General features: G+C 49.7%; 2 protein-coding genes across 4 annotated transcripts; one reads left to right on the top strand and one right to left on the bottom strand.

Annotated features, from left to right (window-relative positions):
* Window positions 1-6,093: 6,093 nt before the first annotated feature.
* Window positions 6,094-14,846, top strand: SLC16A6 (solute carrier family 16 member 6). Of its 2 annotated transcripts, XM_040081778.2 has the most exons (6): window positions 6,094-6,214; window positions 8,630-8,871; window positions 9,465-9,608; window positions 11,324-11,452; window positions 12,299-13,120; window positions 13,697-14,846. In XM_040081778.2, exons 2-6 carry the CDS (start codon window positions 8,637-8,639, stop codon window positions 13,942-13,944), a joined length of 1,578 nt encoding a protein of 525 aa, XP_039937712.1. In that variant the 5' UTR covers window positions 6,094-6,214; window positions 8,630-8,636; the 3' UTR covers window positions 13,945-14,846. The 2 variants fall into 2 exon arrangements, with proteins under 2 accessions (XP_039937712.1, XP_039937713.1); XM_040081779.2 differs by lacking the exons at window positions 6,094-6,214; window positions 8,630-8,871 and having other exon boundaries at window positions 9,472-9,608; window positions 11,192-11,452.
* A 16,469-nt stretch (window positions 14,847-31,315) lies between these two features.
* On the bottom strand, window positions 31,316-60,745 carry GNA13 (G protein subunit alpha 13). 2 transcript variants are annotated; one of them, XM_040081721.2, is made up of 4 exons: window positions 60,426-60,745; window positions 57,923-58,149; window positions 40,455-40,505; window positions 31,316-36,084 (listed from the first exon to the last, which is right to left on the bottom strand). In XM_040081721.2, the coding sequence occupies exons 1-4, from the start codon at window positions 60,706-60,708 to the stop codon at window positions 35,512-35,514; spliced, it is 1,134 nt and encodes a 377-aa protein (XP_039937655.1). In that variant the 5' UTR covers window positions 60,709-60,745; the 3' UTR covers window positions 31,316-35,511. The 2 variants fall into 2 exon arrangements, with proteins under 2 accessions (XP_039937655.1, XP_039937656.1); XM_040081722.1 differs by having other exon boundaries at window positions 58,070-58,149; window positions 60,426-60,732.
* Window positions 60,746-66,526: the final 5,781 nt, after the last annotated feature.

Raw genomic sequence — 66,526 nt, 5'->3', positions numbered from 1 at the left:
CTGTGGCAGAGCTCCACGGAGCAGATGGAGCTGTGGAATACAATGTCTTGGACACAAAGTTACGGCCAAAGGGGGGTGAAGCTGCAAAGATCTGCCAAAATCCCGCTGGGTCGTGCACCAGGAGCTCTGCACTGGCTGTGGGGATCGGGGCTGGGGGTGGCCAGGACCCAGCTGACCAACAGCAACCTCGGGGCAGGAACGTGGCACGAGGGACACAGCTCCCGAGGGATGGTCAACACAGCCAAGCAGGACAACAGCCACTAACAGAGAGGGAGCGTGGAGAGGACAGTGCCGGGAAACAAAAGAGAAGGACAGGACAGGAGCAGGCAGGAGAGGGAATACGATGAGCCCCATCTGTAGGCCAAGCGGTTTGTAGCTTGCAAAGTAAATTTGCTGTTCACGTCTTTAAAAGCTTTGGGCCGTCACTTGGATCAGCAGCTCCTGGGCTGTCAGCAGAGCATTGCAGTTATCAGAGATGTGGCTCCATTCATAATTCATAGCCCAGAGTGTTAATTTATAAAGCCTGGAGGCTCTCGGTACATCAGCTGATGGGGGTGGGATGTGCAGGGTGGTGGGGCTGAGCCGTGGGAGGGGGCTCAGCTGTGGGAGAGGCTGCTCAGCCCTGCCCAACAAAGCCCAGCAGCTCAGGTCCTGTTCTGCACCCTCCTGCATCCCCACAGCCCCAGAGATTGAGATCAGGTCTCTGGACATGTCTGATGGCAGCTAAGCTGCATTTACTTTCAAAACAAAAATTCCTTTGCAATTTCCTTGGATTTCTTCATGGATGGGGACTTGAAAAGAGCTGCTCTGCTTGAGTACAACACCCCCTGCTCAGGGGCTGAGCCCAGCTGGGCCAAGGACAGCACAGAACTGAGCCACCACCTTCACAATGGTCAGGGAGACCTCAGCCCATCCCAGCTCCATCCCAGGCCCATCCCAGCTCCATCCCAGCCCCATCCCAGCTCCATCCCAGCTCCATCCCATCCCAGCCCCATCCCAGCCTCATCCCTGCCCCATCCCAGCCCCATCCCAGCCTCATCCCTGCCCCATCCCATCCCTGCCCCATCCCAGTTCCATCCCTGCCCCATCCCAGTCCCTGTCTGGGACTCTCCACAATGGAGCAGGATATCACCCTCTGCTAGCATTGGGGTTTGGGGAAAAATAAAGCACCAAAAGTCGAGCTGAGCTCCTCAGGCAGGTGGTGTTCAGGTTTCTGGGAAGGCAACACCTAATCCTGCCCTCTGGCACCTCCGCTGGCATCCAGCAGCTCCCGGCCCCGCCCAGGCTGAGCTGGTCTCTGTGCCAAATCCCAGCCGCTCCAAACATCCTCCCAGCAGCACCATCCCAGCCCCAGCCCCGCTCCTGGGGGGTGGCCCTGCACCCCACAGCGTGCCCCAGGGACCCCCCAGCTGCACCTGCAGCCACGCAGAAAAACCCAGCACACCTCAAAGCGGCCGAACCCACAAACCTCTGCCCTTCCATTAACTTTGGGGAGGGATGCCAGGATGAGACAGCTAACAAAAACAACACAAACCATTTTCAAAGGACACTCTCTCCTCCCTAAATTACAGGGGAAGTCTTTCAGGGCTCGAATTCATGCATTAACATCAGACAAAACCTCTTGATCCCTGATGCTGGGAGGCCGTTTGAAGGCGAGGAACACGGCCCGTGGAACGTCCACATCCACACCACATCCCTGAGGGTGAGGCCATCCCCTGGCACCAACTGCACTGCACTCTGAGCCCTCTCTGACCCTTTTCAGCTCAAATTCCGGGCTGTGCACATCCCCCTGGGGGAGGTGGGAGCCACGCTGGGGTAAATCCCCTGTTCACCAGGACCTGCAGCACCTCTGCTCCCCTCCAGCTTTGCTGCAGCCAGACCCACCCGGAGCTGACCGACCGACTTTTAACCATTCTTGCAAAAAAAAAACCCCAAAATGACTCAGGAGAGATTCCCCAGGCTGCCTGGGGCAGGAACACTGCGGCACCTCGCCTGGTGCCAAGCAGGAAATACTGCACAGGTGGCTGGATGAGCTGCCTGGGAGGAATCACTCCCGGCATCCGAGGCCTCTGGAAAAGCGGCGCTGGCAGCTGGACACGGCGCACCCGGGCGTCACAGCGCGCACCTTGTACCAGGGGAGGACCGAACAAATAAATAACCTTGCCTTTTGCGAGGCAGGCGAGGCGGCTGGCAGGAACCTGGAGAAGTCCAAACCAGATAAACCAGTTTAGAAGAGCCCCAAAGCCTCTCCGAGCAGGACAGCCCCGGGCTGGCCCCGGTGCAGAGGAGGGGAGGTGCCTCTCCGGGATGTCACCGCTGGCGGTGCCACCACCGAGGGGTCACCGGCACAGCGCCGGCAGCATCTGTCATGTATTCATTACACATTAACCAGAAAGTTTACAAATCTTGGGGCCGGCGTGATCATTTTCACATTTTTCGCATTCTTCCACATTTCACGCCTGCCTGGAGAGCAAAGCAGCGGCTGGAGCCCAGAAAAACCTGCCGCCCTTTGAAGCACACCCAGCTGAGCCGAGCTGTCCCCCCCTGCCAGCCCCTGGGGCTCACAACTCACCCGGGGTGTCCCAGCTCTGATCTCCAGCCCAAAGGCACCCAGGGGCCCTGCTGAGAGCCCCAGCGGGATCCTCACCTCTGCCACGAGGAGCAGGGAGGAAAGGACACAGCAGAGGATGAGAAATTCAGACCGGAGCTGGCACCTGCTGTTATCCAGGACCACTCCAGGAGCTGCCAGGGTCACCCCTTGTGCCAGCTCAGGGAAACTGAGGCAGGCGAGCAGGAGTGGTTGCCCAGGCCGTGCTGACCCCGCAGCTGCTGAGTGACGTGGGATGGGGACATATCCCCGCGGTGAGGCTCTTGGTGTTAAGCCATTGGGGGATGTCCATCCACAGCCTGGAGGGGATGGATGGCAGGGCAGACAGGCGTTCAGGGGGCAGAAAAACAAATCTGTGTCTGGTTTGTAATTTAAGACTGCTGAGGTTTCGATTTGAGCAGAGAAGGACGGCAGGTACCCGGTGAGGAGCCTGCCCGTGGGGCAGAGGGGCAGGAGCTCCGTGCCTGCCCCGCTGGGGCTCCCCAGTGCTGACCAGCAACGCTCCCTTCCCAGCACAATGCTCTGAACACAGTCAGGACTTTATTCCAGGAAAAAAGGTTTTCTGCTGGAATCGTTTACACGAGTTCTCCTCACAGAATAAGCAGCACCGACAAAAACATACTTCTGCAGATTTACCAGGACTCCTGCCAGCTCCTGGGACAGGAGAATGTTTTTCACCCATCTCGCTGCTGGGTCTTTCAGAGAAAACATTTCACATGCCGAGCAGGGCTGGGCAAACCCCGGCAGAATAAATGAACTGGAAGTCCCTGAGCCATCCGGCGGCTCGGCGCAGGGGCCCGCGCTCCCCTGCTCTTCCCAGCCCGCCCCGTTTTCCAGCTCCCGGCTGATTTATGCCCACAGACAGGACGCTCGCCGTGCTTCCCTGTGGATTTCAGAGCCCTCGGACACCGGCTGTGCTCCCGGGCTGCTGGAGCTCCCGGGATGATGGAGAGGCACGTCCCGGTGCGAGCGCTGCCAGGCACGGGACAGACGCACAATGGATGTGCGGGGGAAAAGGATCCCAGCCAAGCAGCAGCGAAATCTCCCCGGAGTGGGCAAACAACACGGGGAAAAAAGGGGTTTTACGGTGGGGCTGGGGAGCTCTGGGCTGGACAAGCTGCAGGTTTCCCCCCCACGGGGCCCCTGCAGTCCCCATCGCTCCCCAAAGCCTGATTGCTCTTGGAAAGGGGAAAGGAACGGGAAGGTGAGGCAGAGACAGATGCAAAGGACCGACAAGAAATACCAAGGAGCAAATCGCTCGGGGTTTTTCATGCCAAAGATATTTGCTTTCTTATTTTTCCCCTGGAGGCACAAACCTCTTCTGTCGCTTACCAGGAAGAATTTCAGCACGGGGAGGGTGAACCATTCCCAAGGAAAAGCTTGTATAACGGGACACTGGCTCCGTGAGGACACAGGGGTGGTCACCCTTTATCTGGAGCCCTGGAAGGCAGGGCATGGATAAAGGACAACCACCCCAAAGGTTCCCTCAGAGGAGAGGGTTTTCCTGTGGGGCAGGGAGATAGGAGGCTCTCAGGACACACTCCCATGGCTGAGTACCCAGATATCAGATGGATTTCAGGAGGATTTCTGATGGATTTCTGATGGATTTCAGCTCGTTCAGGAGGGGACTGTGAGGACTGAAGCTGCTGCAACCTCTGTGAGAGCACCAGCACTTGTTGTAGGCAGTGGTTGTTGGGTCAGCATTGCCAAGAGAAACCAGCAGCAGCTTTCCCAAAGTTCCTGAGCAAAAGTAACAATTTGCCTAATTTTGGGGAATCTGCAGAATTTTACCCCAGCTACCTGCTGCCCTCAGCTGTGTTGTCCCACTGGCAATCCCATTGGGAAGGGAAAAGCAGCAGAAGGGACTCTGGCCAAACCAAACACGGCAGCCCTCGCAGTGCAGGAACATTTTAACCTGGGTGCTTTTATCCAGGGGTATGAACCAGGATCAGCAGGCTCCACATTAACCCAGCACGCCGCGGTGGGGTTCTGAGCCAGCACAGGGGGCAGATCCCAGGAGGGCAGCTGAGGAGAGGTGTGGCCACCCACCCACCCACTCTGGCCCCTCTGCTGTTCCCTGCAGGCAGAAGTCGCCGGCCCCAAAGTCCCAAGGAACGGTCCAGACTCCAAATCCTCCTGGCAGCGCCAATCCGTGCCCAGCACACGGAGAACAGGAGCAGGATGCAGCAGCAGATGTGAGCTGAGGCTGCCAGAGCTCCAAGAGGGTTTGGACAACGCTCTCAAGGACAGTGTGGGATTTTTGGGGTGTCTGTGCAGGGCCAGGGCTTGGACTCAATGATCCCTGTGGGTCCTTTCCAGCTCAGGATGTTCTGTGATTTTAGGATGACAGAACCCCTGCTCCCGCCCTCCCTTCCCATCCCTGTGGGTGGTGAGTCGGTCTTTCCTGCTTTATTTGACTCACAAATCCCTACTTTTTAAGCTTCCTACACAAAGGACATGTTTCCCCCTAAAAACGCAGCTAAGGGAGTTGGTTTCCCCTAGAAATGCAACCAGTGGAAATGTTTTCCCCTTAGAATTCAACCAAGGGACATGTTTTTCCCTTAGAAAAAACGCAACTGAGATGGTTTTCCCTAAAAATGCAACAAAAGGCACGTTTTCCTCTAAAAGTCCTGCTAAAGGAGATGATTTCCCCCCAGAAAAATGCAACCAAGGGAGATGTTTTCCCCTAAAATGCAACTGACAGAGAGAGTTCCCCATAAAATGAGGGAGATGTTTTTTTTCCCAGGGAATGCGACTAAAGGAGGTGTTTTCTGTAAAAATACAGCTGAAGGACAGGGGGGGAAAAAAAAAAAGGGGGGATGTTTGATGTTTTCCCCTAAAAATACAGCCAAGAGAGATGGCTCCCCCTAAAAACTCAAGCCAGAAAAATGTTTGCCCTAAAAATGCAACCGAGGGAGACGTTTTCCCCTAAAACTGCAACAAAAGGAGACGGTTTTCCCCAAAGACACAACTGACAGGGGGTGGTTTCTCCTAAAATATACAATCAAGAGAGATGGTTCGTTAGTTTGCTTGTTTGTTTTTTTTCCCCTAGAAATGGAACTAAAGGGGACGTTTTGCCTTGAAAAATACCAATAATGGTCACACTGCCCCTAACACCTCACCGTGCGCAGCACCCCCAGCTCGGAGGGGACAAACACACTGTGCCACCCCCAGAAACGAAGCAGGAGCGGGGGGGGGGTGGGGGGGTCCCTGCATCCCACCCGCATCCCCCGGCAGCCCAGGCACCGCATTCCCGGGGATGCGGCTCGGCACAGGTGCGGGGTCCCAGGGCTCCGTGGGGGCTGCGGGACCCCTCGGGGCCGCCCGGCCGCGGCCGCTGCACCGCCCCTCCCGCACACGCGGTGCCGCCGCTGGGCGAGCCGGGCCCGGCGCCGCGCACATGGGCGCTGCGGAGCCGCCGGCGGAGACCGGCTGCAGCCGGTATAAAAGGGCTGCGAGCGAGCACCGAGCAGCAGCAGCCGCCGCCGCGGGCAGCGGGAGCAGCAGCGGCCGGAGGCCGGCGGGCAGCGGGGCCGCCTCCTCGCCGAGGGTCGCCCGCTCGCCCTCCCGGGCCATGGGCAGCCCCTGACCCCGCCGCAGCACCGGGTGAGTGGGGCTCCCTCCCGGGGGAGCTGGGTGGGGGAGGGCTTTGTTTCCCTGGTTTAATTTTTTTTTTTTTTTCCTCCCCTATTTTGGGGCGCTTTTTTACGTTATTTTTTTTTTTCAGGTTTTTTTTTTTTTTTTCCCCAGCGTTTTCCTTTCCCACCTCCCTTCGCCTGCATCCCTGTATTTTTAGCCCGCGGCCCCGGCGATGCAGGAATCAGGGCTGAAATGTTGGGAAAGTGATGCAGGGAAGGGGGGGGGCCAAGCCGGATCCCTGCGCTCCGGCTTAATTTTCAATTTTTTTTTTTTTTTTTTCCCCGCCATCATTATTTCTTTTAATCTTTAAATGTACAAAACGCACGCCCGGGTTTGCGGCTTCGCTGGGCTGTTTTTCCTTTCCTTATAATTTTTTTTTTTTTTTTTTTTTTCTGTTCCCTAAGCGTGCTTCCTCCTGATCTGCTTTTTTCCCCCGCGCAGTGACACAGGAATTCACGGCAGCCTCATCCCTTCTCTCTCTCGGGGAGGGGTCTCCGGGCACTTCCCGCAAACTTCGGGGGTCCCGCCCGCGCCCCTCGCCCTGCCCGGCCGCGGCACCGCAGGGATGGGGATGCAGGAGCCCACGCCTCGCTCCATCCCTGGCGGAGAGGATCCCCCGGGAGCCGCGCACCCGCCATGCGGCACCGCGGGAGGGGTCGCGGGGCGTGGGGACCCCCCCTGCCCCTCTCGGGGTCCCCTCCCGTGTGCTCGCAGCCCGGCCGCGCTCCCGCGGGGTCGCGGCGCCGCTCACTCGCCTGCTGCTCCGCCCTGCGAAGTTCCGCGGTGAGCTGGGGCGGCGCGGCCGGGGCCTCCCGGGGCTCCCCGAGCCGAGAGCGTGGTGCCGAGGAGCCGAGTCTAAAATGGAGGAGGGAAATGCCTGGCGGCTGCCGGGGGAGAGCGCACGCCCGAGCCGCAGGTCCGGGCGGGACGGGCCGGCCGCTCACGGCCGCCGCTCGCCGCTCTCCGGGGGCGGCTGCGGGACCCAGCGCCGGGGTCGGCTCCGCGCAGGTGTGCGGGGGTGACACCGGCTCCGGCACCCCCCCCGCGGGTGTGGCGGTCACCGCAGGACCGTCCCCACCCCGGAGCACGTGTGGCGCTGACCCCGGCGCTGTCCCCCCGCGCGGGCGTGGCGGTGCAGTGGCCTCGGCTCGGCGCTCCCCCATGCAGGTGTGACAGCGAGCCCAGGACAGACCCCCAGTGCGGGTGGTCCTGTCGCTGTCCCCCGCACAGGTGTGGCGGTGCAGTGGCCTCGGCTCGGCGCACCCCCCATGCAGGTGTGACAGTGACCCTAGCACCTGTCCGTCCCCCTGGCACGGGTGTGACAGTGACCCTGGCACGGGTGTGACAGTGACCCTGGCACACTGTGTCCCCCTGCACGGGTGTGGCAGTGTCCCTGGTACAGTGTGACAGTGACGCTGGCACTCATCCCCTTGCACGGGTGTGACAGTGACCCTGGCACGCTGTGCCCCCATGCAGGTGGGACAGTGACCCTGGCACCCGTCCCCCTGGCATGGGTGTGGCAGTGGCCCTGGCACGCTGTGGCCCCATTGCAGGTGTGACAGTGACCCTGGCACACTGTGGCCCCATGCAGGTGTGACAGTGGCCCTGGCACGGTGTGACAGTGACCCTGGCACGCTGTGCCCCTGTGCAGGTGTGGCAGTGAGCCCAGCGCTGTAACCCTGGCGTTGTCCCCCCCCCGTGTGGGTGTGGCGGTGACCCCAGCACAGTGTCCTCCCCCTGACTGTGACACCAGTGCTGTGCCCCCGAGCGGTCGTGGCACTGCGGGGGTTCCACGGGGAGTTCCATGCGGGACCGGAGCCGCTCTGCACACGCGCAGCCCCCGGGTGACACGGGGCAGGGCTGAGGACACCCCGTGTCCCATGGGGCGATCCCGTCCAGCCCCCCCTGCCCTGGGGGGTGGCAGCGCTGCCGAGGGCCGCGGGGGTGTCCCCGCTCGACGTTCTGAGGTGTGGGCAGCCCCGAGCTGCCCCTCTGGGGACGGCCAGGCTGGGGAGGATGGGTGCCCCGGGGGTTCCTGCGGCTCCGCCAGCCCAGCCTGCGGTGGATCTTTCACGAACTGCATCCATCCGCCCCCGTGCACCGACAGACAGATGACAGCTCCCAGCTCCCGGGCTTGGCTGCTGGGAACAGCTCGCCCGGGTGCTGAGCAGAGAGTTTCTGGTGCTGGGCTCACAGGGCAGCAGCAGGAGGGAGCCCACGGAGGGACAGAGGCAGAAACATCAGCCCAGCTCCCACCTTTAACCCCTCGGCAGCACAGGGTCCGGCTCACGGCGCCTTAGGGGTGCTACAGCTCGGGCTGTGCCTCTTCCAGCAAAATCCAGCTTAAACTGATGCCTGGCTCCCTCTCCCCTCTTTCCCCAGATCCAAAATGACAGTCAAAGCTGTAAAGATGCCGTGCACCTCTGCAAACGTTTATACTAAAGTGCCTGACGGAGGATGGGGCTGGACAGTCGCTTTTGCGTTCTTTGTTGTGGAAGCCCTGACATACGGCATCATAAAATCATTTGGAGTCTTCTTTAACGACCTGATGGAAAGCTTTGACGAAACCAACAGCAGGATATCCTGGATAATATCCATATGTGTGTTTGTACAGACCTTCACAGGTAAGAGGGGCAGGTGCAAGGGGCAGTGGAGCTGCTGACTCAGCATGCAAGGACCTGGCACCTGTGACTTTCGTGCCTCTAAAGGCTCCATTATAAATTAAATCACGGCCATAAAGCTCAGAGGCTGCTCCTCAAATGCCAAGGAATCTTCTCTCTTAGCCTGGCAGACCCTTTGAGCCCCAGCTCGTGTCCGTGGGTGGTGCAGGGACATGGTCCCTGTCACCGAGCCTGACCCAGTTCAGGTCTCACCAGCAAGGGGCAAAAAATGAACTTTTCAAACCAAACACTGCAGCGAAAAGGGTTAGAAATAACTTGAGCCTTGCTGAAATCCGGTGGTGTCCGGGCGCGTGGCTGCAGGTTTGTCCCAGGCTGCCACGTGCTTGTCTTTTGAGTCTGTTCTGGTGATTTTTTAGCACGTCCTAAATGCTGTGAGCTGTGCAGTGCTCCAAGGGTGGCTCCAGGGTGACGCTGTGCCGAGCGGGGAGCTGGCACCTCGCGGGGACCCGGGCATGAGTCTGAGAAGCGCCTCTGCAGGAGATGGTGGCTGTGAAGCTGCTGAGGTGGGTGTTGACCACGGCTCTCTCCCTCTCCAGCTCCTCTGTCGACGGTCCTCAGCAACCGCTTCGGCCACCGCCTGGTGGTGATGGCCGGGGGGCTGCTGGTCAGCGCCGGCATGGTCATCGCCTCCTTCGCCCGCAGCGTGGTGGACATGTATGTCACCATCGGCGTCGTCTCCGGTGAGTCGGCGTCCTGTCCCCTGCCTGCCGCACGCTGCGCTCCTCCCGCGAGCCGCGGGGCTTCGGCTCCCCGCACCCGGGGTGTGCTTGGTGCTGCTGCCCCTTCTGTGAGCCACGGGGCTTCAGCTCCCTGCACCCAGGGTGTGCTTGGTGCTGCTGCCCCTCCTGTGAGCCGCAGGGCTTCGGCTCCCTGCACCCGGGGTGTGCTTGGTGCTGCTGCCCCTCCTGTGAGCTCCAGGGCTTCGGCTCCCTGCACCCGGGGTGTGCTTGGTGCTGCTGCTCCTCCCGCGAGCCGCGGGGCTTCGGCTCCCTGCACCCGGGGTGTGCTTGGTGCTGCTGCTCCTCCCGCGAGCCGCGGGGCTTCAGCTCCCCACGCCCGGGGTGTGCTTGGTGCTGCTGCTCCTCCCGCGAGCCGCGGGGCTTCGGCTCCCTGCACCCGGGGTGTGCTTGGTGCTGCTGCCCCTCCTGTGAGCCACGGGGCTTCAGCTCCCTGCACCCGGGGTGTGCTTGGTGCTGCTGCCCCTCCTGCGAGCCACAGGGCTTCAGCTCCCTGCACCCGGGGTGTGCTTGGTGCTGCTGCCCCTCCTGTGAGCCGCAGGGCTTCAGCTCCCTGCACCCGGGGTGTGCTTGGTGCTGCTGCCCCTCCTGTGAGCTGCGGGGCTTCAGCTCCCTGCACCCGGGGTGTGCTTGGTGCTGCTGCCCCTCCTGTGAGCCGCGGGGCTTCGGCTCCCCGCACCCGGGGTGTGCTTGGTGCTGCTGCCCCTCCTGTGAGCCACAGGGCTTCGGCTCCCCGCACCCGGGGTGTGCTTGGTGCTGCTGCTCCTCCCGCGAGCCGCGGGGCTTCGGCTCCCCGCACCCGGGGTGTGCTTGGTGCTGCTGCCCCTCCTGTGAGCCACAGGGCTTCGGCTCCCCGCACCCGGGGTGTGCTTGGTGCTGCTGCCCCTTCTGTGAGCCACGGGGCTTCAGCTCCCTGCACCCGGGGTGTGCTTGGTGCTGCTGCCCCTCCTGTGAGCCACAGGGCTTCGGCTCCCTGCACCCGGGGTGTGCTTGGTGCTGCTGCTCCTCCCACGAGCCATGGGCCTTCGGCTCCCTGCACCCGGGGTGTGCTTGGTGCTGCTGCCCCTCCTGAGCCCATCCCGCCGTGGGGACAGCCCCAGGCTTGGCTTTCTGCCCCGGGACTCGCACCGGTCGCTTCTGGTGGACTGGGATCGCTGGGGAGACCAAAGCTGTGCCTGGGATCTAATCCTCTGTCTCTGGTTTCTTCTCCGGGTAGTTTTCCCCCTCTCCAGCCTGGCCTGGGTGTCCTGTTCATGTCCATGGCCAGGAGCTTGCCTTGCTTAGGGGAACAGTTGCTGCAGGCTCAAATACTTTTTTATCAGATGAGGTCCTCAAAGTGGACCCCGCTGGCTGTTTGGGAGCAGAGGGCATTATCTAGGAAGTTTGGGAGGCTGGGTCTCTTGGTTTGGGTTTTTACTTTTTTACTCTCCTTTTTTTTTTTTTTTTTTTTTTTTTTTTTTTTTTTTTTCCCCCCTTCCAACTTACAAAAAAATAACATTCTGGTTTCCCCAATGATTTTCTTCCAGGGTGACTTGCTGAGTTGGGCCGAAATGATACTGTAATGACCACCGGGAAAGCCGACTTAACGTGCTCTTGCATCGGTGTTTTCCCCCCCTCCTTTACTTGTTGTTATGGCAATTTTTGGCATTTATTCACAGGCCTGGGGTACTGCCTCTCCTTCCTCCCGACTGTCACCATTTTATCACAGTATTTTGACAAAAGGCGCTCGCTGGTCACAGCGGTGGCATCTACAGGGGAATGTTTCGCTGTCTTCTCCTTCGCACCAGGTAGGGTGCGACGCTGCTGCCGGCCTTTCCCCGAGCAAACGGCCGGAGTCGGTGCCCGCGGGTGGCTGCTCACGTGGCACTTGTGCCCGGCAGCAGGGTGACAGGCTGGCAGTCGGAGGGACGGGTGTGCCCGAGCCCCCCCGGTGCCGTGTGCCAGCGCGGGACATGCCTGCCTGATACGCAGCCCGCCGGGCTCCCTATATAGAGCTGGCAGGCTAAAAATAAGCCCGAGAAACTTCAGCTATTTAAAACACACACAGTGCACAGAGCTGCTCCTAAAGGTTACTGGGCTTGTGCTCAGCGCGGGCTGCCAAAGTGCTCCGGCCTTTCGGGGAGCTGTCCCCTGGTGTCACCTCCTGCCCTTGGAGGTTGACGTGGTCTGCCGTGCTCGTGTGCTCCGGGCTAATACCTGCTGCAAAGCTGCTTTGGGTGCAAATGAAGGCTGGTAATTAAGCACCTTTGAGCAGAGCTAAGGGACTTTCTCTGCCAGCTGGTTTCAGGGTGGGGGCAGCTGAGAAAGGAAACCCAAGCATGGGGTTTGCTCTCCTTCGCTGAAAACAACAGCCCCCCTTTGTCCGCCAAACTTGCTGAGACCTTGAAAGAGGCTACCTGAGGGTGGCATCTGCCAGCCAGGTGGTAAATAAACACAGCCTTTAGCGAGTGTCTGCTGCAGCAGAGGGGAGGAAGGTGGGTGCCAGAGCCCTGGGTAGGAGGGACCCCTGCTCAGCCTTTCTGAGAGGCGCCTGGAACCTTCCAGTGGCGAATCTCCAGTCCCTTCCCTGGCTGTAAATTCAATTCCTCGGTGTAACTACAGCTTTCCCAGTTACGCTCTTCCTCTCCCCTCAGCAATCACGGCCCTGAAGGAGCAGATTGGCTGGAGGTACAGCATGCTGTCTGTCGGGGTGCTGCAGCTCGGCATCACCGCCTGCGGATCGCTGCTGCGCCCCATCGTCGTCAGAGAGCAGCAAGAAGTGAAAGCACAGCCTCCAGAGGAGTCCACGGAGACAAAGTACATGCTTGAAAACGAGCAAACATGCACCTCAATAGAGTCCATAGACTCAGGAGTCGATATAACTACCTCACCCAGCAATGTGCCTGGAAAAACCAAAGCAGAGCCGAAAAGTGAAGAACCAAAGCAACACGGACAGAATCCCGTTGAAAATAGCAGCACCCCCCCAGAACCAAAAACCAAACTACTGGATTTCTCTGTGATGAGAGACTATAGCTTTATCTGTTATGCATTCTTTGGCCTGTTTGCAACCCTGGGCTTCTTCGCTCCCTCCCTCTACATCATCCCCCTGAGCCGCAGCCTGGGCATTGGCAAAGACCACTCTGCCTACATCCTGTCGGCCATGGCCATCGCCGAGGTCTTCGGGAGGATTTTTGCGGGCTGGCTTCTCAACAAGAAGCCCATCCGCAAGATCTACATCGAGCTCATCTGCGTCGTCCTGCTGTCGGTAGCATTGGTTGCCTTCCCTTTTGCCTCCGGATTCTGGGGCTTGATGATATGTAGCGTTTATTTTGGGTTCATGCTCGGCACGGTGGCGGGCACACATATTCCCCTCCTGGCTGAAGACGACGTGGTTGGCATCGAGAGGATGTCCTCTGCAGCTGGAGTCTACGTCTTCATTCAAAGCTTAGCTGGGTTGGCTGGACCACCCCTTGCAGGTAACACAGACTTTGGTTTGGTTTGGTTTGGTTTTGTTTTGGGGGTGTTTGACAGCTGTTGGCGCGGGTCTCTTGTCTAGAAGGAGTTCTGGCAGCACTAATCGCAGCACTCCCCTAAAAGCCCTGCAGCCACTATTGGGAGTCTCCCAGAGCCAGAAGACTGCAATGCAGCTCTGCAGAGTCCCACGGATGAGGCGCTGAGGAACCTCAGAGGGGAGGGAAATGCTGCAGTGCTCCCTGATCCCGTTAGAAACCCAAAGCTGGCATCACTTCAGGCGCAAGCAGAGGCGAATCCCTCTGGCTGTGCCTGTGCCACGCACTGCAGAAAGGTGAAGCCTGGCAGAACAAGCAGATGCCTGAGGCATCTCGGGCTCAGCATCCCTGCCGTGCCCAGGGGCTTCTGACTCTCCTGGAGATGACACCGTGTACCCCAGAACAAAATGAGTTCGCTTTTTTAACGTGGCATCCGACTGTCACCGAGTTTTGGCTGCAGACAAAACGCAGATTAAAACCCTCCAGGAGGGCAGGGCAGGGGGGGAGTGGGCTGTGGCTAACTGCTGTAAATGTTTTTTCTAGGTGTCTTAGTGGATACGACAAAGAACTACAGCTCAGCCTTCTACTCCTGTGCTGCTGGCATGGTCCTGGGGGCCGTGTTTCTGGCCCTGGTGAGGCCGTGCAAGACTGGGCTGTGCCACCACCAGCAGCAGCAGCAGCAGGTGGAGGAGGGCACGGCGGGGCCGCCACCAGAACTACCAGATGACTTTATAGACATGGATATTGGAAAAGCAGAAAATTCAGGAAAAGGCTCCGACAGCGTGGTATAAAAAAAAAACCAACCCTGTTCCTTCTCCATCTAATGTACTCAGTGTAAGGCTGGGGGAAATGTCAGCTCTGCTCCACGTTTTAAAACTCCATTCTAAAGGGAATGTGAAATTTTAAATGTGAACAGTTGCTACCAACAATTTTTTTTTTTTTTTTTTTAATATTAGACGGAACTTTTTTTAACCAACAATGGAAAGCTCCATAGAAAAATACGGATAGTCACGCAAGAATAACTTCTGTCTAGCATGAAGATGTGATGCACACTTGCTTTCCTGATAACAAGCATAGGTAAAGGTCCAACTGATCCCATAAATACTGACAACAGCAGAAGCAGCTCAGCCTCTGACTGTCACCCATCCCCTACCACAAATTCCACACAGACCCAATGATACGAACTGGAGACGAGCATTTCATAAACCACCAGTGGCCAACTGAATCTTCTTCTGGAGGGATACAGACTCACCTTTTAGCTTGGAGGAGGAGGAGGCTAGGCTAGATAGCTGACAATTAGAAACCATTGCTGATGATCTTAACTTGAATGTCACAAATGCTGGGGAATCAAAGGCTCCGTGTGTCTTCATGGCCAGTTTTTACTGCACATACTTGGTAAGGTCATTTTTCTTCTCCCGACTGGGATCCTTAGAACTGTTGTCTGTTGATAGTCAGAACCCGCTGTACTGTTTCTAATTTAACTAGTATTTATTAATTTATTCTGAGATTGTTAAAGGAGGTTAGCTTAAATAACTGGAGAGGAAAAATGATCTTCTGCGTAATGGAAAGCCGTCTTTACATCAAACTCTTCAATGCCTATCTTGTATTGCTTGTGAAATTGTTGGGAAAATTACTCTTACAGCATAAAGTGTAGCTGTTTTTAATAGGTAAGTCTTAAGTAACCCAGTTATTTAAAAAGGAAAAGAAAAAAAAAAACAAAACAGCAACAAAAACAACGAACTACAGATCCAGCATCTCTTTCCATGGAACAAGGCTCAGCTGCTGCCCACGGACCTGGCACTGCTGCCGGAACCAGCCCAGCCCGCGGGGAAGGATTTGGCCCAGGATGTCTTAATGTACCCGAACCCTTCGCTCACAGGTGCGCAAGGAAATCTCTGCTGCAGCCCCAGCTGCCTGTGGCCCGCCCAGGGCCTTCCCCTCTGGCTCTGCTCCCCACCCCTGCCCGCCAGGCAGAGCTGCACCCCCTGCCCCAGCTCTCCCCTAACGGCAGCCAGGGGCTTCTTATTTTTTTGCTGCTGACTTCAGTGAGAATTGGAGCCTGTGCGTGAAGGGAAGGAGGAAAAACAACATTGGAGCTGTTCATTCAGTCTTAATGGGAGAGATTCCTGCTCACGGTGGCACGAGCTTGCTTACCCCACCTATATGCATCTTCTCGCCTCTAGGCAACTCAGGGGGACAAGTCAAACAAGTCTGTTCTGGTTTGGGGGGAAAAAGAAACCCCAGACCACCATTTCTGTGTACTTAAGTGGAAGTGGCATCATCCATTAACTGCTACACTGACCTGTCTGTGTTTTACCAGCCATAGAAACGTGGGACAATCTGTAAAAGAGAAAAAAAAAAAAAAAAACAACCTCTTTTTGGGAAGGTGCTTGATTCGTTTTTTTTCTGTCTTACATGTCCAAAAAAAAAAAAAGAAAAAAAAAAAAGAAGAATAAATGTTAAAAAAAAAAAAAAAAAAAAGGAAACAGGCACTCTTGCAACCAAGTGGCTGGAGCAATTCATCCTCACTGCCCGGGACCTGCGGTCTCGTGTCCTTCCTCTGCCTCAGCACTTTATCACGGCCAGCAGAACCTCGCTGTGTTGCACCCAGGACTGGAAGATCCCTTAACAGAGAACTAGAGCTGTGCGAACCGGTGATCAGTGAACAAATCCCCACGTTGCATTACGATGTACTTTTAATTTATTGTTAATTTATGATACTTCAAGCGTTTTGGTAAATGTTCTGTAGCCTATCCTTGTTAAGGTTATTGAAGTCTTTGTGCTACGAGACCTCACTACAGCACTTTGCTATCACAACTGCTTGGAAGTGGAATAAGGCCTCCAGGTTTTGCGTGTGTGTGGAAGCTCCCTGTTCTGCAGATTTGCGAGGTTCTACTGTATTTAGTTTGGGGTTTTTTCTCTCTTTTTTTTTTTTTTTTTTTTTTTTTTAAACCAAGTTTCCAATCCAGATCAAATGCTACGTTTGTCACTGACCTCACAGTCCGTGTCTGTTCCTGTCTGTGTCGTGGCACGAGCAGGGGAGCGAGTGATGAGTGTGTGTGTGTGAGGGCACAGCACAAGCAGGATTTACTGATTTGTTTGTAACGTTACCGAGTGGACTCTGGAAATACTCTTCAACACTGAGATTTGCAATAAACTTTTTTTTTTTTTTTTCCTGGTTTTCTTCCTTTTTTTTTTTTCCTCCCTTCTATTTTAATAATAAACGCAGTGAAGAAACCTCTCCTCCTCTCCCTCTTCTCCCTCCCCGGGTTTCTTGTGGGAAGCTGTCCCATGCCACTCCTCCAGCCTGCAGTGCCCTGCTCTCCCCGCACGTTGGGCAGTCCCAGCTCCTTAAATGAGCTGCCTGCGAGCTGTGGATTAGTGCTGACCTCAAGGGTGCTCTTGTAAACCCTCACCCCGGCAGCCCTGATTAGAGGGAGCCTTTTCTTCTCCTGCACGGTGCCTGAGTTGGTGGCACTTGGGAGCGTTGCCCTCCGTGCCTTCGTGAAGCACGCAACCATGTAATTATTTTATCATTGCTGAATACTTTTCTCCGTGCCAGGCACAGCAACCCCCGTGCATCAGAAAAATCTGCTTTAAAAACAAACAAACAAAAAAACCCTCCAAAAGCCACTAACTAGCAGATTAATCGCTCTAAAGAGCAATTTTCTCTCCCTCAAACCTAATTTCTTGATAGGCCCTGCCCAGCATCCCCAAACCCTGCGAGGAGCAGCGCTGCCACGTCCCAAAGAGCGCTGCGTGCGTTCGGTTTGCAGACGCTCCGCTTGCTGAGGGAATCATCACCGCACTGATGGGGATGGAGAAGGAGCTGTTCCATCCTGGGTGCAGAGAGCCCTGGAGCAGAGGTGAGCCGTGCACGCGAGCGGAGCAGGAAGGAACGGCAGCGCCAAAGTCCAGGGAAGATAATCTGCCTCCAAATTCGACTCTGGCTCTCTTACAGCAGTGAACAAACAGCATTTGCAACAGTTTCCTCAAGAACATCCCCCCCCCAAAAAAAGACTGTTGCAAAGCCTGCACACAGTTCACGTAAATAAAAGCACATTTAACTGGAGCACTATCAGATGTCTCCCTGCGCAGAGTCTGAGAGTGGTTTTTTCCCACCTGGTTTAAATTAATTGCCTATGACCTTCTCTGTTATCCTGGTACAAAGGCATTGAAGCCAGAACAAAACAGGATAAGGACGTATTTATTCAGTAGCGCTGTACATCCATTTAGCAGCGCAGTCAAACAGGAGAGCGCGGGGCAGGATGTGCCTCAGCAATCCTTGGTATTCCTCTCTAAAGGGGTTGTATAAACTCCTGCAGTCAATGAGGCCAGTGCTGGCCAAATGTAAATAGAGGAAATTACACAAGGTCAGCTTGCAAGAGGCCAGGAGCCCTCACACCGTAGGTATCTGTCCTCTTCTGAAGAAGAAAGCAAGCTGGACTGTGGGGTTGTGTTTGTTGTTTTGGGGACTTAAAAAAAAAAAACCAAAAAAACACAACAACAAAAACAACACAAAACCAACCAACCAAAAAAGACAAAACCCATTTTTCCATTTGGAATTAAAAGGAAGGGGAGCCTCTTGTTCTTTTTCACTTATTTCAACAAGAGGACACCGGGTTCTTAAGGGGACGGACGAATCCTTGCGAAGAGCCGAAAGTGGGTTTGGAAAGAAAGCAAAGTAGGTGCTTACAAAACAGCTCGAATGTTTTAACGCGTCCCCTCAGATGTTACTTGTTACCATCTGAGATCATCGTGTTCCAGCTGCCTGTAGTAAACATGACCTGAATTCTCACAGTGATGCAAGCCCGGCAGCAGCCAGCCCTCCGAACCTCCCTCCTCCTCCAAGCTCATCCTAAAGATGCTTCACAGGTCGGGTTTAGGGAAAGCCTCGGCTTTAGGAAAGCGTCCCTTGAACTTCTGGCTTGGTTTGAAGGCTGAGGAGCGAGCGCTGCTTGCCCAGAGGGGTTGTTTCACACGCGATGGGCACGCTAAAAGGCAGGACCCCTCAGGAAGGAATTCTGGAAGAGTTTCTCCATGGAAAGGGTGCTCAGGTGTGGGGAGGGGCTGCCCAGGGAGGTGTGGAGTGCCCATCCCTGGAGGCGTCCAAGGAACTCAGTGTTCAGGAGGTGTTGCTCAAAGGTTGAACTCGATTTTGGACCCTTTTTCCTTGCTGGCTCCCTGCTGTGATTCCGTGTTCCCGCTGGGCACCGGGCGCGTTCGGGGAGGGCTCCTGGGCACCCCCAGCTGCTGTCGGTCCCCGAGCTGGCCGGCAGCCGCCGTGCCTCCCGCACACCCAGCCCTCCTCCTCTGGGCATGGCGACGGCAAACCACGGAGATTTCCCCTCCCCAGTCCCATTCCCATGGATTTTTACCCTCTGGATCTGCAAATCCATGGCCACGCTAGCACGAAGCTCGCCCTGCAAATCGCACGAAGCCGTGTAATAAATCAGATGCCATCCCCCGCCCCGCCCCGCTCCTTCCTACTGCAGTCGTCGAGCTCCAGTTACAGCAATTTGTGGTAAAATATTACTCACCAGCACTTTGGCCCGTGTGAGCGGGCTCTGCCTCGGAACAGCCAGCCCTTAAATCACAGCTTTGTCACAGAAGCCACAAGCATAACCAAAAGTCTCATTACACGCAGACGCTCCGAGGAGAAGGCCAAGGAGACAATAGTTCCCCTCGCTTCCCTTTGTCAGAGCTTTCATTAATGTTGTGAACGCTTTTTCTGCTTCATCCGCCGCTGGGTGCTGGCCACAGGCGGCCTGGCAGAGGAGCAGCCCAAAGCCAGCCCCGAAAATCCTGAGAGCAGCGAGGTGGGGAGAGCGAGGCGAGGGCGAAGCGGGGTGCTGAGCATCACCTTGGGGTCCTGCACCTCCCTCTGTGCTCCACTGATTCCCTCCGATCCCCACCACTCTGAGTAAGGGAACTTACCACAATTCGGGATTTTGAGCGCTTCTGGGCTTTTGCTGGGATGTGACAGGTATTTTTACCTGTATTATTCCGTATATTTTACAGGTGTTTTTACTTTTTTGCGAAATGAGAAATGGCGAATTCCGCGAGGCAGAGCAAAGGCTTGTGAAACTGTGCCTGGGGTTTGGGGACAGCAGGGGACAGGCACGGGGGGCCAGCACTGCTGGGGGTGGGGGATTTCCATTCCCACTGCTGCCCACGCTCAGGCCCAGGGGGATGCTCCTGCCAAAGGTGAGAACACTCCCAAATCCTGCTGAGCACCCTCCCAACCCCTGTCCCGGGCATGGAGGGAGCGGTCCGGCTCCCCTCACTGTGCCCTCGCTCCACCTCCGGCCTGAGGGGAGGGGAGGTTTCAAAGGGTGCAAACTGAGAATGAATGGCCAAAGAATGCAGTGATGGGATGCGGCTGCAGGACGGGAGGAATCCCTGTGCATGCGGGACGGGAGGAATCCCTGTGCATGCAGGACGGGATGAATCCCTGTGCATGCAGGACGGGAGGAATCCCTGTGCATGCGGGACGGGATGCAGCCCTGTGCATGCGGGACGGGAGGAATCCCTGTGCATGCAGGACGGGAGGAATCCCTGTGCATGCGGGACGGGATGAATCCCTGTGCATGCGGGACGGGATGAATCCCTGTGCATGCGGGACGGGAGGAATCCCTGTGCATGCGGGACGGGAGGAATCCCTGTGCATGCGGGACGGGAGGAATCCCTGTGCATGCAGGACGGGATGCAGCCCTGTGCATGCGGGACGGGAGGAATCCCTGTGCATGCAGGACGGGAGGAATCCCTGTGCATGCAGGATGGGAGGAATCCCTGTGCATGCGGGACGGGAGGAATCCCTGTGCATGCGGGACGGGAGGAATCCCTGTGCATGCAGGATGGGAGGAATCCCTGTGCATGCGGGACGGGAGGAATCCCTGTGCATGCGGGACGGGAGGAATCCCTGTGCATGCAGGATGGGCTGCAGGATGGGATGTGCCTCTGCTGCTCCCACAAAAGCAGTGCAGGGGGACAAGCCGGCCTTTGCCGGGCACTGCAACACTGGGAAACTGGAAAACAGGGAGCGACAGCTCGGAAAACCAGAAGAGCCATCTCCCTCCCGCAGGCTGCGGGCTCCCTGCCTGCCCTGAAATCTCTCCCTTCCCCTCATGCTGCGAGCCCCAGCTCACGGTCCCTGCGCCCAGCGCAGCCCCAAGCACTCCCCGTGCCAGCATCACCTCAGCCAGGGCTGCAGCCGCAGCCTTATCACGCCCGGGCAGCCCTGCCCTGCCCTGCCCCGCGGCTATCGGGGACCAGCACCGGCCCCTCCGTCCTCCCCCGTGGGGACAGACGGGACAAACACTTTGTATTGGCCATTTTCTGCCCAATGCCAGCTGCCCGTAGCCCAGCCATGGCTCTGCTGTGCCGCACAGAAACCTCCCACCGGCATCCGCAGAGACTCCCTGGCCCTGCGCAGCTCCCCCTCCTCGGGCAGTCCCTCACCCAGCTAAAAATCGTATTAAACGAACTGTGCCTTGCAGAGGCTCTGCAGGCACAAAGGGAATTTCTCTGTTTCTTCCCCCATTCGCTGCCCTCCTCCTGCCTCACGGACAGGGGTCAGAGCCTTCCCCAGCTGGGGCCAAGGGCACAAAGAGCCCAGCAGCTGAATCCACTCCCCCATCAGCACCCACAGCAAACCCCGGAGCAAGCAGATCACCAAATAATTAAACACAAAACCCTCTCTAGGATTTAGCTCATGGAGTCAGCCCCAGTCCTCCCCCGAGCTGCACGGGCAGCGTCACGTCTCAAAGGTTTTCATTCAGCCCCCTCTGCACAGCTCTGAGTGAGTCCAGGATTCCAACCTCAGTGTTTGTCCTCCAGGATGAGATCTGACCCTGCAGCCTGAGCTACCTGCGGAGTTCTCCTTGGTTAAAAGCTCCTGGAGCGCAGCAGAGAGGCCAAACTGCTCCGTGTGGGAAGTGGGAACGGGACATAAACCCTGTGCCCATCTCAGATTCTGGTTTGTGGAGCAAGGAAACAACAGCAGTAAATAGTAAAATGCATAAATGGTTCCATTTCAAAGGAGCGATTTTTAAAATGCACATAGATGCTTTCTGGACTTTTAATAGCAGAATTCACACGCTTTAGAGGAGTTAATTGCTCACAGTATGTGAGGGCAGGAAGGGAGAACAAAAGCAGATCTGTAAAGCTGAGAGCAAAAATTAGCCCTGAAAATTGTGCCCAGTGGGAGACGTGCCCCATCAGGCTGAACTGGGGCCCAGGTACAGGGAGTCAATTTGCCAGCACAGAGCAGGAAGTGTCCTACCTGGGAGAGGTAAAGAACGGAAACCTGCCCAAATCCTGGTTACAGTAAATACAAAATAACATCCTGACACAGGAAATTAAACCTCTCGCACAAAGCACCCATTAAAAATGTGAACCTGATTTAGGGGGAAAAAAAAAAAAAAAAAAAAAAAAAGAGAGAGAGAGAAACTATGTAAATAACTTGGATTAAATTCGAAGCATTTTCTCCTGAACATCATGAAATATCTTAGATGCAGCCAGACTTGTCTGCTCTCCCTGGAGCCCATGCTCTGGGCAGATCCCACAGCACACCCCAGACTCGATTTAGGAGCGTTCAAGAGTGATGAAGACAAACATTCCTGGATGCAGGCAGCTTCAGCACAGACCAAATACTGAGCATCATGTTAGCAACCGGTGTCAGCCAAGAGATACAAACATTAGCTTTCCAGAGAAGAATTTTTAGTGCACTGGTAGTTCCGTGTCAGACAGTAAATTTTAAAATAGTCCATAGTGAATGGCAGAGAGTAACCCTTGAAATACACAAAGTTTTCTGCATATATTATACTTCAATCCTGCAGCAGCACCTCGAGGTGTTTTAAAACCCTCCCATGGTTCTCCTTGAACATTTGTAGGGGTTTTGGTGAACACATCTGGGGTTCCTGCCACTGCCTCACTATCATCCCTGTGCAGTCCTTGATAATAAGGTTTTCAAGTCGTAAAACACAAAATGAAAATGAAAGGAGAAAGCTGAAAGATTTTAACCTTCATGTTGAAAGGCCGGAGCAAAATCCTTCTCTCTCTTGCCTGCATTCTGCTTCTGGTGTCTGAAAACAATGGTTAACACTGGTGAGAAGGTTTTCAGACCTCTGAGCAGCGCAGCCCTTCTCCTCTTTCCCCAAATACCCTCTGTAACACCTGCTTCTACTTAGCAAAACAAACAAACAGTCACTAACCACAAGTGTAACTCTCTACCACTGACATTTCTTTGCATGTCTCAGACCACAGCTTCCTTTGGAAACCCTGAACTTCTGTGCTTCTACAGTTTTTATGTCTGCAAGGCCGTAGAAAGATGAGAAAAACAAGCAGACGCACAGAGGCAGAAGCTGGTGGTATCTACAGCAACAGAGACACAAACCGAGGCAGGGGTTGTGAAACGCATCCTGCGAGGAAGTCAGAAACCAGGGCTGCCTGAGGGGGCTGAAATCAGGTGTGAGGGGATGGCTCCCAGGCAGAGGTGACACCAGCAGGCGCCCAGCAGGTCAGGGACAAGCACACATCCAGCCAGGGGACAAAAAACCCTGCCTGGAACATCCTGCTGACCCCACTCTGCTGCAGGACACCCCCAGCGGGTCCTGGGAATGGCAGAACAGCGTGGCACCGGTTTCTGCGGGGCAGGGGCTGGGCTCTGCACCCCGTGCCACCAGCACAGCCCCAGCGCTGCGGAGGGGGGAAGGAAGGGGCTGGGTTGGGTGCAGCTCGTGTGAGCGCCCAGGCTCCCTGCCCTGGGCTCCCTGTCACCGTGGAGACAGTGGCAGCCTCGAGCTTCAGTGTCAGAGGAGGCTCAGGCTGGAGATCAGAGGGTGCTGGCACTGCCCAGGCTCCCCAGGGAATGGGCACAGCCCCGAGGCTGCCAGGGCTCCAGGAGGGTTTGGGCAGCTCTGCCAGGGTGGGATTGTTGGGGTGTCTGTGCTGGACTGGAATGATCCTTGGGGATCCCTTCCCACTTAGGATATTCTATTCTATTCTATTCTATTCTATTCTATTCTATTCTATTCTATTCTATTCTATTCTATTCTATTCTATTCTATTCTATTCTATTCTATTCTATTCTATTCTATTCTATTCTATTCTGTTCCGCACACAGCCTGGGCAGGCTCCGAGCTCCCCGTCCCATTCCTGCAGGTGGCTGGAGCCCGGCATCCCGGCTCGCATCCCCTGGCCGTGGCGAGGACCGGAGCCAGCCCGGATTCCCCGAGCCAGGAGCGGCTCAGGAGCGGGTCAGGAGCGGGTCAGGAGCCGGCGTTAGGGGAACGTCGCCGCCCGCGTGTCGCTGTCCCTCCGCCGCTTCACACCCGCACTGCGGGGCTCTCACCGGCCGCGACCCGCGGACACAGAGAGGCGACAGGAGCAGAGGGGCCGGGACAGGCTGGGGGAAGGTGCCCGTGTCCCCTCCGTGTCCCCTGCTCGTGTCCGTGTCCCCTGTCCGTGTCCCCTCTGTGTCCCTGTCCGTGTCCGTGTCCCCTGTCCCCTCTCCGTGTCCCCTCTGTGTCCCTGTCCGTGTCCGTGTCCCCTGTCCCCGCTCCGTGTCCCCCCGCTCCCGCAGCACCCCCGGCTGCGCAGCTCGCGCGCGCCCCCTGCCGGCTGCCCAAGGGACTGCGGGACAGGGACAGGGGCAGGGACAGAACAGGGACAGAACAGGGACAGGGACAGACAGGGACAGGGACAGACAGGGACAGGGACAGACAGGGACAGAACAGGGACAGGGACAGACAGACAGGGACAGGGACAGACAGACAGGGACACACAGACACAGGGACAGACAGACAGGGACAGGGACAGGACAGGGACAGACAGACAGGGACAGAACAGGGACAGGGACAGGGACAGACAGACAGGGACAGGGACAGAACAGGGACAGAACAGGGACAGGGACAGACAGACAGGGACAGGGACAGGACAGGGACAGACAGACAGGGACAGAACAGGGACAGGGACAGACAGACAGGGACACACAGACACAGGGACAGAACAGGGACAGAACAGGGACAGGGACAGACAGACAGGGACACACAGACAGGGACAGGGACAGAACAGGGACAGAACAGGGACAGGGACAGACAGACAGGGACACACAGACACAGGGACAGAACAGGGACAGAACAGGGACAGGGACAGACAGACAGGGACACACAGACACAGGGACAGAACAGGGACAGGGACAGGGACAGGGACAGACAGACAGGGACAGGGACAGGGACAGAACAGGGACAGGGACAGGGACAGACAGACAGGGACAGGGACAGAACAGGGAAAGGGACAGGACAGGACAGGGACAGAGACAGGGACAGGGACAGGGAGAGAATAGGGGCAGGGACAGACAGACAGACACACACACACAGACAGGGACAGAACAGGGACACACAGACAGGGACAGACAGGGACAGGGACACACAGACAGGGACAGAGACAGGACAGAGATAGGGACAGACAGACAGGGACAGGGACACACGGTCAGGGACAGGACAGGGACAGGGACAGGAGGCATGGGGAGACACTGGACAGGGACACGGGGCCGGGGACACGGGGGCTGGGCGTGCTGGGCTGGTTCGTGCCAGTGTGAATTGCCAGCGGGATTGCCATTATTAATTTAAAATGTGAGAGAGATGGAGCATATTTTATTAATCCAGCTCATTTAAGAGTTTTAAGAGACCTGCAGGAAAGCAGCAGCAAGGGAAGGAGAACACTGAGGTGTTGGTAATGAGAGCATCGCCCTTCCTGGGGGAGATTTTGGCTAGAATTTGTAAAATTGAGGGGAAAAGCGTCGTGAGTGACAATGCACCGTGACCACAGTCTCCACCCTGAGCTGAAGCCCTTCAGGGAGTTACCTGCCTCCACGGATTTTTCCTAGGAAACATTTTTCCTGTATTTTCCTCTGTAACCAGAGGCATTCTGGACTTGCTGGTTTGCACAGGTGTCTCAGGAGCAGCATTTCCTCAACACACCCAACAGCTCCTTGGGGGTTTTATTAAATCCAAGCAAATAAAAGCTGCAATATTTTCAACTCGTGTGACTCTTCTTGTGTTTGGAAGCTTTCACAAACACTGGTGAGGTTTGCTGGAAGACAGAGGAAGGGTTTAGCCCTTGGCTCCTATAGCCATTTATTAATGTTCTGGTTTTTCCCCTGATAATTTCATTACTTTCTCCAGCATTTCAAAGCGACATAAACCAGGGAAAAGAGGGATCCTGGAATTCTCAGGAAGCGTCGCTAATGTGGTGATTGAGACTGAATTTCACACCTCCCCTTAGGCCTGCTGGACCCGAAGCTGCTGAGCAAGCACAGCTGCTATATTTAAGTGTTCTGAAGTTCCTGGAATCCACCCCGTGCTCGGATCACGGCACAGAACCACAAACATGGAGCGTGCTCCTCGCTCTGCCCCTCCACTCCTCCACAAAGGTTTGGTCTGAAGCTTCAGACTGACACAGGGCTGGAAGAGATCTGGCTGCAGTCAATAATGTCAGTCAGGCAAAGAGCTGTTCCTCCCACCAACACCTCCAGCTCTCAAACACTGCATTAGGAGCTCTTCCCAAACAGCCTGGCACATAAGGATGGGGTGATATTCATGCCCCATAAACAGAGATCCCATCTGAGCAGAAGATGGAGGAGAAAATCCGCTCGTGCTAAAGAAATGTGAGATCCAAAGAGCTGTGGGAATGGGAAATGTTGTTGGTTTTAGTTCCATTTCAGAGGTTTTAGCTGTTCTTTCGCTTTGCAGGAACTGTAAATATGCGGGGTTATGTCCCACACCGCTGCCAAGAGCTGTCTAAAGGAGGAGGAGTTATTTAAACACCAAGAAACAACAAGGAGTTATTAAAGTGCAAAGGTTCGGGAGTGTTACAAATGCGAAGATGGAGATGGGACAGGTGAAATCCTGCCACAGACGGGCCTTGGGGAGTCCAGCCCTGACCCCCCCTCGACAAGAAGACAGTCTGGAGCTTTCCTGCAGGGGTCTCAGGTGCTCTGCACAGCCCCAGCCCCCTGCCTGTATCAGGGGCTGGGGCACACAGGTGAGGGGCAGAGGAGGTCTCACTCACTGACAGCGCTCACATCTGGGAGTGACTCGTCCCACCGACCTGGGACACCTTTTCAGGCTGAGGTTTGCTCTCTGCAGGTGCTTTTCTCTCCCTCCTGGTGGCCCTGGAAGTTGCCAGCTCCCAGCATTCCCATCCAGGGCTCCTCCTGCCAAGGAATCACCGAGCTCCCCTGCCCGCAGAGCCACGGCAGGAAGGGAATGTGCCAGGCTGTGTTTTCCTCCTCTGCTCTCCTTCCCTTGGCATCATCACTGGCATCTGTCCTGCTGCAGGCAAAGGAGATGGAGTGGGGAGACAGGAGTGGGAAGCCTGGCTCCAGAGGAAGGGCTGGATGGCTGCCAGGTGCTTTCAGATTCCATCCCTGCTGCCGTGGAGAGGGGAGAACAACGCTTTACCTCGCTAGGCGTTCAGAGAGGAGCTCCCTCCGGCAATTAATTTGAATAATAAATGTCCAAACACTCCCCATATATATCAAACTTTCCTGTTCAGCCAACTGGGGTTGCTTTTCTAAAGGGAGAAATCGTGGAATGGGCAGGGTTGGAAGGTACTTGGAAGCTCATCCAGTGCCACTCCTGCCATGGCAGGGACACCTTCCACTGTCCCAGGCTGCTCCAAGCCCTGTCCAACCTGGCCTTGGGCATTCCAGGGATCCAGGGGCAGCCACAGCTGCTCTGGGCACCCTCAGGGCCTCCCCACCCTCACAGGGGAAGATCTCTTCCCCGTATCCAATCTAAACTCGCTCTCTGTCAGTTTGAAGCCATCCCCCCTCGTCCTGTCACTCCAGGCTCTCACAAATAGTCTTTTTCCATCTCTCAGGCTCCCTCCAGGAACTGGGAGACCACAATTAGATCCTTGCAGCGGCGTCAGTCAGCTGAACAAGGAGAGGGCCACAGACCTGCTGCTTTTGCACATGCAGAAATGTTCCTTTCCCCAGTGACCTCCCCAAAGAGCACCAGAGGTGACTCCTCACTGCTTCCTTACGGCGCAGTGAAAGCCAGCTCTTCGCTGGAAATAGAGGAGGATTTAGGATTTGCCACATGCTGGCCCAAAACCAAAAAATTGTTTAATAGTATTTCACCTTGAGAATTGCAGAGGTGAGAGAAGCAGCAGCAGCAGCAGGGTTTCCTGCTGTGGGAGAAGATGCAATACCATCAACAGGAAGGGACTGGAGTGGCTTCTGCAGCAGAGTCTCAGGCTGGTGTCCCTTCCCCAGGCAGCTTGTGGAGCACAGCAGAGGATAAAATGAGAAAAATCCCCTTTTCTCCTCAAGTTCTGTAAGTGGGCACGGGAGAGAAGGAGAGTCTGCTTGGGTTGTCTGCAAGAACAAAAGAGGAAGCTTTCCCTTTAATTTTAGACAATTTTTCAGCAATTGCCAGACGTGATGTAAGAAGGCTGATGCTGCTGAACCCTTGCTCAACTTACCCCCACTGCAAATCCCGACGTTAATAACACTTTGAAATTGCTGATTTCACTGAAGTTCTTTCGTTTGCTTCCCTTTTCTTCAGGGAAAACGGAGGCTGCAGCAAGAAACAGTCATCAGTTCACAGCTGCTCCCACCCTTAGGCTCTGGATCAATACAAGAGAATCAGCTCACACAGAAAAAATGCAAACTGATGTGCCCAGGCAGCCCCAGAAAGATCGGTATCACTGATAGAGGCTGGCTTTTCTTCCAATAAAAGCTGAAAGCCACAGCCAGCCCCCAGTCTGTGCCTGGGGTGTGCACAGAGGAGTCGAACCTCACCTGGGGGCGGCGATGGCACTGCAGGGACAGCCAGAGGCAGGGGGGTCACTCCCTGGAGGTGAGTTATTCACGGCTGCTGTCATCCCCCCAACTTCTGACAGGGAATATGGTCAGCCTGGAAGCAGCCACTCAGCCCCTGAGCAGCGAAAAGGCATCTGGGGGCACGGGGATGTTACATCAGCTGTCCCTCTCCTTTTTTCCACTCCTGCCTCCCCTCTGGACCTGATGAAGTGGTTTTTTGCTAAGGCAGAGAAGCTGTTTGTGTTCCAGGCTGCAGGCAACAGCAGAGAGGACAGCACAGCACCTGCAGCCTGGCCAAGAGCCACCCAAGGTTGGATAGGACAGAGGTTTGGACATCAGGCAGGGTTTGGGCTCTAAGACGTTGCCTGTCAATGGGCAGAATCCTGGGAAGGGCATCAGCATCTTTTATAAAAGATCCACTGCTGAATACTGGGAGTGGGAAAAACTCACTTTGGATACTGTTGGATGCACAGGATCTCGTGCTTCCTCCTGCTCTGCAAGTCCTAAATTAATAAAGACCAGTCTTCCCTGATCAGCATCATCTTAGTGGGTCACTGCGTTTCCAGCCACCCCGGCAGAGAAATGGGATTTATTCACGTCCTGGACCTGCTGACAAACACGTTCCTGCCTTCCCCTGCAGTGCTTCGGAGCGCTCCCCGCCCGAGGAGCAAACACAAACACGACCTGCTGCTCACGGCTCGGGAGTGCTCAGCCTTTAAACATCAACTGCGTGGAGCCGCAAGCACCGTGGCAGCCCCGAATGCAGGTTTGTCAGATCCAGGGCTCAGCAATTCATCAAACGCTCGGCTCCCGGGGCAGAGCTGGGCAGGGACAGGGACAGGAATAGGGGCAGGGACAGGGACAGGGGCAGGGACAGGAGCAGGGGCAGGGACAGGAGCAGGGAAAGGGACAGGGACAGGAGCAGGGAAAGGGACAGGGACAGTGACAGTGACAGGAGCAGGGACAGGGACAGGGAAAGGGACAGGAATAGGGGCAGGGACAGTGACAGGGAAGGGACAGGGACAGGAGCAGGGACAGGAGCAGGGACAGTGACAGGAGCAGGGACAGGAGCAGGAATAGGGGCAGGGACAGTGACAGGAGCAGGGACAGGAGCAGGGACAGGGGCAGGGACAGTGACAGGGGCAGGGACAGGAATAGGGGCAGGGACAGTGACAGGGAAAGGGACAGGGACAGGAATAGGGACAGGGACAGTGACAGGGACTGATCTCCCCTCACAGCTCACCAGGGATGTTTTATCCCTGACCCCATCTGCTGCCTGTGTGCTGAACCCAGGCTGAGGACTGGCTCTGCCATGGAGCACTTCACAGCCTGCAGCAGGGCTCAGTTGGAAACTGCAGGAGCTGCTCTCAGCAGTGACAGCAAGAACCCCAGAGCCCAGAAAAACGCTGTTTGTGGGAGCTGCACTGCAGCTGGAACCAGTGTCTTGCACCTCCTGTGCATAAAAAAGCAGAGAAAGGCAACCCAAGAGCATCTGAAGTCAGGCACAAATAAAAGTGCTGCAGAGCCTCGTGGGACTCGATCCATCTGGGTCTTTCTTATCAATTTAATCAATTAATTCCCATCTCTCACACACTGAGAAGAGTTCAGCTGGTGTGACAAACACAAGTGGTCTGTCCCAGGTGGAGGGGCCAGAAGCAGCTCCCTGCCATCCCGTTTTGTTCTGGAGGGCAAACCCAGCAGGGCTTGTGCCACAGCAGATTCCTGGGCCATTTCCAGCCGGATTCCCCACGGGATCTCTCCTGGCAGCTGCCCCTCAGCACTTTGCCCTCCTCTGGTCACCTCTGGAAGGAAATGGGACCAAGGCTGGCTCTGAACCCAGCTCCTGCTGCCAGGGGACAGCCAGGGACAGTTTGGGCACATCCCCACTGCATTTTTAATCCCTCCTGTCAGTTATTGTGCAATCACCGAGTTACTCTAACAGGAAGGAAGAGGCTTGAACACCCAGCCTACATTCAGCACTGCAGAGAGGTGCTTCTGTAAATCAAAAGTGTTGCAAACAAAGCGAAGAAACTCCACTTGCTCCTGGAAATAAATCTTGGAATGTGCTCTTTTTTTTCCCCATTTCTGCTCTTCCCACCACTTCAGCCCCCAGCACATCAGTGTGGTGAGGTGATCAGCGCCCAGGACGGCCCAACACCACCATTCCTAAGAAGGAATTGTTAGTTATTTATACATTATTAATTATTTCATAGAATTATGATAGAATCATGGAATGGTTTGAGTCAGAAGGGACCTTAAAACTCATCCCAGTTCCACCCTCTGCCATGGGCAGGGACACCTTCCACTAGACCAGTTTGCTCAAGGCTTCAGTCCCCAAAAGCTTCACCAGAAGCCCAGGTGAAAGCGATGCAATCACACTTGTGATCTCTGGATTATAAAACCCAACAAACACCACTTGTTAGGCCGAGTTCTAGATGGGTTTGGTTTCACCCCTCAGGTGGCATCTCAGGAAATAAGATACAAAATAAAAAAATAATTTAAAAAAAAGCTTCAAAGAAACCTGGATTTCAAAGTCAGAGGAACATCAGAGGAACATCACACAGCGTTCAGCTGGTGTGAGTTTTCCAGAGTGCAAAAGGGATTACCGAATGGAGCCGAGTTCAGGGGCACCTGGCAGGATTTGAACTCGTTTCAGTGATCAGAGGTGGCTCTGAGAACATCCAGGCTCCGACTCACCCACATCATCCACGCTGAGAATTCCTGCAGCGCTGAGCTCCTGTCAGCAGCCCCAGCACTAATGCTGAGCTGGGACTCTACAAACGAGGATGACCTGGGCCGAGTGTTTCCGGGGATTTAGTGTCCACAGCATGCCAGCCAAATCCAAGGGCTCTTGTGGAAAATGAAGCATTTCAGGCCTATAGAAACTGATGAGAAATCAAGGTTTTGCTGCAAAATTCTGCTTCACACTGCAGCCAATGAGCCTCTTTTCCAAGAGGCTGGCTTAGTCAAAAAGAGCTAAAAAAAAAATTAAAAAATCAACTCTGCTCTATCAAGATCCGTAATTCATAGAGGTTTGTCACAGAACACACCCGAGCGCCCTCAGTATTTTAAATCTTGAGCACAAAACTGGCTGTCAAGTGCAAGTCAGCAATTTCCTGGTGCCTCCCTGTCGGGGACAAAGCCTTCAGGCCGAGCAGAACCTGGAGGAGCATTTTGAGCAGAGTTTGTTTGACTCTGTTACATATTTTATTTGAAACACAAGATGTGTTTGCAGGAGCAAACCAGCCGGGCTTTGCCAACCAACGAAGAGTCGGCCGGCTGCTTCTGCTCATTTTTAAACAGAAAAAAATGATTTCATCATACCAACATGAGGCTGGATATGTTTATTCATCGTCAGTAATTTTTGTACACAAGGCAAATATTAATAGCTGAAAGGCAACGCTTTTGGAGAGTATGTACAGAGCAATGTACAAGCAAGTGTGAGAGGTCTGAAACTATGAATTGATTTAACCGTTTTATAAAAAAGAAGCGATGCTTTTTCTTCTAAGACCTCCCTTAGAAATAATTTATTGCCAATCTTAAACTAAAGCAAGGAGAGAAAAAAAAAAATTTACAATAAAAAGTAGTCCCTGGAAAGTTTATAAAAAGTTAAACATATAAAATTGTAAGCCACAAACATTTATACAAAGCTAATACAAATCTTGGTTTTGTTAAAGATCTATGAGGTTGTTATAAAATATATTTTTACATAAAGGCTTCACATAAGGTAAGCTCTCACTGCTACTGAAAGCGCAGGAAAGCGGTTTTAAATAGTCTGCAATTCAACTTATTTTCAAGTACAACGCAAAGAAAATTGCAAAATGGCACTGTATTGCAATGCTGTGTAATTAAAAACTACATTATTGGTACCATCAGAGAGACAAGACCTGTAAAGTGAACTGGTGAAGGATTTGCACGGCAGGAGACTTCCCCAGGGTGTGGAACAGGAGTGGTGCTGGAAAATGAACTTTCTGCAAGAGGAACTGCCAGGGGTTGTTCTGCTGGGCACAGGCACCGGAAGAGCTGGGGCTGGGATCCTCCAGGATCACCCACCCACCCCGTCTCTGCTGGATAACGATGAACTGACTCACAAACAAACCCCATCAACAGCCTTTGGGATCAGCTTGACTTGGTTTTTGTCTTTAAGAGCAGTTATTCTACAAGAAAGGTGAAGTTTCACACAAACTGATGGCTTATGCTCCCACGTACAATATATAGAAAAAAACAACAGTAACATTTTTAAAGCCCTGATGAACAGCCACAGTTTTTAGGTGTCAATCATCTCAGCTGAACACTCTGCAGCAGGGAACAGTCACTAAAACCAATTTCACCTTCAAGTACAGCTTGTACAGGACAGTGGTTTATCTCCATACAGTCAGTGATCTTTAGAACACAGCTCACTCCAGCAAAGAGAACTAAGGAATTTTGGGAAACTTGATTTTCTGAGACACTTCACTTTCTATCTGCCTTCCCACCTTCACTAGGAATACATCCCAACCTTGTACCAGACTGGTTTCCACGAGGAAGCTTCACTCTCACCAGCAAACTGTAATTCTGGTTGTTTCAGGACAAAACTCAGCCTGTTCAGAGCATCAGCCCTTCATTTCTTGTACCAGATTTATGCCCTGCTATAAACAAATGACATTTAGAAACAAATCTAACAGGAAATACAACAGCTCAAGGTGTGCTCCACTCAGGGAGCTCATGAAGAGTGAGCCTGAAGATGGACAAGGATGTTGATTTGGGGATTTTGGCTGTAGGATAACACAGGAACCATGTAAACAGGAACATCCAGGTGCGTTGCCTCACCCCTCTCACGAAGTGGGAGTGTGAAACCCGAGTGATTTGACTCAGTTATTTCATTAAAACAATTCATTTCTGCCTGAGATTCATATAGTGCTTCATCTACCAGGGCCTACAAGCGACCCAGCACCGGGGTCCCCCTCGCTCTCTCACAGGCCCCGGGGTTCACAGGAGAGTGATCTGAAAGGATTCAGAACAGGGATTTCTGTGGTTGTTCTGGGGAGAAGCTGCTGAGGATTTCCCCACTTTAGCTAAGGTCACAAGTGCCCAGTGCCCTGGTGATCCTGGCTACATCCTTAGACTGACATCAGTTTTGAGGATCTTCAGTAAATTAACACGTTCCATTGACAAAAAAATTCATCAACACTTCACATAGATTAGTTTAGACAAATCCCTGGTACTCAGCCCATCATCCACTACCAGTCTTCAGTCTTTTCTGTAATCATCTGGTCTGACACCCTTCAAAGCACCTACTGCAGACCTCTCCAAATCAACCGTTTTAATCACAGCTAAATCTCTGTTTTGAAAAGACACTTGTTCAGACAACTGTTAGCCAAAGAAAAACCAGCCCAACTCCTCCTCCTGTTGAGAACCAAGGGTATGGATTTGTTTTCTGCTTTCCAAGACTGGCCTTGGAGGCCACCAGAGGTTTGTGTCTGCTCATGGAGCATTTATAGCCCAAAGGAGAAGCTCTGCTCCCATCACAGGTGTGCTGTTCAGTCCTGGAAAGAGCCTCGCCAGCCTTTCTTGAGGTCTCTGCTTCATCCTCCTTCATGAATTGCTCACATATAACCTGAACACACCAAATCAGAAATAATCCATTTCCAGTAGAGGCAAAATCTACATTAAATATCCCCATCCAAGATTCTATGAACCCTCCTGACATCAGTGCTGCATCCAGACTTTAGGATTATGTTTAGACTCTGCACTGTGACTTCTCCCAAGCTCTTTTCAGAATTCTTCCCTCCCCAAACAGTGCCCGACGGCCAGAATCGCAGACTTACCTATGACTATCCACTGGATGATATAAAAAAATAGAGGTCTTTCAAAGCACCTAACTAAATAAAAATACACTATTCCCCTTCTACTGCCAGGAGAACGAGGTACAGAGATGTTAATACAACTTACAATCACAGTAAGTAAAGGCTAAGTTCAGGAGACAGGCAGTTTCCTATGTCCTGGCAGGGCCACTGCTTCCACACCCCTCACGTCACCCCCAGCTCGTGGGGTGAGAATAAAATGTATTCAAGGATTGGCCACCAGCACGATCCACAGGAACTGGCCAATTCCACGGGGCAAAGTGGCAGCTGATCCACCCACACCACACTACAGCCTGGGGGAAATGGGGTAGGGACACTGATTTTTGTATCACAATCTCACTCTTTTTGCAGTGTGCTGTGGGGTACATCAGGATTGCTTTATTTTCACTACTTTTCATTATTATTATTATTATTATCATCGTTTCTTTTTTTAATCACATGGCAACACTAACAACTCCCCGTAAGAAAATGAAACAAAACTGCAAAAGGACTTTGGGTAAAATAGTCACAAGCAGCACTCTGGAAGATGCTGTGCAACATATTCAGCTCAAGTACACTTAGGATTGCTTAGACCCAACTGGAAAGTCTCAGAAAGAACCTCATCAGCTGAAGCACATTCTGCCAGGACACGGTCTTTAATTTTTTCCCAAGAAAACATTCATCTGCACGGTGTCAGCTACACAAGGCCTCTGCTGGGAATTCATAAGGCCACTGAAAATGCCAGAGGAGGACAGAACACAAGGAGGCACTTAGGTTTGCAGGTCCTTCTCTCCATCTCCAAATGCTCCTGACTCAGAGGAGGCACCCGGGAAGGAGGCAGGGAGTTCAAATAAACCAGTGCTAAGTTAAAGCGCTTCCAGAACAGGTGACCCACAGGTAACATCTGCCACCTCCAGGTAACACCTGGTGAGTGAAGATAAAAACCACAAGCTGAGCTTGCTCCCCTCTTCCCACACCAGAATGCCAAGAGGATTGATCAGAGTGCTCTGTGCTTTGCCATGGCTCCAGGATGTGAGGACGCCTCTGGAGCGAGTCCGTGTACTGCGCCAACCACTAATCCCTCCTCACTGGACTCAGCACTTCCTGACAGATACCTCTGAAACTCCTCATCTGAAGTATTCTTAAAGCATCTCCTATTCCAACCCAACGCCATGATTTACACTTAAAAACAGGCAGTACACCCAGGAACCCGCGCTTCAGAGAGATGATTCCAGCAAGGGATTGGATGGGATTTCTAACCAAAAATAGACCTGAGAAATCATAAGTCAGCTATGGTATCACAGTCTTTAAAATGAAGTTAGATGTGAAAAGTTTCTCTCTCCCCCTTCCCACCTTAAATCACTGCCACAGTCTAATAATTGCAACAATTTCATTGAAGTTTCGACTTGGAATTCTGGATTTTCTAGGGTAATACACATGTTCGTAAAATGTCAAATTTACCACTTTACAGGTAACTTAGCCATAGGTCTGCTATAAAATTACAACTTGGGCCAACTTGAAGCTACACTGGAAGAGATTAAGCCTGAATTTCTGCAGAAATTGGCAATAACGTGTTCAGCAGCAGCTTTTAGCCACATATCAAGAAGTCTGACAGGATCTGGATTTCTCTACTCCTGCTGTAAACTTCTAGTTAAAAAAAACAACACACGAGAGTTACTGAAATAAACCAGTCTTTTTGCACATCACTGTAACATCAGCTGCTTGAGGTTGTCGTGCAGGATGGTATCCTTGACATCACGGAAAACTAGCCGGATGTTCTCTGTGTTAATAGCAGTGGTGAAGTGGTGGTACAGGGGCTTCTGCTGCTGGTCCCGGCGTTTCGTGCGAAAACAATCCACCAGGAATTTTTGGACATCTGTTAAGCAGTGGGGATCCCCTTCAAACTCTGGGAAATAGTCTTTGATGCTGACTTTCTGTACTTTTTCCTCGAGCAAGTCCGTCTTGTTTAAGAAGAGGATGATGGAGACGTTGCTGAACACCCGGTTGTTGACTATTGTTTCAAAAATGTTCAGGGACTCCGTGAGGCGATTCGTCTGCCGGTCCTCCATGAGCACTTGGTCGAATTCGCTGGAGGACACGAGGAACAAAATTGACGTGACGCTGTCGAAGCACTCGAACCACCGCTTCCGTTCCGACCTCTGGCCGCCCACGTCGACCATCTTGAAAGGGACATTTTTGATTTCAAAGTCGTACTCGTGAATCCCTTTGGTGGGCCTTCGTGCCAGCAGGATGTCTTGCTGTGAGGGAAGGTAATCCTATAAAAAGAAGGAGAGTTTTTTGATTAGGATATGATCATGGGGAGAGAGCAGCTTGCACGGGAACAGGACAAGGTTTTCCATAAAAATACATGGATGTGGATTTCCATGCTAACACTGCGGCTTTTGAGAAAGAGCTGGAGCCCAAAGCAGGAAACACCCCAATATTAAATCAGAACATCTACCCCAAAGAACTTAAGCTTTCCCTGTGCCATGTGACAAGGAACCATAACCAACCCTGGAGGTAAACCAGCAATTCCCCATGCCAGTTTCCCTCATTCTGGATCATTTCATGCTTCCTTGATTCTCTTCCCACAAAGATGGCTGCCAGCACTACAAAGCAGCAAACGCGTTCTAAAACAGCTTTCTCAAACCAGTAACTATGGGATGTCCGATGCCAGCTGTGGGCTCTCCATTCCTCCCATGCTCTCCTGCAAAGTGCATGACTGCTTCCAGAAACAAACCAGCTGCTCCACTAAATAACTTTAAAGCAATCAATTATGGCTGAAAACTAAAACCTAAGCAACTTCCTGTGTTTGTGCCACGCATCGTTGCATGCTGCTGTATCAGTGCACACTGGTGAGCTCACACTGCCTGACTCTGCCCCAAATTTACAGTGCAATGAGCAGAACAGGGGAAGAAACTTGAGAGCTGGGCACAGCAGTGCCTTTGCAGCCTGGAGGGCACAGACAGCTGTATCCGAACGTTCTCCAGCCCACCTTTCCCCAGAAGTTAAGGGGCATATAAGAGACTATTGTTCGTATCTGACTGTTACATGAACATCATCAATGGATGCAGATGCTCCAGGAAGAGGAATTCTTATTTAGTCAGCTTTGACAGCATGGAATTCAACACTCAGATTGGGATTTCTTCATTCCTAGAATTACACTTTTGTCGATGGTCCAAGTCTTTCTGTTATCTGCAAAGTGCATCTCTACCACACAGCTGCCTGTGCTGGACTTTAAAACCTTGCTGTTCACTTGTTATGGAGACTCTTCCTCACATTTTTCCAGCATTCCTCACCATTTCAGAGAGTGCAATTGAAGTTCTGGAATTCAGTCTCTTCTTAAAAAGTGAATGATCTATGATCTTCCTTTGACAGTGCCAGTTCCCACACTTGGAGCTTTTTATAAAGATGTGTGAGACCATGGTTCAGAAAGTCTGATTCAACTAGTCAGCTGGGTGGGGGAACAAGCACACAGCACCATGGCTATTTCAGAACTTTTATCCCAAGTTTAAGGAAGCTGGGCAAGTTCAAACCACAAAAATAAAATTTAAAAATCATGAAGTGAGTGCAACATTCCAAAAACTCTAGGATCACTTGGCTTTGCCCTGTAAGTTCCGAAGTGAAACGAGAGAGAGAGGGCTTTGTCTGAACTCTGGGTTCCTTTTCCTGAGCTGCCCATGACTAAGGCACTGATTTTTATCGTGGCATAAATTACAAAGCAGCTCTGAAGCCCAGGCTCCCCACCCTGCAGCCTTTGCTGCAGCACTGATACACATCCAAACCCACAGCACTGAAATCTGGAGAACTGCTAAAGCAGCATCAAGTTCCCTCCAAACTGACCAAAAGAGGTGCTGCCACTCCTCTGTCTGATTAATAAACAACTTTGAAGGGTGATAAGGCTTTTCCCTTTGTTAAATATATCTTGGGTCTTTTCTACTGAAATTACAGAGAGGAAAACAATCAGCAAAAGCAGTGAAGGGACTGTATGAAATGTCACTGAGCACATGAGAAGGGATTTTGAGCAAAGCTGACTGTCAACAAGTAGGCAAGAGTGTCACAGGTTCAACACTCATTCCAGCTTCCAAATGGGAATGTATTCTTTTGTTTTTCAAAAAGTTAGCCTCAGCTTCTCAGAACAAATCCAGAGAGTCTTAAGATAGCTCAGGAGTGACTGAAATTATTCAATTACGTAAACAAATAAAACCAACTAATATAACAGACAAAGCCACATGCACCTTCAATATTGAAACAAAGGCACAAAGCAAACTCTCCAGGGAGCTGGGCCTGTAATGTTTATTCAGTAAAGCTTTTAAGAACAAGGAGCTTATCCCCAGAATTCCTGACAAATTCCCTCTATGAGTACTATTACTCATTGAAAATTCCTTCCACACTTGCATCCACAAAGAGAATCCTTCCAAGTGCTTTCTAATTCTACACACACAGAAGACCAACCATGGAACTGGGTATCTGCAGGACCCCTTCCAACCCAAACGATTCCATGTTTTATCCTGGATATTGGCTACTGTGATCCAACAGGCAGCAAATGAGGGCTCTGTGAGTTCAGTGTTGGTATCCAGCCACCATCTGGCTCCAGGAGACCAAACATAACAACTCCCAGGAACTCTCCCAGTATTTTAGTTACCTTTCTGAAGGACAGTTATGTTTTCTCCCTCATGCCCAGATCCCTGAACACAAGCAGTTTGCCCCTGTCTCAGTGCTGATCCCATTCTCCGTGTCTGAACGCTGCAGCATCAGGTGAGTATTTGCCTTGGGTGGCACTGGTTATTATTTTCCAAGTTCTTTAAGTGTTTTGCCATTGTCAATAAGTGTTTTTTTTTCCCTCTAGCATGCTCACATTGATACTGATTTCGAACATGTGCTTTCTTCCTGATTTTCCTATCTCCTTTCCTCAAATTCACTCCAGTCTGCTTCTTCTAAAGGAGTTCCTTTGGTTATCAGTGGCTCTTTTGGCTATCACATCACTGTTTGCCTAGTTCAAATCACAATTTCAGGCATGACTAAGATCCAATCACAAGATGGAAAGCCAAGTCTCTCTGTGAGGTATTTTGGATACATACAGTCTGCACTGGCAGTTGAAATAGCAACACACAGTTGCAAGGAATCCAGGAGATCCCACGCATGTCTGCCTGTCAGATACTCTTATTTTGCTGATCTGATTAAATCTGAACACTAAGTTCTTTTTCCTCAGGGCTGTTATCAGCTCCCTTTTGGCAAGAAGCATGTGAATTGCAGATCTATGTGTTTATAAGCAATTTAGTTGCAAGTCAGCCCAGTTGCATCAGATAAGAACAAATACTTTTATTTACAGTTTGGGGAAACAATCATTAGACAATCCTGCATATAGATAAGAATAAACCAGAAGAACCTATCAAATCTTTCACTAACAAAATTGAGCTAGTGCTTTTTTCCTCAGACTTAACATTTTTACAACAGCAGATCCTGATGAGTCCCTCTGATTCTCAACACCATTTGGTCCAACTTGAAGCCAGAAAAGCTGTAATTCACAGCACTCCCACAGCAACATGAGACCTGCAGTAAGTGTGTTTATGTGTAAAAATATTAAAAACCCCAACTACTGACTAATTTTCACACTTTAATCAAAGAATGGACCAGAGTTTCTCCATGAAGAACTTTGAAATGGAGCTGCAAAACTCTATCCAGTAGTGCTGGGGAGAAATCCAAGCCCTGTGAAACCTAAAGGCACTGGATTCAAAGACCATGAGAAATCCACCACTGGCAGAGAGTTCAGCAGTTCATTAGAGTAGGTGGAGTTCTCCTAAGCACAAGCCTTATAACTCAACCCCAAATCCAAATTCAGAGACCAAATGCTGGAGATCTGGAAAGCACAATGATCATCACCAGTTCTTTAGTTTAGAACAATGACAGTTCAAAGCAGAAAAAGTCTGGCTTAAAATTTAATCTGTTAAAAAGAAAACTGAAGTTAAGCACGACATAACAGTGTTTCACTGAAGTGGTTTGGATTCCTTCTATTGTTACTATCAGCTGGGAATGACCATGGAGAAACTGCCTCCTCACAGAGTTCAAGCACAGTATTAAAACTCCTGTTTTAAAGGCAGTTTTTCCTCAAGCCATTCCTGCATCCCACAAGTGATGAGCATCAGCAAATACCTTCATTAGTCAAGTGCTAATTAACAATTCTATTTAAAAATAAGTGTTCTACAGAAATTTCAGATGTTTCTCCAGAGAAAACAGACTTTATTCTTTAATGAGTGTATGTTGAAGTAGCTATTACTGGATGGTGCCACCAACCTGTGACTGATTTAACTCAGAGTTCCTAACTGGACACGTAACCCCAAACCCAGTCACTTTTGGATGTCATTTAATGTTGAAAAGCTATTTTAACAGTCTCCTGCCTGGCCAAGCATTTTTAACTGGTTCAATTTTGACAGAAGGTTTATTTCCATAAAGTCTCCTGGCCCTTGCACTGCCCCCTGTTTTTGACATGTCAGTGATGAACTGCAGCGATAACGCGACAGTCCAAGTTAACTAAAGATAAAGTTATTGGAGTAGACACTAATTACATTTCATCTATTTAAAACCCAGAGATCACAAAGACTACTTAAAACTCAAGACTGGAAAGAAAAATAAAAAAAGGACTTACTTGTTCTCCAAGTTTATCCAAGTTGTCCAAGAAATACTTTACAGATTCCCCCTAAAAACAAATCAAACAGTTATTTAAATAAGCGACGTCCTTGATCCCAATCGTTTACATTCTGAAGTCCAGATAATTTATCGAAACCTACATTTAAGCATCGTAAGCTTTAATCACTGCCATTTTTAAAAGCAGCTATCCTAAGAACAGAACTGATGATTTATTCTTAGGCCAGTTAATATTTAAACTTAAAAGCATAAAAGGCACATTTATAATAGTCACATTCTTTCCAAGTTTAGACTTGATAAATAAATCCAAGCATTATCCACACGGAGCATCAATGAAGCGGCCACACCTTCGTTATGAAAAGAAACATTCAGTTCCTCTGAGGCTCTGCAGAGTGTGCACACACAGGTACAGGGATTAATCACCAGAGAAAGTTCCTTTATACTGCAGTGCCACAGGATTCATTCCCTCAGGTACTTCCCCGGAGCACAGTGAGTGATGAGCAGAACACAGCATGAGAAACCACAACAGACAAAGCATTTTACTCAAGTTTCCCATCAGACACCAAGCTGGACCAGAACATCTGAGTGATGAGCAGAGCTCCGGGCTGCTGTGCACGATATCACATTTCCTATCCAGCTTTATCTTCTGGATTCAAGTCATCCCTGTCCTGGCAAAGGGTAACTGCAGTTTTTAATCCCTCCAGTAATGCGGAACTAATGTTTTTTTTCATGGTAAACCTGAACCACAGCCAACTCTGCAGAACTCCATCAGGGTGCTGGGATTAAGGAGGAATTCTTCTATGGGTACTGGTGCACCTGAGTTCACTTGTAATAGGAATGCACTGATGGAATTCACTGCAAAGGAAATCATCTTTTTAAGGTTCTCAGCATCCTCACAGAAGCACAGATCTGCTTCCTTTTGGAAGCTCCTAACCACCAGTTGGAATTTATTCATTTTACAGTAAGTGCAGAAAATAAACCACCTGTGTTTTCACTCTGCAGGTGGAAGAGCAGGAATTCAGACTGAGCTTTCTTGATGAGAAAAATCAAGCAGCATCTGAGGCTGGGGTGATTACACAGACAAGCGAATTAGGACAGGAGCTACACCCTGACAATGACTTCCCCTCGCTTCAATCTGAACTCTGCAAACTTACCTAGGGAAAATATAAACCTCACTATTCAACTGTGTCATCTAAGCATCTACCCTGAGCAGAGCAGGGTAAATAACAGGCCAAAAAGGGTCTGGCAGACACATTAGCAAGGTACCTTTGCAAGTCTTCCAGGCACTAAAATAAGTTACATAATACAAGTTAGATACCACACCTTGAAGTGTGCAATTTGAACATCAACATTTAATGAGGCAAGACTGGGACTCTGGTTGGAACATGCCTCGTGCTCAACACACCTGCGGGGAGAGAGCCCAGCACAGCTCTACTGCCTTATTTTACCTCTTGTCTGGCTCAGCTGTCCTGCTTTTCTCTGGGGTGACAAACTGCAGCAGGAACACCATTTTAGTAGCACACAGCAGCAACTGCTTGCAGTGCCAGCACAACTGTATCTTTTCCAGCATCCTTTCTAGCCTCAATCCTCTAAGGAAAGTGTACAGGGAAGAGCATTCCTACTTCACAGAAAATGAACTACCCTGATGGATGAATCCATCAAGCTTCCCAAGGAGGAACAGGATCAGAATTCAGGCCTTCCAAGTGCTAAAACCACTCTCTGTAGCCAAATACTAAGGCAAAATAAAATTTAAGGTCAGATTTAATTTCTTTTTTAGGTGCCAACAGGAGCTGGCAACGTTCCCTTCCCCACAGGGCTGGCTGCATGCCAATCAGGCAGATTTCAGACTCAGTAAGTGCAGGTATTTATTCTGGAATACCTGGGCCTCAGAGGCTGAATTTGTGTGTGTGTGCATACAAACACGCATTTTAATCCTAGACAGCTTTTTTATACGACTTACAGCAGTATCTATTCCCTAAAGAACCATTAACTCTGCAGTTAATGTGGAAGTTACTACCTCTCCTTCAGGTCCCAGGGCTTGCAGCTACTGCAATGGATTGAAAAGTTGAAGCAGAGAAGCAAACCACTGCCTGGAAAGGTCACAAAACATCCCCACAAGCAGCTTTCCAAAAGAGGGGATTTCCTGAAATCACAAATGCAAAATACATCGGCCTGCAGCGGCAGCAACCAACAGCAATCGCTGCCAGGGAACACTGAGACGCCAACTCCACTTCTAGGCTGTCACTGGCAAACAAACATCAAGGTGGCCATGCTGAAACTGAGGAGGCTGAACTATTAAATCCATCAGTTATGACACAGCACACTCATTAAGCAGAGACATTCCAGCTTCCCTCCTCCACACCATGGGCTCAGCTGCTTGGGCTCTCCCCTCATAAAAATCTGTTCAGACAGCAAGTGATGTGGACATGACTCAACTCTGTAACCAAGGATAAAGGCTGTTCATTCACTGCTTTTTACCAATCTGCACACCAATTAAAAACCTACAACAGCTTCAAATTCATCATCTCTTCTTCCACCCCACTCCAGCCACCCATCCATATCACAGAGCCACAACCCAGGGCCCTGACCAGGGGTAATTTTCTGTCTGCCCTGGACATGTTGCTATCAGCAGGCTGAGCTCTGCTAACTACAGACACTCTTGAGCAGCAAACTACCTCGCTGAACAGAACGCTATCAGAATACACTACTGGAGAACCACGGAGTTTTGACCCATTTAAACAAGTTTCAAAGAGGCAGCATTACAAAGCAGCCGAGCTTCAACCCGTTCCCAAAAGGGTGAAGTTTTTTATTTTATCCAATAATGAAGAGAAACACTGAAAAACTCAGCACACAACAACAAAGAAAGCATTAATGACACCTATTTTTAAAAATCAGTTAGAAAAGGATCCATTCACATCCCCGTACAACAGCCCCAAAGACAGCTTCTGTGTTAGGCTGCTTTTTCTTGGTAGATAGAGAACCAGCTCCTATTCAGTAAATCCATGACAGTGACCATATTTAAATCGCTGTATTCAACAGCTGACACCTAAAATTTCCCTTCTGACAAACTGTAAACTCTCTGGTTTACCCAAAATGACTGGAAAAAAGAAACTGGGTTTCCCCACTCTGTCCCACTAAGGCCAGTGTGGCTCACCATGTCCAGCCCTGCCACGAGGCAGCTCAGCAATCAATTTGTGGCGTCAGGCCACAAAGGAGCCACACCAAAGGCAAAATCTAGACAGAAATGAGAAACTGAAGGATCTACCCCCATTAAAACCCCCACAGTTCTCCATTACACTCCTGTTTGTCTTCACACCCACGTTCTGTGAGGACACAGGACGGAAATTTAAAGATCAGCTAAAAATACAGTGATGCCCCCAGGACAGGAAGGACCTTGACCTGTTGGACGGATTCCAGAGGAGGCCACCAAGCTGATTAAGAGATGGAGCACCTCTCACAGCAGGAAAGGCTGAGAGAACTGGGAATGTTTGGCCTGGAAAAAGGGTCACCTAACTGTGGCCTTCTGTACCTGAAGGCAGCATACAGGAAAGATGGAAAATCTATTTACAAGGGTCTGGAGTGAGAGGACAAGGGGGAGTGGCTTCACACTGACAGGAGGTAGGTTTAGATTGGTTATTAGGAAGAAATTCTTTATTTTGAGGATTCTGTGGCATTGGCACAGGTTGCCCAGAGCTGTGGATGCTGCATCCCTGGCAATGTTCAAGGCCAGGTTGGACAGGGTTTGGTGCAATCTGGGCTAGTGGTAGGTGTCCCTCCAAACCCTTCTATGGTTCCGTGTGACAGTCTTGAACCAGTCACAACCTTCTTTTTAAAATGCAGATGAACCCTTTGAAGTAATTAGCACAGCTGAGCAGTTTGGAAATGCAGATCTCTGAAGGCCAGGAATGACACTGCAGGAACCAACCACGCCATGGAGCCCAACTCATCCCCTGCCCACTCCCCTCTCCTGCACTTCAAGTGCAGCCCAAAGATGCCAATACAAGGACAAAACCCAACACAGACTGGGCACACACCTCAAATGAACACTGAGCTACTGCAATAAAGCAAAATTCTGGAGCACACCCCAATACAGCAGAATGAGCAGCCCACACATCAGCTTCAGAGACCTTCTGGTGTTACAGGAGGGGGTTTTGGCTGTTTTAAACTTTATTAATTTATATCAGGATATCAGATTCTTAAGCAGTCCCTTCTGAATGCTGGAGAAAGATGCCCTTTTTTGTTCAGATGGAATATACATGTCTCAGCTGCAGCCCTTCAGCCTCCTCCTGATTCAGAAATGCATGTAAACCACAGGAAGTTGACTGTTAAGTAACTTTATTCATAACTGTCAACTATTCCATTTTCAGAAAGGTTTGAGTCAAATCAGCCTCTGCCTCCTAGAACCTTGTGATCCTCCCTGAGAGAGCCAAGTCACTTCATCATGAATGTACAAGAAAACACTGAAATCTCACTCCTATCAAAGTGCCTAGCGTTACCACAACAGCTTCCCCTACAACTTACTTACTCCTCATTAAATTAAATATCCCCAGTTTTGTAATTCGTTCTTTTTCCAAAGGCATGGTTACAGCAGAGTTGATCATTCAGATGTAGGCCAACACCTGATGGTGTGGTCAGCTGCAGTAAACCAGAGCAAGTATCTTTTATAGCAAAACACAGCACAAAGATCACTGTCTGGGTACTGCCTCAAGCAAAGTAACCATAAAAATATTTCTGATGGAGGGAAGAAAAAAAAAACCCCAACCCCTACACGAAATACACACCAGATGAACACATCTTTTAAACCCAGGAAGCACCAATTTATTTGGTTTCCATGAAAACAATGTCAGCAATCTAAATATGATTTGTTGAAACCTTAGCATAGCCAAATGGCTTTTTAGCTCTTCAAGGGGATCAGGGACACAGCATTTTTTCCACTAGCAATTGCTTAAAAAAGAAAAAAGAGATAGAGGAAAAAGCATCAAACAGAGATTTAGTCATTACAAGGTTTAAAGAAAGAAACAATTTATCAAACCATCTAGGTTTGGCTGCAAGTTCAGTGGAACATACTGAACTGACAAGCCTTATTAAGTATCTGAAATAATAAATCAGATATTTTAAGAAAATAGGAGATATAACTTGGTAGCTCTATATTACAACTTTAATAACCAAACATTTTCTTTTCCTGACCTTACCTGAATTTCTCAAGAAAGAGAAACAAATATTTCCTATTTTATTTAATAAAAAACCCCACAAAAGCACAAGAAACAAAAACGTCACCATAAATAAGCTTTTTTAGAAGCATAGTTTAGAATAAGAACAGGTAACTGCAGTGTTTTTATGCTGGTGTGTACATGCCTAAATATGCAAACCAAACCATCCATAACACTGGAGAATCAGCTCGAAGGAAGATGACATAGAAATAAACAGAGTCTGAATATTCTGCATTTTACAACACCCTAGTAATGCTTAGAGCACACACTTCATTATGTACAGGGTGTTTTTCTGTTAGGGGCTTAATCCAGGAAAATCCATATCTGAGGATTTTGGCAAAGGAAAGAAACTAACAATTTTTTTTTTTCTTTCCACCCCACCCTAAGCTGATTTAAAAGCAGACTGACTACAAATCAATAGTGCTGCCACTGAAGTTTTAGCAGATGTCTTCTGAAATGACAGTAATAAACAGAGGGATAATGAATGGAGAAACGTTTCAATCACATCAATCAATGCTGATTCCCTGTGGAAGGGAGATTAGAGGGCACAACCTCCTCCACCCAAACAGGGAATATCTGCAGCATGACACAGAAGAGGGAGATGAGCCAGATGATATATTTATGCCATGAATGCATATCCTAATTACATTAATGAGCTCAAATCCACAACTGTCTTGACTGTTAGACCAGCAGGTTCAACCAAGTCTCATGTCGAGACATTCAACTTGTTTGGTCTCTTTTGCTGGTCTCAGACTTGGAGGCAAATGAAACAATCTTGCTTCCTTCACAGCTTTCAGGTTTCCACAATTTCTCTTTCCAATCACTCCTCCCAGTGCTTTCTCAAGAGGATTCTTCTTTCAAACATGCCTCAGTTAACAGACTAGGACAAAACTTCCCCACATTCACACCTATAACCTGCTTACTCAAAGAACTAAACTTTAAAAATACACTTTCACTGTTTTATGGCAGCAATCCAGCAACTTGATTGGTATCTCCTAAGGTGGGGGGGAAACAATTTATTTCTGAATTGCCACTCCATGCTCTAACACTTGATTGAACACTCACTCTTCAAGCAGTACTAGCAGCATTCTGGAAGTTTACAGTAAGAATATGCAATAACTGATTTTTAATAATGTGCTGAAGGTATTTGGGGAAAAAGGCCCAGGTAAGGAGTAGCATATTTACTTCCCAAACTGCAAGTCGAGGTCGAAATATTTGAGTGTGCACTAACACAAAACACATTTCCTTTCTCTAAGTGTTAATTATGGCCAAAGCACAGCAGTCCCCATTTATGCCCACATGAGCATTACTGCGGCCATGAGCAGAGCAGCCAACTGTTCCATGTGAAACAAATCCCAAACTCTCCAAAACAGAAGGGCAAACTGCTGGAAAATGGCACTGCTGCCCGTGGAAGCGTGAATGGAGCAGCCTTAAAAGGGCTGAAGCACAGATAGGGTGTTTCAAGATCAGACATCTCGCATCGCCCAGCTTCTTTCTCTCCAGCTCAACCATTTGAATAGTCATTTAAACCCGATCTGCCCATTTCCAGAGATAAAGTTCAGTACATTGGAATTAATTCCTGTTTCTTTGCAAGAACAGAGAGTTCAGACACAGCTGCTGATACAGGAGTACAAAACAACGCTGCCCCTCATCGATGCACATCACAAATGCGTCACAGCTCAGGCCAGCTCTGAGAGCACAGACCTATTTCCCCTTTTCAGCGCTCGCTGCGTGCGGCTCCAGCCGCGTTTGCCTTTTTCAGAGCCATCAGAACTGCGTCACATGGGGTAGAAGTGAAACCTGCCCCTTGTTTGGTCACACAAACTGTCCCAAAAAAAGGAAAGGTTCAAGTCCTGACTCACAGAAGCCATCTTCTGTAAAACCTTTTGGTGGCAGAGCAGAATTTGTGTTTGCAACAGCTGGATCAGTTTGGCTGGAGGGTGCTCAACTCCAAAAGCACCAAGGGAGGAGTCACACCACGTTTATTTCATGACTGACATTTTTATCTTGCATAACAGTATTAACAAAGAAAGGTGAAGGGGTTTAAGAAGGGGTTTAACCCAATAATATCCCTTTAATCTATTATCCCCTATTTACCGTGTAATCCAATTAATCCATAATTCTCAAAATGTGGATAACAAATGCAGGGAGACAGAGCACACCAACCTGAGGGCCTACACTGAGACATCCTGGCGGCACCTGCAAGCTGGGGACATCTGCCATGCCCCGAAAGTGACAGAAGGATGTCACCAAGCCAGCCTGGGACTAAATGCTCCAAACAAGGCTCCAGCATCAGCTGTTGCTCCTTCGTGCAGCAGGTCCAGCAGTGCTCTCCTTTCAAAGTGCCAGACTCACCCAACTCACACTCAGATTGTCTTCCATCAGTAGAGCATTTACACACTTTCATATATACCATGCCACTCCAAGAAAGTTAATTAAAACATGATTAAACTCTAAAAAGAAGTTAATCTGCATACCAGTATACCACAGACCAAACTGTTCCAGTTTTCAATTACTTTCCTAAGAGGAAAGTTTTCTCAGTTAGGTATCCCTCCCCTCTCCTGGTGGAATTTAATTGCCAGATTCTTAATTGCTCAAAAATATGCAAATTCACTACAGCTTTTAGATAGGAAACAGCATTACACTAAAGCCCACAAAATTACAATTTCTCCACACCAGGCATTCTGCTACTGCATTTCTAATTCTGAAAGACTGCTTGGAAACCAGGATGTGACATATTCTAGAAACAGTTGACATTCCTTCCAACAATTAAAAACCCTCAGAGTCCACAGCATTAATCCTGGAGTGAATAAATTCTTCCTTGTGAGGTCCTGGCACAGACTGTCCAGAGAAACTGTGTCTGGCCCACCCCTGGAATGTCCAAGGCCAGGTTGGACAGGGCTTGGAGCACCCTGGGATACAGGAACAAGATGAGCTTTAAGGTTCCTCCATCCCAAATCATTCTCTGGTTCCATGATTTTCCTTCGGATCACCATGCTTTCAAACAGGAAGGAAGCTCCAGATTGCTGCAGCCCCTTCTGGAGATCTGAGCCAGGCTGAGGAAGACATGAACTGGCATCACAGAGCATTCAACCAAAAGGCTGCTTGCCAGAACCTGAACAGAAATTAATCCATGAAAGCAAGGATCAGGCACACTTTGTTTCTTCAAAGGTCTTTTTACTCCCTCCCTAAGTATTTACAATCCAAACTCCTCTTCCACAAAGTTTACTTCAGGAAAGACACCAAGACTTTGCAGAAGATTTTCAAATTTCATTGATGAAACCAATCCTCCAAGCCCCAGAACACACAGACTCAGAAATCCTATGGAAACACGCACTGACCAAGGAGAAACTGCCACCTCCCAGTTACTATTTACACTCTGGGCAGCATCTCTATAAACCTCAGATGGTTTGCACACAAAACAGACTGGAACCAGACTGTAAACATTTGCTCTTCTTTCAGAGCACTGACCCACTGGCTCCATGACTTCATGTGTTTGCAACTCCAACTGCATTTAATCTAAGGCTGGAGCAGTGGTGAGTCTGCAAATCTGCCATCCATCATTTAGAGCTTCACTTGCTTCCAAGTTGTACAAGACCAGCAGAGGCTCCCAAAAACATGACAAAAATTTGGCATGTGGAAATGTATCAGCACATAAAACTGGCCATACTGAACTTGAAGATGCTTGAAAAGTCCATTATTGCATAAGCTCTGCACTAAATCACATTTCAAAATCAGAGCCCTGAACTGGATCCCAATGCATTTCTCTAGGATTCAGTTTTAAGTACATTTGGTTCCTATTTCAGCCTCATGAGAAATCCAGATATCCAAAAGCTTTTTAGTTCTTTCCTCTGTCCCAATCAGAATCCATTTCAATTAAGTTCTGGTATTTCTGTTTGCAGCCAGTGATGCACTCATAAACCAGCTCTTGTTCCAAGCATCTGACAAGATGCTGTGATATTTTACTGGGTCTAGTCAAAGATCTACCAGTACCATTAGCTGAATATGGGTGTTTTAAAAAATTAGTAGAGTTTGTGTCTAAAAGAGATCAAACTAACAGTGAAGTACACAAGACTCCCTAAAAAGCAGCAAGGGGATGAAAACATTTCATGTCACTTGTAGAATGTCATACTATAAATTAGCTCAAACTAGAAAGAAATATAAATTAATTACTAGAGCAACAAAATAACTTTGCTACTGAAACCAATTCAAGGTCCCAATACCACCCACATGTAAAATTTCAGTAATCACCCTGCATTACTTTTTTCCCCCACAATTTAGTGTAGATATTTTGAAATACAGACGGTACCAGCGCACTGTTTCCACCTGTGGAAATTCTGCATCCTCTTGATTTGGTCACCAGTGGGTGATAAAATATCATGTGCCCAAAGAGAGAAGTGCTCTCAGGCTGAGATCCCAGCATTTTGTTTAAAATAATTTCCCCAGCATCTTTAAAAAAAGGAAAAAGAAACAAACTCATGTACCCTTGATCCATAAAAAGAATTTGAGATCTTTTCAGTTCCTTGGTTAAGTCTCTGAAAAGGAGCATGATATTTCACTTATGAACTGAGGAGACTGAAGGAAAAGAAATTTAAGTCAGGAATGACTATGATGGAGAGGTGTACAACATGGTACAGTGAATTGTGTGCTGCAAAAGGCAGCTCACTCTCTATTGCTGTTAAAAAATTTTCTTTTCTGAAGCAGTTGTCAGTTATTGTGATGATAATTCAGGGTATTTTCAGTATCTAAAATTCCTCAACTTTTCCAGCTCTATTACCTGATGTTTCTTGTTAATGCAGACATGCAAATGGAGAAGATACTGGAAGTAATTTAGGACTTCTTTAGCTGCTGATGTACTCTTAAACATTCTTTATCACTATTTAAATTCAATCCATCAGGCAACTCTAGGATAAAATGTAAGTGTTAGTCTCCAGGATTACTCAGATTTTTATTTGAATTAAATACATTTTATTTACAGCTTGAGGCTGCCAAGTTAAGTAATATCATGTTCTATGACTTGTTTATTCACCTTTAAGATATAAATAAAGGCTTCATATTCCAGAATAATACAAGATACCACTTGGAATCAAGCAGCCTCCATCAGCACTGTGAGCATACAGCTTGTTATTCTGTAAAAGGGCAGGTTCTGCACCCTCTAAACTTCTCAACTGAATTAGATAATTCAGCTCCTTAGCAAAGAAAAGTGCCAGCAGACACAATGCTGGCACGGAGATTATCTTGCTTTCCCACAACTACAGTTATTCTATTGCTTTTCTTACGTAGTGAGGTCAGCTGCACTTGGGTTTTCTCACATTTTCTTAAGCAACTTCCTCATCTATTAGAAGCTGAATTTCCTACCCCTTTGCTAGTTCTGTGTAAGAGGTGTGGCCTGAACCCAGAAGATATCAAAGATACCATCATTAACTGAAGTCTGGGACAATAAAGAGCCAAAACAGTCACCCAGTACAACCTAGGGATAATACGTGCTTGCTGAGAGCAGGCCTCACCAGCCTCTAAGGCCAAAGCCTCGTTACAGTAAACTCCAATTAGGAAACAGCAGCACAAATCAACACTGCCTCTGGCACGGCACCTTAGTCCTGAAGGATGCCATATTTACACATGAAAAAGATGCCTCTCTGTTCTTTGCCTCAGGTGCAAAACACAGACATGGAAGATGACACTGCATTTACACCGCACGTTTTGCCAGCACTGATTTGCTGACAGCTACGAGCCCTGGGACTGTGCAGGGTTTGTGTTCAGGAAGTCATTTCTAAATGGACACAGAATGGTGCAGGCCAAGCCATTCAAATTCCAAAGGTTGTAATGAGACAGCTCTGCAGGTACCAACAAGTAACACCTTGCAGGTGAGTAGAGAGCACGGAAATGAGCCTGGAATGAATGTCTGTACCAAGGGCTCATGTTACACTGCAGAGCAGAAGCTGCAAAAGCTCCTCTAACACGTTTGCAGAGAATTAAAACAACCTGCTGAGAAAAGGTTCTCACACTCATGATGTGAATATTCATATTCAGAAGGGCACTTGTATTTTTTATTTATTTAACCACAGCTTGGTTATAGAATTCCCTTTTTTTGCAAGAAGCAGGTCACCTTCTACTCTCCTGCAACAAAATGTTTAGGAAACTAAGGCACATGACTATCAACACAACACAGCTTGTTGGAGACAAGAATACGCACAAGAACACGTACCTCTGCTCCCACAGTGCATTGTGCAAGTCTGCATTTTAAAAGCACTGGTTCCCCATAAACAGATCACGGAATCCCAGAATGGTCTGGGTTGGAAGGGACCTTAAAGATCCCCTTGTTCCAACCCGCTGCCATGGGCAGGGACCCCTTCCACTAGACCTGGTTACTCAATATTTGGATTGAGTTTGAATTAAGAGTTCCATCCTCAGAGATTGCACTGAAACCATGCAGAAAATACAGGCTTTTACAAGCCAAGTGTAGCACACAGGACTCCGAAAGCACTCCTGGTTGGAAGACAACTCACCCTGCTTCGGTCTGGCAAAACATGTCTACACCAAGACAGCTCCTGCTGAAAGACCCCTCAATTCCAGAACCACACTTGTGCTTAATAGAAAGAAAAAACTAAAATATAAAAAAACAAATACAGCAACATTCTGAAAAAAATACAGCAAAGATGTCGTCCAGCAAAACCAGACCAGCACCAACTGGCAACAAAGACCAGTCCACTCTCCAAATACTTCAATATTTTGCTGGTAACAGGAAGTCACCGGGCAGGAAAGAAAGAGTGGTGGAAAGGGAAGAAGGCAGTCCCAGAAACAGCATTTCAGCTCCCAGAGGCTGAAATAGAAATCCTAACCAAATCTGGAAAATAATAAAAAATAGCAGTTTGTGTTGGGTTAGTATAATTCACCTGAAGATCATTCAGCTTGACTGAAATATTACAGTCAATCCCCACTACCAAAGCACTGGCACAACCTGAAGGGTTTTTGGCCACAAACCTGGAGTAAGGACACTCAACCCTCTACTGCTGGACTCTAGAGTTAATCCCTATAAGGAATCCTATTAATATCAACTCAAAACTGGCATTATCTTGTCATTGGGGCTGGAAAAACAGAAACTCTTAAAAAAATCCAAGTCTCTTCTGAGCATTTGAATGGCTCATTTTCAAGTATAAATTAGTAAAGCACTTTTCTTTCCACAGTTATAGCAACGATCCTTGATACATCTTTTTCACCTTAAGACCAAGAGAGGGAAAGTAGCCTTTTCCAAGGGTTTTAAGGAGTCATGCTCACTGTACACAGGCCATCCTGTGAGCTGATGTTTGGCAGAGTATTGATTGGGGAAAGGGGGAAAAACTGTTCATATTTCAACATATATAAAACAACAGCTTTTTGGGTTTCCACACAGAAATTTAAGCAATAGTCAGTGTAATTACAAGACTGTATTTCAATAAACTAACTCTGAATTATGTGATTAAGTGCCCAAATAGTCAATGTTTAGAGAAGTGCTGGGTGACTGGATCTCATGGGTGTAATGAAGATTCTCCTGTCAGTCTCAGAAACCTTCTCCCAACAGTTTACACACTTGGTCACATCCCCACAGAAGCAACTCCTGCACCCTTCAAACAGAGTGGAACAAAAGAACACTCAATTCCAGATCCAAGAGGAGATCCAAGGGGAAAGCCATGCCTACTTCCCAATGGAGGGGTGTGGAGAGGTTAAAGAGATGAACACTGGGAGGAAAATCAACACACTGCACTGTCACAAACAAAATGCAGCCACTTTAATAAATGACAGGTAAGACACTCCTTTTCCAGGCTCTACACCTGTGACTTCAGAGGAACTTTGTGCACTGACCTCACAGCTGTCCCCTAAGACAGGAATCCACCACCCTCCAAAAGGGGAAGACCTCAACATCTGGCAACTCAGCCCAACTGACCTCTGCAGGATTGTGCTCTATTATCAGGCACATTTCAGGATGTGTTGCCTGTGCACCTGAAAGAACAATGAACTTTCCTAATATTCTGCAGTGTCCATCTGAGGACTCATCCTTCCAGAAGAGCTTAATTAATGTTCTTGTGTGTACAACAGCCCCACTAATATTCAGACAGAAACCTGAAAAGCCCAAGCAGAGTAAGACAAAATACAATACAATCTCCCAGCAAACGGAACAATGCTTGCCAAAAATACTCATCTGCAACAGAAAAATGCTGCATGGAAGCTGCTACAAAGCTATCACTGTAACTTCAAGCAGAACACGCCTTTTCCTGTCTTCTATAATCTGATCTAGCACTTGCAGACATGCCACAGAAAAAGCTGTGATCCAGAGGTGAGTGCATATCCTAGAGTCCTTACTGTATCATCTGTGTCTGCAGTTCCATGCAAATATGGACAAAAATAAAGGGTCATCTCTTCCTCTGCAGCCTTCTGTTTAAAAATTCCCAACAACATTCAGCATAACTTGCAAGTAGGGCAAAAGGTATCTCTCAGAAGATCAACAACTGCTGGTAGCAAAGATCAAAACCCACCCAAAAGTTACCTCTAACAAGAACAAACCCTGAACACATTCAAAGCTTATCACGCATCTGAACAACCTCAGCTCTCATCACACTCCCATTCTCAGAGAACAAGGAGACTCCTGAAGAATACTTCAGAATACTTCTCTGTTAACAGCCCTCACAGCAAGACCAAGAAATGACTGACGTGAGAGGAGAGTACATGGCTGCTCTTACTCACAAGGGCATTGCTCAGTGTTCCACAGCACCAAACGCTGCTCAGCTGCCAGTGCCTCGGAGCAAAGCTCCAGGAGAACAGCAAACCCTTACAGCCACACACTCAACAGCTCACCAGCACAAACAGAAAAGCTAGGAAATGCCCAGGCAAATCAGTTTGCATGCTGCAGAATTAACAGAATGGCTGTGTTTATTCAAGTCATTTCAGGAGATTTTTACCGGAAACCAAGCAGCGATAGGAAATGTGAAATGAGGTGTCAGAAGGTGCTGGGCTGATTCAGATTAAATCTGTCACTCATCCTTGTCGGCCACCTGAGAGGCCAGAGGAGAAACAAGCCTGGTGGCTCAAGGAGAGGAAGCCTGAGGATGACCAGAACCTCCAGCATAAGTTACAGAACTGCCTCAGTTACAGAGCCAGGACGGTCTGCAGTTACCTGTGCTAGTGAACAATCACCTGAATGAGTTTGGCTTGTAATAAAACGTGAGGGATTATAACATTAACCACCTGGGAAGCACTGAAGTGGCACACATTGCACTAAGCTGTAATTAGCTCTTTCCAGTTTTAAAGAGCTACACAAGCATGACCTAATGAATTTTCATAAATGCTGCTGCTAGTGGCCAGAAGGCCCCTATTTTTATACCAAGTAAAATAAATCATTTTGGCTATCCCATGACCACTTGAGTTAACAAAATGAGGAAGGACACTCCAGAGAACTAGACATGGAAATGCTGATTCCTAATTCCATTAAAATACGACCAACTTCTTTTTTCTTCTGCTATAAAAAGATCACATTGTTTCCTTAGTCTCCCAACATCATCAGTAAAAGATCCTGGAGAAAAACAAAAAATGAAAAGCAGCTTAACAAGCTCTCACAAACATACATATAAGTTTTGCATATAGATATTGAAGTTTTAACCATATACCTGCAGAAACTTCAATCTTAAACCCTTTTTGTCTGTACCTCCTACCTGCCCAAACTACAAATGGCTTCTACACTACACAGTCTTGCCGCTTTCCTCCAGGTTTTATATGTAAATCTTGACATTTTTCACTCCTTATCCCTCACTGCTCTGTTTTCCATTTCCTCATTTCTACCTCTGTCCCAAAGTGCCCTCTTCCCACAGCAAACACTTCCCCAGTGTTTCTGCTTGTGTTCTCTTAGTGTGAGCCATGTTTTTCAGTCCAGTGAAAAGTTAAACTCACTCAAGAGTCTGAAAAGAAGTTAGAGCAGATACAGTCCAATAATGCTCCTCTCCCATGTCAGTCCCGGTGCTCTACACTATTTTTGTGCCACTTTCCCCTCTCTCTTACTCATCTAATGATCGCTGCTATCGCTCCTTTCATCATAATTTTTTGCCACAAGCAGCTGAGCTGGAAGCAGAACAGTATTTTCCTCTTTTCCCCTACTCTACAGTGTCAAAATTTTTTAGTCTGGAGCCTTCACTTCAAGAGTCAGTACTTGACACGCCTGAACTGTCTGTGTCTCTCCCAACTTCCCCCTGCTCTACCTCCTGACTGGGACACGCCTGTCACTCCCTCCTTAACCATTTGTGTCCTCCTTTCTTGTCACAGCACAGACCTGAACTCCTTGAACACTCTCCTGCAAAGCCTGGAGCTGGTACAACAAAAATCCACACGGCTCTGGGAGCTTCCCTCAGTTCTGCCATGCACATGGAGCTCTGGCAGAACTTAAGCTGAAGCTTAGCGGAGTAAAACTGAGACTTCATGCTTGGCCAGCACAGATCATACTGCCTGCACCCAACACAATGACATCATTCAGCTGCCTATTTTATTTTTTTTTCCTTCATGTTTGTAACTTGGCATAAATATGTACAGCTGAGACTCTGAAATGATTTAGGAAATAAAGTAATAAAAGTAAAAATAAAGTGGTTACCTTGCTTCCAAAAATCATTAGGACAGTACTCAACTATTAAAGCACCTAAAAATATTCCTGAGTTCTGCCTAAAGCACAACGTGAGATATATAGATATCTATATCTATATATATCTATATATAGATATATATATAGATATATATAGATATTTGCAGTTAATTACACAAATTTAGGAATTTACAGAAGAAAGCAACAGCTCTTTTTTTCTGTAAGGTTCAGAAGAACAGATTCTTCACAACCCACTCAAAGTGAAACTCTGCACATGCTTCAGTTATGGAAAGAACCCACTTCCCAGAGCCACAAGATGACAGAACGGTAATTGCTCCCTTCCCTTTGCTACACAGCCTCAAGTCACTAAACATGTTTAATCGAAGACAAAACTGTTTTATTGAACAGATTTTAAAGCAGATCCCTCCAGCACAGCACTTAAACCACTAGAAGTCACATCTGCACCAGAATCTTGACTACAGAAGAGCAAATCGCTCTTTTATGATCACTTGAAGGTGAAACTCAAGGAGCAACAGGTCTCCTTAGGAACTTATTTACAGAGCTCAGCCCAGGGCTGGGCAGGTGATAGGCCACTGCAGCACCTGCCCGTTCTGCAATCTCCAGAAGACATTCCATGATCAGGGCAATACATATTTATAGAATATTTACACAACCTCTTTAAGTCAGGCTATGATTACACAACCATTCATAACAGCTCAACAGGAGACATCATGAGCTATTGTTTGGATTCACACTAACACAAAGGTTATTTTTAAGACATAAAAACACAAAGCCACTTATGTTTGAGAGACCTACAAGAACAGATTTAATCTATTTTAAGGTTCTCAGCTCCCACCCCCATAAAAGCCTGTGCCACTGGCATACACAAGTCTATGAACCAACAATCAAATTTAACTCAAATTTTTCATTTCTTTTTGCAGCATTTGCATGGGAATGGAGCAAAGGGAGTTCAGCTGTCACAGACAGTTCAAGCTTCAGCTCAAGAATCAAGAGGTTTCTTTTTCCTTTCCAACCCCACTACTGAATTGTATACTCTGTCTCTACCCCACTATTAAATTGTGTATTCCATCTTCAGCTGAGAACTTCAACGTAACAAAAATCTCATTACATGAGTATTAACACAGACATTCAAAACTAAACAGGAAGTATACAGAGGGAATGTTTGTTAGATTGCTCAAACTGGAATAGAGAAGGGAGTGGTTTTTAAATTCTTCTCATTAACCCATGAATATCTTTTCTTAAAAAAATCACATTGCTATTAAGCCTGTCTACTGCAAACCTTTTTTTTTTGTTTGTTTGTTTGGCTTGGTTTTTTAAGTTGATGCAGCAGTTAATAAAAGGGTGGTAATAATCATATGGTAAAAATACCGTGCAGGTACCAGCTTTGATACAAAACTTAAAAGCCCTCAATACCTCAGCTTTCCCACATATGAAATGAGGACGATTACGTCAGAATCTCTTTTATTATTAAAAGAAAGAGGGGGGGTGAAGTAGCTAAATGCAGCTGTGTGCAAAACCAGAGAGTAACAGTCAACCACTCAAAAACGCGTCAGGAAGCGGCTTGGTCGGCGTTTCACAGAGAAACAACACAGGAACAAAATCACACGCGGGCAGCTCAAGACACTGAAGGCCAAATCTTACCAGCTGGAACTCCCTGCGCCTGTCGTAGGCGTGCTGGATGCCACTGTCTGCCCACAGGGCTCGGATGGCTGGCAGGTAGTCTAAAAAAACACCGGTCTCCACCATGCCCTGCACCACGGTGACCGCGCGGGTGTCGAAAGCCATCACCTTGTCCCCGTTGCTCTGGTTGGCAGGATCTCCCCAAGGGATATGGAGTTTCTCTCTGGCATCCACGAGGACTCGCACACCTGCAATGACAAGGAAGGGCACTGTGAGCAGAGTTTCTCAGCATCTAGCGTTTCACCAGCCCACAGATCCGCAGAGAGGCAGACAATGCATCTACTCTGCACAAAGCTCAATGGGAACGTCCACCCGCAGGGAATCAGGAGGCGCCCAAAAAACTGACTCAAACCACTGGATTTAGAGGTAATATCAAACCCCAGATCTGCTATCTTGAGAACATAGCCATGATCAACAGGATTATACCCACAGTGCGAGTTTAACTCTTGAACAAGTGTTATTTTTAATTACTAAGTTTATCCAACCCGTGCTACCAAACTTTTTCACTTGACATGAGTACAAGACAAAGTATTTTTAATACTTTTTTGCTTTAATAAACGAAAGTTTATTTCAAAATATGATAAATCACCCGATGTCTTGCTTTAAGGTTCTCTAGCTTTTGTATTCTTATCAACTTGGTATCCAGTTATATCAAATTATAAAAAGAATCTCTATCACTAAGAGTATTTCTATCATCGCCTCTAATATTTTCAGGGAGACTAAGACACATACCAAAATCACTGCGCTTGCTAAAAGTATGTTTCTATAGCTTAAGTGCAGAAGGAGTTCCATCACCTAAAGGCTTCCCTGCACTTCCGTGATTGTTTTGGTAAATATTCTCTAGAAGAAAAAGAGTATTTTAAACAACTTTTTAAAATCCTTCTGAAGGACATTAACCCACTGTTCTCATATTGCTAAGGTAAATGCAGGGAAATGATTTCTGGTACTAAATTTACTGATGAAAAAATAAAAAGAAAATTCTAGAAAGAATAAGCAACTGTAAAGGCATTGGAAGTGATATAAGGAAATTAAGACGTGACTGTACAGGAATGACTGTACAGTAACGTACTCATTCAGTGCTGAAGTGTTATGTCAAGGTTCACTCCCTTTCCATGGCTTTTCTCCCTGTCAAAGGCAGGTATCTGTCAAATCTACCTGTGACTGCATGAAACCACCTCCCAGACAGATGTGCAGTTCCTACGTGTACACTTTGACAGAGTGCAATGCAGCTTTATAATTAAACTTTAACCTGGGTGACATACATGCTCGTGATTTCTACTGCCTTCTACTCCTATCAAAAGTTTTTCCAGGCTTGATTCATAAGCAGGTCTGTAAAACAATTCTCTTTGAGAATTGCTGCATTTTCAGGGGTTGAACCTGGCAACACTTTGCTATTTTGAGAAACTTCATTAAGATTTTGTCCAACTATTACACAGTCCAAACTGAAAATCCAACGAGCGATTTAGATAAGAGAGAAAATGAGCGAGGATGACCAATGAAGTCAGGATGACAGCAGTGAAATCAGTCGTCCACTACTCCCCTAAACCATGTGTGGAGGTTTTGGCAAAGCATCTATGAAGAGAAGCTCTGCCTGCGGTTTGCTGCTAATTGATGTGTCAGCCGAGTTTCCAACACAACGGCAGCGATTCTTCCACTGCAGCAAAATGCTGAGAGCACAGGGCTGGGCTCCTCCTCACACACTTCCAGGTGCTTCTTCCCCCCATCCATTACCGCTCATTACCGCACTCGCATTACCAGGAAATCACAGAATCACGGAATAAACTAGATTGGAACAGACCTCTGAGATCATTCAGTCCAACCTATGACCGAACACCACCCTGTCAATCACACTTGCCATCAAGCGCCACGTCCAGTCTTAAACACCTCCAGCGACAGTGACTCCACAACCCGTGAAGAAATTCTTCCTAATGCCAACCATATAGCCCCTCTGATGCAGCTTAAGACTGTCCCCTCATCCTATCGCTGGTTCCCTGGGAGCAGAGCCCGACCCCCACCTGGCTACAAAGTCCTTTCAGTGGTTGCAGAGAGCGATAAGATCATCCCTAAGCGTCCTGTTCTTCAGGCTGAGCCCCCCCAGCTCTTTCAGCCACCCCTTGTGCTCCAGCCTCTTCCCCAGCTCTGCCGCCCTTCTCTGGCCTCGCTCCAGCGCAGCGCCAAAGGCAAAGCCCGGAACCTCCCGGGCTCAAACCGCTGCTCCGAGGGCCGGGCACCGGAGCCGCCCCGCGGGCCGCACCCGGACGGCGCGGTGACAACCCCGCGGGCCCGGAGGGGCCGCGCCCCGGGCCCGGGGGAAGGATGGGCGCCGGGACAGTGCGGGAGGAGGAGGCGGCGGCGGCCCCGCGGCTCCCCCGGCCCGCGGGACCCGCCCGAGCCGCCTCTCCCCGCCCCGGTCCGGCCGGGCCCAGCGCTCGCAGGGCGGCCCGTCCCCGCCGCCCTCACCCACCCTTGATCACGTTGCTGTAGATGGTGGCGCGGAACTCCTCGCGGGCCGCGCGGTCCCAGTCCTGCCCGTGGATGATCCGCATCTGCTTGAGGAAGGTGGACTTGCCGCTCTCGCCCGCGCCCAGCAGCAGGATCTTGACGAGGCGCTTCACGTAGGTCTTCTCGCGGTTGAGGCACTTGTCGATCTCCTTGGACTTGCGCTGCTGCTCGGCCTCGCCGCTGGTGAGGAGGCAGCCGGGGAAGCAGCCGGACAGCGCGGAGCGGGACGGCAGGAAATCCGCCATCTTAGCGAGCGCTGCCAGCGAGGGGAGCGCCCGCCCGCCGCGCGCGCCCCGCACCGCGCCTGCGCGCAGCGCCACGCCCGCCTCGCACGCTCCCGCCCGGCGCGTGACCGGCGCGTGCCCCGCCCACAGCGCGGGCTCCGCCCTCTCCCCGGCCCCTCACAGGAAATGGCGGGAGCGGCGCTGCCTCGGACCCCTAACGCGACCCCCGGGAGCGTCCGGCCCGACCCCAGCCGTCCCGCAAGGTGCCTCAGAGCCTTGTCCGAACGCTCCTTGAGCTCTGGCAGGCAGACCTTCTTTTAACCAGACTGACAGTTTACTTGTAGAACTCTGCTCTTTCCTCAAGAAATCTCCCGATTCGCTTTGAACTTGAGCTTGAAATTGCGATTTTTCGGCACCGTTCCTGGAGGAGATCCAGGCTGTGCGTCCTGGCAGGTGCCAGGCTGCTCACGAGGAAACGCAGTGAAAGAACATTCAGGCGCAGGGTGCTGCTGTGTAATGGAGTTAAAGGTTTATAGACGCACATGATCATAATTATTACATGCTTTGTAATGGAAAATAAAGTTAAGGTGGGGAATGATTTCATGGAGTCATTAAGGTTTGGAAGAGACCTTTAAGATCAAGTCCGACCATCCACCCAGCACTGCCACTGTAACCACAAAACCACATCACCCAGCACCAGGTCCGGATGTTTCTCAAAACATCTTCAGGGATGGTGACTCCATCACCTTCCTGGACAGCCCCTTCCAATGCCAGACCACCCTAGCAGTGATTTTTTTTTTCTTTTTTCTAATCTCTAATCTGAATCTCCCATGTCTCATCTTGAGACCGTGTCCACCAGTCCTCTCGCTGTAGGCATGGCAGAAGAGACTAAATCATAGAAACACACAATCAGTTGGGTTGGGAGAGTTCTCTGAGATCAATCCAGTCCAATCTGTGGCTGATCACCTCCTTGTCAACTGGACCATGACACCAATTGGCACATCCAGTCTTTCCTTAAGCACCTCCAGGGTGTCTCCAGCACCTCTCTGGGTAGTCCATTCCAGTGTCTCATTACCCTTTCTATGAAGAGATTTTCCATAATATCGAACCCCAGCCTCCCCTGGAGCAGCTGGAGGTCATTCCCTCTTGTCCTGTCCCTTGTTCCCTGAGAGCAGAGCAGGGCTGCACCCTCTGTTCGGGGTTATAGAGTGAGAAGGTCCCCCCTGAACCTTCTTTTCTCCAGGCTGAGCCTCCAGATTCCCTCAGGAGATCCTGGTGCTCCAGCCCCTTCCCAGCTCCATTCCCTGCTCCATACATGCTCCAGCCCTTCAACCTTCTTCCTGAGCTGAGGCGCCCAGAACTGGACCCAGGAATTGACACACCACTCCTGTCCCTGTCCTTGTCCTCGTCCCTGTCCCTGTGGCTGGCTTCTCATGGGTATGTTTAGTTGTAAAGTCTAGGAGAGGTCTCATTAATGCATATAAATATCTCCAAGAGGATGGTCTCAGACTCTTCAGTAGTACCCAGTGACAGGATGAGGAGCACTGGCCGTAAGCTAAAACAAGAGAAGTCCCACCTCAGCATGAGGAAGAACTTTGCATGGAGAGGGCAGAGCCCTGGAACAGCTGCCCAGGGAGATTGTGGATCCTCCCTCTCTGGAGACACACACGGACCTGTTCCTGCGTCACCTGCTCGGGATGACCCTGCTTAGGCAGGGCTGGACTGGATGATCTCAGGAGGTCCCTTCCAACCTTATCAAATCTGGGATTCTGGGATTCCATGGAGACGAGCCCCAGGCTCAGCTGACCCCGTGGCTGCAGGGAAGCTGCCGGGCAAGCGGCCCGGGGAGGTCAGCCCTCGGTCAGGGGGGCAGGATGGTGCTTGCCAGCTAAGCAGGTTTTGTTCTCAGTGCAGAAAGGGAGTCGTTTTGTTAAAACACTTTGAAAAATTGGCACGTCCTTCCTCTCTGCCTGGCTGAGAAGAGCTTCCCGGTGCTGCAGGGCTGCAGCACCAAGCTGAGCAAACATCCAACCTCTCAGAGGGCTGTACAATGAGCAAAAGAGAGTGGGACCCTTTATCTGATACTGAGTTAAAAGGAGCAAAGACATTGTTTTCAATGGCAACCCTTCATGTGAGGGGTAGAACAACTCATAGGCTGAGGGACCTGTAAGGACTGAAAATCCTAAGGACTGAAAATCCCACGCTTCATTCAACCTAGCCCTAAGCACAGATGTTCTTTTAGTAATTTGTTTAATAAATTAACTATCATCAGCTACACCATCGTTGTGCAAAAATTGCATTGAACATTTGTCTCTCCTTACATCTCCTAGTCTTTGATATCTGCTGAGTTTTCCTCTCAATCTTTTTCTGCTTTTTTCCCAACATTAATCATGACTTAGTAAAAGGAAGAAATAAATGTGGAAACTGCAGGGTGAGTTTACAACAAGGAAATGTCACTTAGTCCCTACTGGAAGGACCTTCAAAATCTGAAATGGGTATCAGTGTTCTCATCTTAAGTTGGTCCCACATGGAGATAAACTGCGTGGGAATTACTTCACAGGATCTTACCAAAAACAGAAGAAAAAAAAAAAAAAAAAAGAGAGCATTTCTTGTAGGAGAACAGGATGCGGTATAAAATGAATACAAAGAGCATGTCCTGGTGCTCTTGGTACAGATGTGAAAGCCAGTCATTCCTGAGCTCTGGTCTAAGTTCTAAAACAAAGTTTTAAGATACTTGACTCAACTCTCATCTCACCTCCCTAGCTGCAGAGGACTCCGGAGTTTCTACAGTTGAGTCAGTTAAGTGTTGGGGAGTCCTTGATCTCCCCTTTCCTCTCCCCTTCGTGTGGGGAGCTCTCCATTCCCCGTGTCCTGGCACAGCAGGCTGGCCCTCAGCGTGCTGCACTGCGGGAAGGGCTGTCCCTGCCCCGCAGGACAATGCTCCCAGGAGAGGGCTCAGCATCATCCAGGTCAGGTGTGAAGCCAGCTGCATCCTCCCACGCCAGCAGCCAGGCTTCATCTCTAAGGCAGGGTGCATAAGGTCTTTCTCTGCTTGGCTTTTTTCCTTCCTCTTTGCCACTTCTTTCCTTAGCTTTCCTGGAAAGCCCAGGAATGACGGGAAACAAATGCTGCCCGTTTGTGCTCGCAGCTCTTCCCATGAGGCTGCTAAGGAAGCTTCTCATTTGGAGTGCTTGTGCCTCACCAGGCAGGACAATGGACTCTGGAGATGTTCCTTTAACCATTGCCTTGCTGGCAGACCTGAGCTTAAGTCACATCTCTCTTTATGACACAGTTTACACAATTCCTTTTTTGTTGGTTTGGGTTTTTTTTGGTTTTTTTTCAGTAAACTGCTTTGAAATCTTCCTGGGAGGAACTCCGTGCTGAAACCAAGCCTCCACTTGCCATTTGCTTCACTGACGTTACTCTTTCCTTCCCCTCAGGGCCGTCCCCAGCTTCCTTACATAGAAAGGTAGCTTACTCACCACATGCCTTTTGTGTTGGATGATTCAACTTTCTGATGTGTGAAGAAGGGGCAACCACGTAGGAAATGTGACCTTTTAAAGAAAAGGGGGGGGATTCCCTTGGCAGTGCTTTCCACAAGAGAAACTCTGCAGAATTGAGAGTGTGTTGAGAACAATCACAGCTTGTGGGGCTTCACAAGGAGACCAGAGGGATAAAATCCAGCTTTCAGCAGACCTTTCCCCAGCCTGGACACACTCTGAGAGTGAGTGAGAGGCTGGCTCTGGAGAGCCCATGGACACTCACCATTGCCCTGTGATGTGATGACCACCAGTGTATTTCCACTATAGCATCATTTGCCTCCTGCGTGGGGGTAGAGCACACGTGGAAACTTGCAGCTACAGAAACACCACTGCATTTACCATACAAAACAGGAAGTAAAGGGGACTCCCCAGAAAACATCTTTCTGCATTATCCGGGGGGCAGAAAGGCCAGGATGAGCGTGGGGAGTCGGAAATCTGGAGGGAGGCTGCACTGGTGCTCTTCACCACTCTTCCTGCTGTTCAAGTCCCTTGTTTTCTTGACCAACAAATTCACACATCAGCCAGCCAGGCTGTGTCAAGGACTGGAGAATTCTTTGCTTTCCACAAGTGTGGGTTTCGTGATTAGAGGCCCAGGAGTGTCTGCCCTAGACAAGCCCCTATAATCTGATTTAAATGCCTCGTGCTTCATGTGGAAGATCTGCCCAAGAGCATTAACTGCTGGGGTGGCTCACCTGGGCACAGGTGAAATCTCAGCTCATCTCTGGCTGTGTTTGGTGCTGTGGGTCACTCACAGATGTTAACAGAGCTGAATTTACCTTGGACATCTTGTGGAAATTACACAAAGTAGCTTTATAATAGAGGGATATCCCAAGCTTCATTGCTTGTCAGAGAAGACTAAAAATAGAAAAAACCCACACCTGACCTCTGAGGGGGTGTTTGGGGGATCAGAAGGATTTAAAATTATCGGAATCTTTGGAGCTCAGTGAGGCTGAAGAGCTCACACCTCAGCGTGAGCTTCTCAGAGCTATTTCTCCTGGATCTCCTGCAAGACATTTTATTTTTGAATTCACTTGAAGACCCAGATTTCAAAGGTTTCTCGTGAATAAGATACCTGTATTCCTCAGTGGAACTGTTAAAGTCAGCATTTTGAGATGAAATGACCATTTTTATTCCTTTAAGTATGTGGGGCACAGGAAGTTGTTGGTAGATGAAATTACTTAGGCCAGTGTTAGCACCCCACCTGGAGTATTTCTGAGTCCTTTCACCACCACCACCTTTCACCAACAGACCAAATTGTTTGGTTTTAAACTGCAAATGGTTCAGAGACACCACGGTAGATTATCACCTACCAAACCAAGAAAATGAGCTACGTGTTTTTACGTGCTCCTTAGTCTGATTTTATGTCCTGTAGAATTCCTTACATGTACTCCTCCCAGTATGTCTCTCTCAGAGATGGAAGCACTTTTGTTCACTAGCATCATCAAAATGCCTGCCTGGCTTTGCTGTCTTTTCTCTTGCTTCCTAACTCTCCTCTGAACTCCCTTTCTCCTGCCTTTTGCCTCCAGGACCATCTGTGCTGCTGGAGTTTGACACCCTTGGTTTTCCAGAGGGGCACCAGGATCTGGGCTTGGTTTGGCAGAACCGAACAGCACCCTGGATTATGAGACACAGCAAACATGAGCAACTCTCCTCCTGCTCCTTTGGCTGTCAGCTGATGCCTTGAAGCAGGAGGCAGGATAACTTGGATACCAGTGTGGAATGACAGAGGTTGCTCATCATCTGCAGAGTGTCTGATCCAGCAGCTGCTGTGACTTACAGGGGAATTCCACATGAGAATGGCTGAGCAGACACGGGGGAAAGGCCTTCCAAAGCACTGGCTTGTCTGAGTGCTAGAAAAGAGCAGAGCTAAAGATAAAACACTTCCATGAGGGCAGCAAAGCAATTGGGAAAGCAGCTTGTGCCTTCAGGGCATTACTGTTCATGGAAAAATCTCTGCTCCCCTCAAGTGTGAGAACCACAGATCCTAAATCCAGAGCAGCCACAAACACCGTGGTGGGGAAGGCACTGCCCTGAGAAAGAGCTGCACACGTGTGGGGAGTGTGGGTGCTCCCCGTGTGACATGGCAACATGGATGTGAAGTGTGTGATGTACACATGGCTGGGGGTATAAATGTGCCTGTACAATCTGTTCCTATGTGTCCTGGGCACACAGGGAGAGTGCCAACAGTGTTGGGTGGCATCAGCTCACAGAGAGAGTGGTGTGAGTGCCTGCTCAGGACGGGTACATGTGACACTGCAGGCACACACTCCCTGTGTGTGTTCTCTGGGGTGTGCAGG

Source organism: Hirundo rustica, chromosome 18 (assembly GCF_015227805.2).
Source record: "Hirundo rustica isolate bHirRus1 chromosome 18, bHirRus1.pri.v3, whole genome shotgun sequence".
In the NCBI taxonomy this organism is placed as follows: Eukaryota; Metazoa; Chordata; class Aves; order Passeriformes; family Hirundinidae; genus Hirundo; species Hirundo rustica.
This window is presented reverse-complemented; position numbering and strand designations above follow the sequence as displayed.

Coding starts and splice junctions, on each gene's coding strand:
- SLC16A6 (XM_040081778.2), top strand. CDS start 8,637: ATGACAGTCAAAGCTGTAAAGATGCCGTGCACCTCTGCAAACGTTTAT. Junction 9,609..11,323: donor CACCATCGGCGTCGTCTCCG/GTGAGTCGGCGT, acceptor ATTTATTCACAG/GCCTGGGGTACTGCCTCTCC. Junction 13,121..13,696: donor GGCTGGACCACCCCTTGCAG/GTAACACAGACT, acceptor TGTTTTTTCTAG/GTGTCTTAGTGGATACGACA.
- GNA13 (XM_040081721.2), bottom strand. CDS start 60,708: ATGGCGGATTTCCTGCCGTCCCGCTCCGCGCTGTCCGGCTGCTTCCCC. Junction 40,506..57,922: donor GGCGCAGGGAGTTCCAGCTG/GTAAGATTTGGC, acceptor ATTTGTTTTTAG/GGGGAATCTGTAAAGTATTT. Junction 36,085..40,454: donor TGGATAAACTTGGAGAACAA/GTAAGTCCTTTT, acceptor TTCTTTTTATAG/GATTACCTTCCCTCACAGCA.